This window comes from Anas acuta, chromosome 2 (assembly GCF_963932015.1).
Source record: "Anas acuta chromosome 2, bAnaAcu1.1, whole genome shotgun sequence".
Taxonomy (NCBI): Eukaryota; Metazoa; Chordata; class Aves; order Anseriformes; family Anatidae; genus Anas; species Anas acuta.
Genome location: NC_088980.1, coordinates 108,696,457 through 108,768,545, shown reverse-complemented (window position 1 = coordinate 108,768,545; position 72,089 = coordinate 108,696,457). Strand labels below are relative to the sequence as shown.

Below are 72,089 nucleotides of genomic sequence, written 5' to 3'. Positions count from 1 at the left end.
GAGGCAACGTACCTGAAGTAGGTCAGGGGTCCCCAAGACTCATAAACTCTGATGTCCGTACTGTATGTAAGCGAAGGTTGTTCTTTTCCTTGCTCATTTGGCCTATTTCCCCTTACAGAGCCTGCAGGTAAAGAAAACCTACTTCGGTGTCTTTGCTACTGTCAGATTGTTACAGGTGGTGAAATTAAGATTTTTGCCCTAGATTAATCTTGATCCCCTCCTAAAAACAGCCAAGTGGAGTACACAAGTCTTCCCAGACAGCTTTTCTGGGTATACAGCATTGAATCATTGAATCGCAGAATATCCTGAGTTGGAAGGAACCCACAAGGATCATCGAGTCCAGCTCCTGGCTCCACAAAGGACCACCCAACAATCAGACCACATCTGAGCACCTTGTCCAAATGCTTCTTGAACTCTCCAAGCTCAGTGCTGTACCATGTCCCTGGGGAGCCTGTCTCAGGGTGCAGACTGCACCCTCTGGGTGCAGACCTTTTCCCTAACCCCCAGCCTGACCCTCCCCTGTCCCAGCTCCATGCCGTCCCCTCGGGTCCTGTCGCTGTCCCCAGAGAGCAGAGCTCAGCGCCTGCCCCTCCGCTCCCCTCGTGAGGGAGCTGCAGGCCGCCATGAGGCCTCCCCTCAGCCTGCTCTGCTCGGGGCTGAGCACACCAAGGGACCTCAGCCGCTCCTCATACGTCTTCCTCTCCAGACCCTGCACCATCTGTGTAGCCCTCCTTTGGACACTCTCTAGTTGTTTTATGTCCTTCTGACATTGTGTCACCCAAAACTACACACAGCACTCGAGGTGAGGCTGCACCAGCACAGAGCAGAGCAGGACAGTCCCCTCCCGTGACCGGCTAGCAGTGCTGTGCCTGATGCACCCCAGGACATGGTCAGCCCTCCTGGCTGCCAGGGCACACTGCTGGCTCATGTTCAGCTTGCTGTCAACCAGAACCCCCAGATCCCTTTCTATGGGGCTGCTCTCCAGCCCCTCATCCCCCATTTTGTACATCTTTCCAGGGTTGCCCCATCCCAGGTGCAGAATCCAGCACTTGCTCTTGTTGAACTTCATATTGTTGGTGATTGCCCAGCCTCTAATTTGTCAAGATCTCTCTGCAAGGCCTCTCTGCCCCTGAGTGAGTCAACAGCTCCTCCCCATTTAATATCATCTGCAAACTTACTCAGTATACCTTGAGGTCCTACATTGAAGTCATTTATGAAAACATTGAAGAGAACTAAAATGGAGCCCTGTGGAACCCCACGCCAGCCTGAAGTAACCCCATTTACTATAACCCTTTGATTCACCTCCCTCCACACGTGCAGCTGACAAACATCTCTGTGGCAACTAGACAAAAGCGTTGAAGCTGAGCAAATAACATTGGGTAAGGGCATTTTTATGGCCGTACCCCATGTTACTTGTTCCTGTTCATGTGCACCTGCTTCTTGAAGGTAGTAGCTCTTTGTGCATCTGTCTCCAGGTCACTGAGAGGATATCCAAACACTACTGGTTTGTAGAGACCGCCACCAAGTGCTCTGGAAACCATTCTTTCTGTCCTGAAAAACACTTGTTTGAAGGAAAAAGTTTAACCCTGAGAATCCAAAGCACCGGAGCTCGAATTCTGACTCACCACTTACTTGTTTCTGTTTCCTCCCTATACAAATGAGGAAGATTAAATTTATTCTTCTTTCTCAAGGGAGTTGGAAGGAGTCATTATTGTTTGTATTTCTTTGTAAGCATGCAGTGTGTAAACACTTTAGCTTAAACTGAGTTCAAAACTCCGATCTGTTGATTTTCTCCAATTTGTTACACAGTCTTTGCCATGGGACCCTACAGCTGAGCCCACAAGTCCAAAGAAAAGCCAGCAAGCTTGATGTCCCTGAGCAGAGGGCGTTATAAAAGAAATCCCCGTGCTCAAACCCAGTCCCATGAGTCATTCGCGTGTACAACACTAAGCACACGCATTGAGCACTTGCACGACCAGGGCCTAAGCTCAGCCTAAAAATCAAAACTAATCAACAACAGACGGGGGGAAAGGCGTGCAGAGGAGCGCAGCACCAAAGAAGGCAACCTAGGCGCCCACCCTTGGCTTTTAACACGGAGCCATGCAGCCACACGAAGGTGCACCCTCACGGCGGGGGTGCCCACCAGCAAGGGGCACTGGGGGTGCCGTACCTGCCCACAGCCTCCCTGGGGGCACCTTGGCACCCCCGGCACCGACCCACGCACCCTCCCGGCGGAGGATTTGGGGTTTTTAGGACTGGGGGGGTGGTGTCGGTCCTCCCCCTCCCTCAACGGGAGGACCCCTCCGGGGGGTGCCGGGCGGAGCGGGGCCGCCCCCTGCAGCCCTCCCTGGCCGCGCTGTCCCCACCTCCCGCCCCCTCCTCCTCCTCCTCCTCCTCCTCCTTCTCCTCCTCCTCCTCCTCCTCCCGCTGGAAGGGGAAATATGAAGCGGGGCCGCCGCCGCGCTCCGCGGAGACTTGCGGGCGGCTCGGAGCGGAGCGGAGCGGAGCGGCTCGGAGCGGAGCGGGAGCCCCCGAGCAGCGGGCAGCGGGGGGCGGCAGCCCCGAGGAGAGGGTCCCGCCGGCCGCCTGCCCCCTAGCGCCGGCCATGGGCTGCCCGCCGCGGTGCTGAGCCGCGGGTCCCGGAGCGGAGCGGAGATGTACGGCAGGCTCATGCGGTGCCTGCTCCCAGCCCTGCTGCTGCACGGTGAGTGCGGGGCATCCCCCTCGGGGAAAGCCGTCGGGGTGGTGCGGGTGGGAGCCGGCGGAAAGCTGCGGGACGGGGCTGCTGCCGGGCATCTCCGGTGGGGATGCTGCGGGGCATCGCCGGGGAGCCGCGGGCTGCAGCAGTTTTGGCACTACCTAGGGTTGTGCCCGAGTGGAAGAGAGCCCGGGTGTCTCTGCGGGCAGTCCTGCTCTGAAACTCTCTCAGCTTACCCCCGGGATGAAATTTCTCTGAAGCTGCACAGTAGGCAAAATGTTAGCCCTTGGCATATGGGACTTGACTGTGCTGTGTTCAGCTCGTACGTTCATCCCAAGACAACTTTGGGTGACAACGCATTTGCCCAGAATCCCGGCGTTCTTCAAGAGCAACTTCAATTAGCTGCAACTGTTTAATTAGCTGCTGAGGTATGTCCAACATTTGGCAGCCAGATTTGGAAAGTCCGGGTAGAGATCTTGTTGTCAAAGAGTGACTCAAGCTACTCAGCTACAGCATCGTTTTGAAGCATGTTCCTAATTCAGGAGTGCTTTGCAGCATCCAGCCGCCTTCTGCTAAATTTCGTAGGACCCCGAGCTTACTCGTAAAAAGAGGAATTTAGCTGTTACGATGCAAGCAACCTACATGGATTCAATGTGAGGTCTGTGAGGGGGGGTAGGGGTTTCAAAGCTATTCCTGGGATTGATTTTGTGGAGCAGGGATTGTCTCTCTCAGTGTTTGTACAAGTGCTAAGCACACAGATGGTATTCAATAAATAATAAAGAGCATGGACTTCTGATTGTGTATTTTGTTTTGAGAGACAAAGAGCAAGAGACCTCGTTCCCCAGGAGGGGGTTTTATACCCTTCCCACAGCTCAGCTATGAAATCCAGAGAGTGCATAAACGTGTTTAGTTAAGCCAGACCTGCTGGGACACCAAAGGTGTTCCTTAAAACTCTGTGAACTGAGACGTAAAAGTGGAAATGGGAGGTTTGAAGTTAGAGGGTAAGGAGAGGAGGTGTAATTACAGGGTTGGACTCCCTGGCTCATCTGCTTGGAATTACAGAGCAGTGCTGAACCCTGGCTGGAGCGGGAAACAAATCAGGGCCAATGATCAGATCAAAACAGCAGCTGCCAAAAGAGGATGAAGTAGGAAAATTGTCCGTTTTTTCCATCTGCAGTTATATTTCACCTAATAACGTATACCTACATTCTTGTAGAACGAAGCAGCTCAGTGTGTAAACATACACACCTCAGTAATGTGGCAGTGCACAGCCTGGATCTGAGCTTCCAGCGTGGGGAAACTGCTGCCCTCTTAAAAGCTCGAAAACTCACATTATGCATTTGAAGTGCTGCCAGTCAATATGTGTTTACCCTGTTAGCTTTAACTTGGTCTAGAGCTTTTCTCTGTGTGCCACAGAGTCAACAGGAGCATCCTTCAGACAGCGGCTAGCCCGAACTGGTAATACATAAGAATAACCAGCAATCCCAGGGGATCGTAGTGCTAAGCCTCTTCACATCACGTGATGTTGTCTTAAACTCTTCTATTGTACACAGCAAATTAAGGGTTAAAAGTGAGTGAGAGGGTGTGTGTGTATTTAGGGTTTAAAGCTTTATAATGCAAGTTAAAATGTCCAGTAAGACTAAAGCTTATGCCTTCATTATGTTAAAAATTGCCTAATTTAACGTTGCTGAATTACAGTTTGGAAAAACTTGTATTCCTTAGTCAAAATAAAACCTGTACAATGTCAAAAGAGGTTTGCAGCTGGAAGTTGTCCATTATCACTGTTTTCTTTGCTTAGACAAAAAGCCACAGAAGTTTCAGATGTCAGATGCTAAGATCGTTCAGCTCCAAAAAACCTGATTAATAAGAGCCACCTCCAAGTGGGTTCAAAACAAATTTGGCTAATTTCTTTTGTAAATGTAAACTTTACAAATACAAATGCTAAGAAGAAACTTTAGTGTATTTCTGATTATGTTACCACTGAATTAGAAACCCTAACTAAAACAATTTGTTGATAACGTCATGGAAATAGTCCTAATAAAGATGATGAAGACAGGACTGCTGGGCGTTTCAGAGCAAAACTGTTTACGCTTCTAAAAGTTCTCTGGCAATATTGCTTAAATTAGTTGCAAAGTGCTTAATTTCAGAACCCGTTCAGGAAAGCAATAAGTAAATATATAAGGATGTAAATACCCACGTCTGTAAAATGGACAAGAACTGTGCTCCATGCTAAAGGCGTACAAGATCCGTTCCCTCAGTAACATACTTCAGATGGGAATCTGGAAGACAACGAAGAGGAAAAAAGGGAAGGACGCCGCTTGCAGTAAGCCTTCTAGAGTTAGCAGGGAGAGCTGGAAAACAGGCGGAGTTTTATTCACAGTTTCATCACTGCAAATTCGATTTCACCCATCTCCGTGGCTTGGCTGTGGGCTTACAGTGGTACGGAGTGGTGGTCGTGAGCAGAAGGGGTGATTTTGGCATTCTGTAGCGTGTCTGGAGGATCCAGGCTGGTAGGTGGTGGAGCCCCAGAGTCGCATACAGCACGCTGAAGGCAAATAGGCTCAGCTCTTCGAAGCAACAGTAGTGTCTTATAATCGATGCAGTGCTTTAGGTAGGGCTGGTGGAGGGTGGGATTGCCCATAATAAGCTTGTTTAGCGCTGTCTGTACTCGGACAAAAGTCCCATCGGCATTGAAGGGAGTCCCACCTGAACAAACACCCGCGCTTTGTACGGAGGATGGAGCCGGGGTGTGCAGCCCGCGCGGCAGAGCGCTGCAGATGTCTGTGATGGAGACCAGATGTCGGCTTCAAAGGGGGCAAGACCAAACTACTGTCGATATTGAATTGCACTTACGGCCCAGAGCTGCACCCGCCGCGCTCCCGCGGCCCCGCATGGAGGTGGGCTTTAACCCTTGGTGGCTGCAGAAGGAAGCAGTGATCCGAGATAATGGCCAAACCTAAACCTAGCAGAGTTTCTCAGCTCTGCAATTGCTTGGCACTTGGTCCTCTGGTCTCTCCCAAACAGGGCCATGGAGCAAAGACAGGGCTGTAAGATGATGGAGGGTCTAAGCCTGGGCCAGCCAGCCTTGGAGGAGTTTCCTTTTTGCTCTCCCATCTAAAGATACTTTATCTGTCTTTGGGATCTTCCACACTGTGCGATGCTTACTTCCCTCCGTGAGGCTACAAGTCTCTTTTGAAGCCATGCCCGAAAACTCTGCACGCACAAGAATGGCAGCAGATACCTGCAAAAGGAAATCATTGTCCCGTCCGCTTTTACAACTATGAAATTCAGGTTTCCTTTCCCGGCCCCTTTGTTCGTGGTAGCTAATTTAGGTCCCGATCCTGCGAGGAGTGTTTGAAGTTTCGAGAGCAGGGAAAACACTGGTAAACACAGACAGCGGCTTGGTAACGGGACATTGTATTCTCCCCTGCAATTACACAAGTTTGCACTGCAGCTGAAGGCCTGTCATGGGCGTTATCTAGCACGCTCCCACATCAAGAAAGAGCGTAATCCAAATGTGTATTTATTTAATTGTGCAGGGCAACTGCCCAGATAAGGAGAGCTATAAACCTAAGCCGGCCAATTATTCTTTGTCTGTGGTAAAGTTTTTTAAGTTTCGAGCAAGTTCGAACTTGTGCAGGGCTTGCTGCAGAAACGCAGCACGAATGTTCAGATGTCTCCGTCGGAGGTGAAGCCATCACGTATTGCGAACTTGGACTGCCACTCGAGATTGTTTTAGTTTATAACAAAATGGTATTCTTCTGGATCTACGTTGCTGTAAATGGAAGAAAAAGCGGTTCCTATTAAGCAATCCCAAGCTTAATGCAGTTTTGAGTCCTACTTTCTGGTAACTTTTATTCTCCTGTTCAGCCAAGGGTGAACCTGCCAAAAGCCTAGGAGCTTTGAGCCTGCATTTTGCAGCACTACATTTGACCACATTTGAAGCCACGGTTTAGATTCTGGTAGAGGTGTTTGTTAATTAAACTGATTAAATCTAACCAGTTTAACATTGAAGATTATTCGAGTTATACTTTTGCAACCAGGAATAGCTGAGAAGAGAATCTGGCCGGGGTGTTTAGGTATGAATTAAAAGATGAGAATTTGTGTTCGAGCACAACAGTACTTATCATTATCTGTGCTGCAATTGTTCGTTATTTGCATACTATTTTTCAGAAAACCGAGCCATTTAGTGTAGCAGCTCACAGTTTATTTTCAGAAATGTTGGCGGGGAGCTCTTACAGAGCTACTTTTGAAACACATTTGGGTAACGGGCTGCCAGCAGATTGCCCTTTTAAGATTCATATTTCACTCGCAGCTATGTGCAGAAATCTTTGAAGAACTTGAAAGTAACCTATCTTCCCTTGCAATTATTTTTATCTAGAGTGGTTGTTCCCACATCAGATAGAGGTTTATGGGTGAACCCCGGAGCCTGAACCCTCTTCCTTATCAGCACCTGGTACAGTGCGTGCTGCCAGCTGTGCCTTACTGGCCTGGCAGCTGAGCACAGCTCTGCTTTCCCATTCAGATGGATGTTGGGTCTGCCCTCTAACGCGTGATTTGTGAGGCCCTGGAAGGGGATTCCCAGCTAGAATATGGAGCTGTAGCACCTCCTGTGCTGTCTTCCATGAAAACTTTGATGCTAAAGCTGTATGGTGATCTACACTCCTTGGGCTTGATTATGAAATGAAGACAGATATCGATGCATCAAAAATGTGTTTGTTTTTCTTCGTTTTGTTTTTCTGCCTGGTATTTTTGACAGGTTCTGGAATTTTCCTTTTCCTTTTGGGCTCACTCCGTTGACTAAACAGCCATCATGGGGAGGGAGATAAAATCTTATGGCCTATGGTCATAGTGTAGTTAAGTTGGTGTTAACCAGAGGCTTCACAGAAGTACTGCTATTAGCCTTATGCAAAGAATGTTTTTTGTTTGAAGGTTGTCAAGCTTTTGAGTGATAACATGATGGATTTTTTTTTTTATCAAATGTGCAAGATTCCTTCATATTGCAAACACAAAAAATAGATAAATAAAGTAAGTCAGACCTTGAGTCTGAAATACATGGCTTGTCCTGGAGGTGCTGGTGCCTACCATCTGTCTGTGCAGTAGAGAATAGCAGAGCTGGATCCCTTTGAATGAAAGCAGTGGCTCCAAGTATGTTGCAATTGTGTCTAGGCTCCGATGTGGGCTTTTAAGAGCCATGAAACTCTTTTGCCAGTTCTGTGAAAGCACGTTTTAACCTTGAGCCTTCCAGCAGCATCCCACTTAACATCGCCAAATGGACCTTTTAAAGTGAGTGCCACCCTGAGAGCCTGGTTTTGCAGAACACTTCACTGCGCACAGCCAAAGGGGGACAGGGGACACTGTGCTGCTTCGGATTACCTGCTCTGTGGAAAAGCACAGGGAGATGCTGTTCAGCTTAATGCCCCATGTAGGAAGCACATCGCCAGTCTTTTCAGGGGATCTTCGGGTGATTCAAGGGAAGTTATGGCACCTCTGTATGGCAGCCATGTATGCAGGCATATGTAGGTGCATACAAAAATGTTGAAATGATTATTCAGTGAGGGTGGAGACTGTGCTAAATTAAGTATTTCCTTGCTCTTGCAACACAAACATTGCGAAGTGTAGTGAACAAGGTAAGGGTCCCATCACTGCCTCTTAATCTTACACCATAATTCCCATCCTGATGGTCATGTCCAATCTATGTGATGCTGCCTAGCACGCGTCTTCTACATCCCTTCCTCAGTCTCTGCAGTGTTCCTTGTGTCCTTGTGCCTGTCTTGATCACCTAAATTTGTTCCTGTCCTCATTTGTCACAGTTTGATGGATGGAGTCCTGTGCGAATACTCTCTCTTCAGGTACAAATCTCGGTGGCTGATGATACAAATCTTCCTTCCATCTGCTGGGTACAGTTTGTTGCTTGCAAGTTGCAAGACAGAACTACATCCACTTGTACATCCAGGGAGAATTGGGACCCAACTGGCTTTTAAGCAATATCAAAAAGATGCTGTATAATGTCACATAAAGTTTGTCTCCTTTTCAAAAACCCCTTCTTTTCATTATTTCCTCCAGGGAATAATTGGCAATGTATAACATAGTTACTGCATTTTCTCCTTTGATATGCACACATAAAAGATGGTATCCTCCTATAAAAGGATTTTTGCTTGGAGAAATTAAATGTTCAATTATGTTAAAAGGGATAAATCGTTCATTTTCGAGTGCATCTGTATTCATGAGTCATATGACATGAATTAGGAAAAACGACTGCCCAAAAGCAAATTGCATAACAAATATGCCTTGGAAATAGTTACTTGAACCATTTCAAAACCTCCTCTTGATGGCAGATTTCAAGTGCTTAACAAATCAAGTCAGAAATGTAAATCTTCAAAGGTCTTTTCAGGGTGAGATAATTTCTTTGCAGGAGACATCCTGACAGCTGTGTTTCTGTTGAAAAAGTTAGTACTGATGGCTCCAGCATCGAGCGGGTACCTTGCAGGAAGTGTCCCTGCTGACCCAAAAGAGGCTCAGCACCCATGAAGAGGAGCTTCCACTTCATTTCAGAGTGACGTGCTGAAGTAACGTGGGCTTTTTGAGTGTGTGGAGATGTAGAGATGGAGAAGGGTATTGGAAGGGCAGGTCTCTGTCACTAGCTGTGATTCATAACAACAAAAATAAGTCTACTCGTAAGTTCACACGGACCTGGCTGAACTTGCTCTTCTGGCAGCGTAAGGGCCTGTGACATCAACCCCATAGCCACGAGGTTTCAGATAAACCCGATAAGCCCGAGCTTTTGAGGGAGCCGAGCACTGTTCCAGGTGAGCTGAGCTGCAGACCAGGCACAGCAGAGAGCTGTGCAGAGATGCTGGCTTAAGGCCAGGAGGCGATGTGCATGAAGGACCGAACCGGTCTAGCAAATCCTGCCTCTCAAAAGATCGTTAGCTCCAGCAGAGCATCGCCCTGGCGTGGCCATACCACCTCTGAAATGGCACTGCTGTTTCTGGCTGCAGAACGACGGTTGTTCAGTGCTCACCTAAGTGAGACTGGTCAGCAATGCAGAAACACCTGAGAAGACTGACTTTCAGCTAGGGAGAGGTATTGACCCTCTGAAAGTCAGTCTCCTTTAAGGGCATCTCCGACAGCATGCTCAAATATCAAAGCATCTCTCGTGTTTATTACCCTTTAGAAAGTAAGGCCATAAATTCTCATTTGGATGGAAGAACTGTTTGTAACCTGCAACAAAGCTACCAGTTTTTCTAGTAGATTTTGTGAGGCTGTATTCATTACTCTCATTAAACCTTGAGATCATTCAGTGATGAGTACCGTTTACATTCACGTATTTATAGTATTGTTTCTGGTCATTCTTTATCTACTGGATAATTTCTTGCCTTTGTTTAGCTTAGGAATTGCTCTTTGAAAACAGTTGACATGTATGTATATTTTTGGCAATGGCATTTTCCCAGGTATTAAGCCAAGTTTCTTCCAGCAGATGTAGGACCTACTGAACATAATGAGTCATTGACACAGTTTTCTTTTAGCAGTAGGAAATGGCAAAGGTTTGAAATGGTGTCTATCTAAAAATGAATAATGCTGATTTTCCTGTTAGATCCTAGCCCCTGTCCCTGGGAGCATGTGTTACCAAGTTTTCCCTCTCCCAAAATGAAAAACCGGGTTTCCAGGGCACACAACCAGCCCCTCCAGTCCACCCCGTACTCTTTTTCTAGCCCAGCGGTTCTTAAATTCCTTTTGGCAAAGTAATACGTTTTCCAACCTGTTATGTAAGGTTCATGTTTTTCACCTCTTAACCTCTAGATGTGTGTTTTTCTTTTGATCCATGTTTTCCAACATATCTAAGAGCACTCGATGCCTAAAAGAGTAAAGGCACATTCCTTCTGAAGCTACATATTCATTTTGTCCAATTAATATTGTGTAGAAAGATCGTTGGTGGGTTTTGTATGTATACATTACTAGAAACCAAAATTACTGTGTGCTGGAGATAAAATTAGCTTTTGAAATTCCTTTTCCCTTTTCAAATAAAAATAGCAGGATCTGCCTTTAATTGACCACCTCAGTCATCACAGAGGCTTCCTGTGTGCAGAGGCTTTGCTTTTAGTATCTGTTTTCCCTTGGCTTTAAAGAGCAGTCTTTATTTGCAAGTTTATTATAGAAGCATTCAAATTAGAGGTGGGCTGAAACCGCAAAGTTGACGTCCGGATCTGGCTGCGACCTTCTGAAAGCTACAGGGCCCAGGTTTTTGATTGTCCTGACCAGAGGCTAAAGAGGTGTCTGTAAAAGTCAGGTTCGGTCACATCTCTGGGTCTAGAAATGCAATACTTTGGCTCAAGCCCTTTTCTCCAGTATGTTTCATAAAGCTAGACTACTTAGATGATTTTTCATGGACTGATATGAAGGAAGAGTGTTCCATATTTATTTATTTTCCAGATGAGACAAGGAATGTAAACAGTGCTTTCCTAGGCACATAACGGTGTGAAGAAGTGTCTTTGAATGCAAGATGTTCACAACCTCCTTCGTGATGTTGGAAGAGATCTCACCAGGGTCTCTTGATGATTTTTATTTTTCTATTGCAGGGCTGGGAGAAGGTTCTGCTCTTCTTCATCCGGACAGCAGGTCCCACCCTCGGTCCTTGGAGAAGAGTGCATGGAGGGCTTTCAAGGAGTCACAGTGTCACCACATGCTGAAACACCTGCACAATGGAGCCCGGATCACCGTGCAAATGCCTCCCAATATTGAGGGACATTGGGTATCCACTGGGTAAGGAAAGATCAAACAAGATTCTTGAGTGATGTACGTGGAAGAGAAAAGGGGGTTGAAGCAGAGAGGAAGTATGAATATTCCCACTTCAACCAGCAGGGGAAATACTTCCTTTAATATGGTGATGCTCCAAATTCCAGATGCTTTATATATGTTTATGCATAAAAGGAGAAGGAGCTGCGTTATGTACATAGGAATAGCATGCTATAAAGCTGTCTTGATGAATCAATTTGTGGTCTGGATTTTAAACAGCATGCTGTGAAGTATCTTTAAATCTCTTTTCAAATAAGAAAGAGACCATTGAGTTGCCAAAATGGATACTTATTCAAACATAGCATTATACTATCTTTGACTACACGCATTAGATCCATCAAATGGATCCTTGTTTTCAGAGCATTTGTCTAGCACAAGTTTTATTAGCAAAGAAATTAAGAAACTGTATTTCACCACTTCTGTTCTTCTCTATACATAATGACTTTTAATTCAGAGCGCTATTTTTCTTTCCATGTCTCAGCAGGCAATATTCACCCACTTATTTGAAGTGACTTATAGTAGGAAAGTCTGGGGATTTTTAACAGGAAGAAGTGTATTTATGTTAAACAGTTTGGATGACAAAGAAGGGGGACAAGTCTGAAGGTATAAAAGGATTTTCTAGAGGAAGTGGAATTTAGCTTCTATTTACACCTTCAGGAAAAAAATAAAGTAAAAACACTCCATTAAGCAACCTCAATACTACATGGTCCATATTGAAGCCAAGTAGAAGTTTTGCATTAACTGCCACCCCTGTTGAAACTTTGAGTGCAAAAGCTGAGGACAAGATCCTGCAGGTCCTTTGCAGACCAGAGCTGGCGGTGCACCACTGAGAAGCCTGTACAGCAGCTGTAGAAACCTGTTCTTTGCACTGTTCTGTGGATATTTGGCATTTTGGTTTCTGATGTTATCAGCCCTTTTGCTAAATCTACCATGCAAGAGAAGAATAGATGTTTAATATGCTGCTACTTTTTTCAGAGAATTGAGTCACGCGGCAGTACTTAGACAAAAAAAGAAAAGCAAAATATGACTCAAAGTATTTAAACCTACAGAGCCCTCAGGTAGATACAATCTCCATGAAGAAATATATTGATAATAGCATAATAGTAGAGAGAATGGTTGGCAAATTGGCAGGTGTATATACGTGGTTCCGATTTCCCTCCCATTCAGGCCAGTTACATGAGCACCCAGGTATCTCTGTAGACCCATGCAGTGTTGCTCACTCTTGTTACCTGAAGTGTACATGATGTGCAGCCTTGTTAAAATTTTCTTTCCATCACTCTCTATCTTCCCACAGCTGCGAAGTTAGAGCAGGCCCCGAGTTCATCACAAGATCATACAGATTCTACCACAATAACACATTTAAAGCCTATCAGTTCTATTATGGTGGCAATCGCTGCACAAACCCTATCTACACGTTAGTTATACGTGGCAAAATTCGACTTCGCCAAGCATCCTGGATCATCCGGGGGGGTACTGAGGCTGACTATCAGCTACGCAACATACAAATCATATGCCACAATGAAGCAATAGCCAAAAAATTAAGTGAGTTGGTGAACCACACGTGTCCTGGATTTATACCAGAAGATAGTCCCTGGGAGCAGGATGTGAGCTATGATTTGCTGAGAGAAGAGAACGGTTGTGAATGCACCAAAGCTCTGAATTTTGCCATGCATGAACTCCAGCTGATCCGTGTGGAGAAGCAATATCTGCATCACAACTTAGATCACCTTGTGGAGGAGCTATTTCTCGGAGACATTCATACCGATGCTACCCAGAGGAGGTACTACCGACCTTCTAGTTACCAACCTCCTCTTCAAAATGCCAAGGTACGTGTAATAAATGCCATCTTTTTAAGATACCAGTGACAAAGCCTGCATTATTCAGCGCTTCTGAATCAGCGTACTAGTGTAATCTAAAATGCAGATGTGGTTCTAAAACAAGAGATGGATGGTGGCCTTACAGGTGATGTAGTCAATTATAAAAAGATCACAGAACATATATCATGTGAATAGAAACTCTTCTGTGCTTCATGAGACTGCATCAAATGTGTGAAAAGTAGTCTGATGAGCTAAGTTCAACAAAGGCCACTCTGAGTCTGGAGAAGGAATCAAAGACATGTATGCAGAGGTGAGAGTTGTTGGCTGGGATTATTGTTGTGGGCTAGCAGCAGAGAAGAAAGAAAGTTTGATACAGCACTGAAAAAAGGCAAGAGAAAGAGGCATCAGTGGATGCTTGTTTAGTTGCAGGAGCGTCAGGGAGAGAGGAAGTCAAATTGTATCAACATCTGGAAGTTAGGTGATCCATAACCTGGAGAGAAAAAGAGGAAATTGGAAGGTAGAGACATGAAAGGGACAGCGTGAAGGGAAAAAAAAACTGACAGATTTTGCAGGTCATGAATCCAGAAGCACGCACACATGTTAATGAAATGAAAAACAGGTGCATTTTGAGTGGGTCTCTAATTTCATTGATAATTCAGTTTTCAAAGGGGCCTCATTGTGCCCTTAGCTTCATTGAGAACTGATCAACCCATAGTAAGTTAAATAAAAATCAAGCAGGAAGAGTAGACATTGATGGCCAGTAGCAGGAGGTCTGTCTGTACATCTTTACAGGTGATGTTTCAAAGGAATGCAGCAATTGGAACCACATTGCAGGCTGCAGTTGCTATCAGTATGTTCCAGCTAGGTACTGCTGCAGGATCACTTCCAGCTAATGGGTTATCACAATGTTTTATCATCTCACTGCAACTGATTCAAACATCAGCTACAGCTTATCAGCAGTAGCAGGAAACATAACAGGGGAAGTGAGAGTTTAGATGAGAAAACCTTGGCTTTCCCCTTCATTCAAAACTGCTCTGTCTGCCCTTTGTTGTGTCTTCCTCCTCTGAACTTCAGTAGTTTAGGACTTTACTTGAAATGTTTTAATATCCTGGTCTGGTGATAATTGTAATCTGCAGTATGCATATCAATGCATATCTATGGATAACTGCATATCTATGCCTCTATACAAACGCTGCTGTCATTTCTGTTATTCTTACGCTCTTTTCAAGGGACAAGTGTGCTTCTTCTTTATAAACATACACCTTCCCAAAATGGAGGGTTTCAGCAGCAGTAGACAAACCACAGCACATTCCTCATCAAAAATGTTGGATTTGGCAGTTTAAATTTTATTTAATTAATTCAAACAAGTGCATCTACTTTCTCTTTGCTCAGTTGGGAGTGAAGGTTCTTTCCTAAATCTCTTCCTTGAAAGAAATCTGTAGGGTCAAATTATCTGACACCAGCTGTGTGAACTAATATGTTATATTAGTTCAGCAAATATGGGAGATCTTTTTCTGACCACCCGTACAGAGACCACATGTACAGAGACAAAACTACTGATTTAATCCATCCCAGTTGATTATATTTTCAGGTCTATTTGGTCAAGTCTAGTTATCTTATTATGGGCTGATAGATGACATAGTAAATGCCTGATGTATTTAATGCCAAATGCATTTCCACCTGGTAGTAATTTCATTTCAGTCAGAATGATCAGGTGTGCTGTTGACCAGCTTTATGAAAATAAGCCTTTTGCCCAAGTCCGATGTAATTTTAGGACACACTAGTCACAATTTTCCTGCCTGTCTCTTGTACTACTATAGCATCACTTTTTTGCCTCTAAAATATAATGCCTCTGAAATGTAATGCTTGAATTAGAAGGATTAAATCTTGCATAAAGAGGTTTCTTTCTCAAGCCAGGTTAAAAAACAAAAAACAAAACTTAAAGACCTTACAGTTATCTGAGAGCAGTGAAACTCTCACTTACAATTACAAAGCCTGTTATCTTAGGCATAATATGATGTAGCTTGTATTCTGATGTATCACCCAGCTGTGGCACCATGGAGGGCGCCTGTCTGAGCCACCCTGTATGCATTTAGCCCACAGTCCCACGTGGCATGGTGGGCAGGTCCTGTCCTGAGCTATGCATGCTCTGAAATGAGTGAAAACCTACAATGTGGATCTCATACTGTATGTTTACAAGAACTGGGGGAGTAGGAAGGCAGACAAGCCAATAAGTTATTCATTGGTATTCATGAAGTACAGTGCTTCCAAATAATACTTTTGGTAGCCAGATCTTGGCAGAGGCTGAATCTTGAGGCTGAATTTCTGTCACTGGAATGCCATTCACACGAGTACTATTGGCTACAGAAAGTGCTGTTACTATAGAAAGCACAAGTTAACTCTGAGTACACCAAAATACATACAAATTCCAGCTCTCCGTGATGAAACCCCTGTAGCCTCACAAATGGAGCTGCCAGGTCGTAACTTTCAGACCAGTGCTCGACACCCATTTTGTCCAGTTACGAGTTCTGGCAAGTTACTTTACCTCTGTTTCTCCTCAAATGTTTGCCTGCACAGCTTTTTTGGCTCCTACAATGTATGCATGTGTACATATAGTGTCTGGTTTACAGGGACACCATTCTCAGGTGGAGCCCTCAACCGCAGAAGATGGGAAGGTAGAACTCAAATTTTAAGTGTGCGGCAGCCTAGGTTCTCTTCGTATTTTTGGTGGATTAATCTTGTTCAGATTTGATGTGAGATTTATTTTATCTTGAGAGACGTTAGGCTTGCTGATAGAGGTTTTCAGCGTGGCACAATTAATAGTACCTCTGAAAAATGAACCTTAGTGTTAGCTCCCTTGAAAGACTTTGTGGGTTTTGATTTGTTCTTAGCCATGAAGTTCTGTCTGCTAACAGGTTCTCAACCTGGCTGTATGACTTGGTGTTTGCTGAATGGAGGAAGAATAGTAACAGAGATGCATTTTTTTCAAGCTCAGGCAAACATACCACTGAAAGGTTATAACCCTTCTTCTTTGAACTCCTTTCCTTCTCTAATTGTTGCTCCACTGGGACCCAGCTGAAAATGAGTTTAAATGCTAAATTGAGTTTAAAACTACAAGTCACAGACTCCTCTGGAAACTGGACACCATGAATAAATAGAAACGTTAAATCAACTTGTTTTTTTAAGGTTTCTACAGTCATACCAAGAGGTTGGGGAGGCCAGGAAATTGCTTCTGAAGTGAATCAGGTGTATTGTGTGGAATCTTTCATTTAAGGCTTTTTTCATTTCCTTTTTATTTATTTTTATTTTATACTTATAAAGGCCTGCCTAAAATAAGTTAAGAGGATTCAGATTTTGAGTTAAATTTATAGTTAAGCCTGTATATAGAAGAAAGTTCCACCCAGCTCAAGAGTTTACACAGCCTGTAAGTTGGATGTGGTAGCCACGTTCATTACTTATGTGGTTGAAATGAATGGTAATTAAAAGCAAATGATTGCTGGATATGCTAGGAATGCCAAAGCCACATGATCAGGACTTTAAACAAATAGAATTGGACCTTCTCCAAACTCCTGCAGTGATTTCACCACAGGATGGTAAATCAAAAGGGCTGTCCAAAAACCAGACAGCTTTATACCGAGCTACAAATCTGAATAATTTCACAGATTACCATATCTCAAGTGTTCATATAAAACCAGGGAGCTTTTAAAAATATCTAATATGTCATCTCTTAAAGCTTTACAAATGTTCGTAGATAAGAGCATACCTTAAACAAATTCCTCTTGTAAAATACATGGAAGTTCTTAAGTGCAGCTGTTTAATAGGTCACTGTATAGATTTATCTTAGCAGTCCTCTAGCTTTGCTCAAGGTATGAATTAGGACTTGCTGATGATGTGGGTTGAATGTGTCTTTGATGTGTCTTGATGTAGAGAGTTTAGAAAGGGATTCAAGCTAGTGCATGTTCACCTTCTTTACCCAGCGGGAAAGAGCATGCTGATGGAAAGGGCAGGATGGTGGAATTGCTTGGACAGCATCATCTGTATTGTACAAAAAATACTGATTAGGACAATACCAAGGAGCCTGGCTGACCAGTCATAAAATCACACCTGATTTGCAAATCTATAGGGGAACTTGCAGCATGAAGGAAGGCTTGAATGCAGTATTCGTTCGCTGTGCATAAGGACAGAAGATGTTTTCCGAGACATCTGCTGTGTCTAAAAACACAGGAAATGTTTACAACAGCAATACTAGGACACTGGTTTCACATCTAATTGCCTCAGAAATACCATTTTGTAAACAAAGAACTCCTTGTGCTATTTTATCATCTGACTGAGTAACAGGAAAGATCAGTCCACAGCTGTGATGACAGGTCATTCAAGTTAGATCTTTTATTAGGAATAAGGCTGGAGTGGTCTGGAACATCACAAGAATCCTAAAGCATGCTAGAATAACTTTCCTTTTGTCTTTGCCATGTTCAAACGTTTGCTGGCCACACATTTTCATTAAAATTTTCCCACGGAAAAGCAATCCCAAATTGTCAATCCTCTCTGACAAGTTTATTCACCGTTGGAAGCTGACTTTCAGCACCACTCGGTGTTTGCAGCTGGAGCTGATTCCACGTATGGAGGTTGGTGCTTGGGTTTTGGTTTAGCCAGGAGGTAAAAGAACAAAGTGCACAAGGTTTTCTAAGCTTTTGAAAATGTGGGTGTTCATCTCTTTGAAACTCAGTTACTTCATCTGTAGGGGAAATACTGAGTACTGGAGGTGCTCACAAGGAAATGCAAGCAGAAGTTAATAAATAGATCTTAAACATGTGAAGTGCCTCAGAGAAATACGCAAAATATTATCTCAATCAAAAAGCATAATTTTGGAGGACAAAACTCCTCTGTTTGCCAGAGCAGTGCTACTAGACTTCCAGATTAAGCCAACACATGAAGGGTTTCTTTTGTTCATTATTACTGGCAAAAGACTCTTGATTAGGGAAATTATGAGGGCAGCAAAGAAAGAACATTGAGAAGATTGTTCAAACAGGTTAATTCCAGGTTTATGAACAACAACAGTGTGTATGATGCACTTCAAAGATAAGAGAAGCAAACAGCTCCTAGCCAAATCTTCAAAAGCTGTGTTGGTTTTAAAACCATATTCATCTTCACTGATCACCATTTCTTCTGCAATTACACTAAAAGTCTGCTCCAACACAAATACAGTACCCCAGATCAGAGTTAACTATTTAGTTTAGCAAAATAAAAGAAGAGTCTTCAGATCAATGCAGCAAATATATCTAAACTACTGACACCTTCCTTCTTGTTGGCATCTAACCACAATTACTTTATCTTTTGTAAGCGGGAATGGAGGACTCACTGTCAATATTGCTATGCAGTAGCATAGTAGGAGTATAAGTAGGCTTACATAGGTTGCTTTTTAAAGGCATCATAGACACATAAGGCAGCTTAATTTTTTAATATTCTGCTCCTGAAGATGGACCATCAAAGTGTTGCTTCATATTTTCCAGTGTTTTTTTTTTACTTACCAAAATATTCATGTCACTATAAATGTAGTATCATTTTAGTTGGATAGAGGACATGCAAGTAAATTCATCTGAGAAAAAGGCCATTATTTATCTATGTTCCCATCTTTGGTGCAGGCTAAAGGACTTTATATGATAAGGGAACAAGCAGAAGACTCTTGTATTTCATTTTGGTCGTGTTTATTTCAGTTTTATGCAGGGTTGTGCAATGGAATCGACGTGATAGATCAGACAGTTGTGTAATGGTAGTGCCTTCAGATTCCTTTGCTATCTTTCTCTTCCTGGGAGTAGTTAATAAAAACCATTCCTCAATATCTTGAAATATATGGTACATATTTGTAGATAAATCTGAACGTACCTCCACCCTCCTTACTGCGTGCAGCTCCTCTGTTCTCCACAAAAAGAAATCCCAAACTGACAACCCTGCAAAGGAGTTACCGCTCTCCCCAGCATTTCATTTGCTTCAAGATTTTTTAATTAAAGTTCTAAATCTTTGTTATTCTTCATTCCCTTTGGCAGGCTGAATTACAACTCTGTCAACCATGCTTTTCAACTCCCCAGAGCCAGCCTAATGCATGTTAGCCAACTTAGCTTCATATGAGGTCATGGAAAGCCTGCAAATTATCACTTTTGTGGTAGAGGGAGATTGTAGCCGTTTGTTAAAGTGTTGTCTTGGTCTGCAGTTATCTGGAGCAGTGGAAGAGTGGAGCTTGATACTACCCTGAGCAATTCATAAAAGTGTTCTTTGGGTGGACTCGGTCCTTGGCAGCGTGAGGCAAAGCATCTAACATTTTCTGTTTACTTGGATGCATTTCCTTGAGCTGACACCTTCTCCCAGCTGATGTTCTCCAGAGGTTTGCCTTTGTACTTGTCCTGGGAGCATGCAATTATTGATACCAAAACCTGGCACCTGGCTTCTTGGGCGGTGAGGCTGAAGGCACCCTGACCATGCAGGCCTTGTCCTGGGCCTATCTAGCCCAGCCCATGATACACAGCATTTGGGTGGGTGTGGGAGGTCACTGCTAAGCATGTCTTTTCTTTCTCCTCTTCCTCAATGCCTTCTGTCTTGGTCAGAATCTGCCCTAAAAGGGGAGTCCCCAACACAAGAGCAAGACAAACTTGGGAATAACCAGAGCCTGGGCTGCTTCATGTTGCTTAGGAGCATCTTCCCCTGGTGGCAGGTCTTCTGCTAGCCCTTGCCACGCACAATACAGTATAGATGCAACCTGTTCTCCTCTTCCAGCCATGAACAATAACCACTTCTTGCCATGCAACCAATGTAAATCAATGCTAGCCAAAGGTGGGTTTATACCAGCTGAGAACCTGGCTCTTCCAAACAGGCTTTCCATGTTACACCTGCAGAGGCGCAGGTAAAACAGACGTAGCAGCAGAAGAATGTTGTAGAAATATTTTTAATGTCAGTACATGACTTGATAAGGCAAGATATTGCTACAAAAATGTGAAATATGTGACTTCACTGGGTATTGTAACTGAGCAGTGGTGACAGCAGCCCAGGAGGAGGGAACAGACCCAGCTGGCAATGGTATTGGGAAAGGGAGGGATGGGTGTATTTAGAGTAGCCACATGGAATATCTGAGTTTGAATAAAAACTGAAAGTTGAAAGGCCTGAGCCTCAAGAGAGAGATTACAGAAAGAAGCAACTGCTCTGCCAGGAGCTTAAGGGTTGGGTTTTCGTTTGATACTGGCATTACTGGGAGGAAAGAGGAGAGCAAGGAGGGAGTCCAAAGGCAGCAGAGCTGACTGCAAAGAGCATGCACTTTTCTGTGTTTCTGAGTCAGAGCTGATGCTTGAATTTCCTAACCAGCTTATGGGATAGGAAGGATGTGCAGCAGCTCCAGATAAAAAGAGAAGGTGAGATGATTTCCCAAATTACTTTGGGAAAATAATGTGTAATTTCATGTCAGTTTCAAGACCTTGCAGATGTGAAACAAACTGCTGCTGAGAAAACTCCTGAGAAAGCCCCTAAAATGCTTTCCTGCTAAGAATGCATGGCATCTCTCAGACTCTTAAGTAGTCACTATCCCTGGGGGTGTTTAAGGAAAGATTGGACGTGGTGCTTGGGGACATGGTTTAGTGGGTGGCATTGGTGGTAGGGGGATGGTTGGACCAGATGATCTTGGTGGTCTTTTCCAACCTTAACAATTCAATGATAGCAAAATATCAGAAATAGTCTTCTACGGGGGAAAACTTGGGAAAAGTTGATCAGCTGGCTCTGCTTCAGACAAATACAATTTATTTTTTTAATTGAGATACAGACACATTTTCAGCATATAAAAAAGGATAGAGTAATTATTTTTGAGCAGTATTTTCAAAGTATCTGTATTTTCAACGTCCTCTTTACTACTTGTGCTTGTTTGTTTTGTCCCTAAATACAACTTGCAGTACATCCTGCGGATCCTCTCTTTGATATTAAGCAATGATTTCAGCTTCTGCTTTAACCATAAGGAAAGGGTAAATTTCCTATACGTTTTGGAAAGGGTTTGGACCATAGATTTCTTGGGCAACAACAGCATCAAAATACAAAGTTGTTCAAAGAAAACCTTCCAAAAAGATCTTTCTACGTGTTATTCAAAGCCCATTTTACCATTGCTGAGAGAACATCCCAGTTGCGCGATAGTTTTTTTGTCCTGGGCCATAACAAACACTATGAATTGATTAGAGGAGAATTAGCTCTAGGCAGCCACAGAATCCAATAGAACTTAAGCACAAAAATAAAATGTGCTGAGACGATTTGTGTTTCCGACTATCCACAGCAATTGGGAAGAAGATCAAGGAACCTCATCCTTGTTTGCTTTTTTATTAGAAACCTCTCTGCTTGGCTTCCAGAGCAGTCTGGCCCTGTTACCACTTCAGCTGAGGCAGCAGGAGGGAGGGATAAGGAAAAATGTTCATGGAAATTTTCAGATCACAAACTATTTTCTCCCCAAGTATACAAGAACTGTTTCCAGCCAGAGATTCAGGCTTATTTCAACCCTTGTGGCCTCATGGATTAATTCACAAGTTGGCTTCAGAGAAGCACCCAGGAGGGTGAGGAGCTGGGCCAGCACGGATTCAGCATTGCAGAGCTGCAACAAGGCTCCCTTCCCCTCTTCTCCATGGGAAGGGATCTTGCAGACACCGAGCAGTGGCCATCCCTGGGGCTGTTCCTTTCCACAAGACCCCCGTATTAAAAAGACTGCACTGTACACCTAAAATATTTGAAACATGAAACAGATGTGCATCCTGTCCGCTGATCATTTTATGGCTTTTTAGTTTATGTCCTGCCCAAATTAGCTTTTTATTAGAGAGTATTTAATTGTGTTTGGACTCAAATGTCCTCTGCCTCTGTTCTGTATTTTCTTTGAATGTCTGTTTTTAGAAAATAATCTTTCCTAAGACAAATGGAAAGGGAGTGATTTGCAAGGCCTTAGCCAGTGCAATTAAGAACCAAAAGCAGCTGACCTGAAAAAGCAACAGTGAAAAATACATTCAGTTGTTAAACATGAATTACTCCATAATTAAGTCCAATTGACTCACAATAAAACTAGATCTTTCTCGTGTACATTACTTGAACAAAAATTGTACTGAAGGGTTTTACATGTGGCATATTCTTCCACTAAAGAGTTCATAACTCTGTGAAAGATAATATCAGAGTGAAAAGTGTAGGCTTAGATTCAAGTGCTAATCTCAGAGAAGCAATGCATTCAGGGTATGACCTTATGAAATCCCTGAGCCACTTTGGTATCTCACTGCTTTGAAAGGGATACTCCTGCTTCCCTCATCACTTCCCCAGCTTCTCCCTGTCCTACTCCCTTTTTATTGCAGCAAGTGCCCATTCACCATAGCCACTTCATCCAGGTGTTAGGCAGCCGTAACACTTGTCTGCCCCATGGCAGGACAGCAATACTGGAGAAACAGGTATTTATTTCATGGACACCTGGCCTGGTTAACTGAAGGCGCCCATGCAAGGACAACAGCAGATTTTGTGGTTATGTGAAACCAAACCCTTTCCAAAGAAAAAGACTGATATCCTCTAAAGAGAACTAGAGGTTCAACATACCCCCTTCATTAGTCCCAAACAAGCTTGCAGATGATGAGCATTTATTGTAGACAAGAGGAATGTCAGATTGTGCATGAAAGTTTGCTCAATGAATAGAGCTACGTGCAAATATATTTATATATCAATCTATCAGGCCCCTTACATTTCTGTCTGCTTTCTGACAGCTCACAGTCTTTATTTAACCTTCTACCAGTCCTGCATCAAACAGAAAAGCTGTAATTGTCTGTTTCTGTGAACTGAGATTAAGTCCATGGGAAGGTCACACAAGAAGCTTGTAGCAAAATAGAAAGACAGGCCGGATCTTGACTTCTCTCTTGACCATAAGAAAGTCCAAACTGAAACTTGCAGTCTCAGAAAACACCCCATTTTTACAGTCCTTGTGTGTTATCTGTGCTTTCGGTGTTCAGGGGAACTACATATTTTGCACCAGTCTCTGCTGTTAGTTACAACGGCACAAATCTGCTAACTTCACCAGTCTCAGTTTATTTACTCAATTAAAAATACTTTGTATTTTCATTAACATACTAATGGCCCTTGTACTTCCTTGCAGATGTTGGAAAATGAATTTTAAAATTAGTTAACAAGCTCCGCAATGCGAAAGAATGACATCTTCTTCTGTAGCATGCTGACACACGGTCCCCAGAAGACCATTTGGTTTTGGGTGGAAAACCCCTCTGGAGGTCAGCAAGTCTCACCTCCTCCTCAGAGCAGCTCTGTTGGCCAACACTGGTTCAGGTCAACCTGGGCTATATCATTTATAGATATTTTGCAGACAGACCATTACTCTACAGCCTGGTGAAGCTGGCAGCAGACTCATTGGTTTCACTGACTTTTGATGTCAATGTGATCTGGAGGGGAGGGAAATATAAACCCTATTCAATATGTGTAAAAGGGATGCATTGCCTGAGGTGTGTGTTGGTTCTTGGAAGCTACCTATGGTTGTAATAGCAGACAGGCTGAGGGCACAGATGAAGAATGTGTAAATGTGCTTCCTAAAGAGCGCCCTGAGCTGAAGATAGCAAATAGAGAAATGCTGACTCTGTAGTGGCGCATGTGGGCTTTAAAATATTAGTGATGAATTTGAGAATTTATGTAATGGGATGAGCTCAGAGACATCACAGAGAAGAGGACTGGAAAGGGGCATGAAGGAAAAGCGTTCATGTTGTATAAATCCCTCTCCCCAGTGGCTGTGTGGGAGTTTCAGCTCTTAGCTCAGTTCACTCTGGAACTCCTCACAGCTTGAATGAAGTAGGTGACACAAGGAACCCACCCTGTTCATCCCCCTGTCTCCAGGAGGGATCAGGTGTCCTCAACAGATGATGGCAAAGGCTGGCTATGGCGTCTTTGCCTCCTGCAGAAGTGATTAGCACATGGTGGGCAGCACCTCTGAGAGCCCCATCCATGCATGACAAAATGGCCTCGCCCCTCAGTGATGTGGCTGGAAGCTGGGCCATGTGGATCCCAGAGGTTTGGTGCTCAACAAAGTGGTTCTGCTGTGGGCCTTCATCGGGCCTGACCGACACCACAGACCTCATTCCTGGTGGAAAGAGCCATAAAGCTTTCATCGTGTTCAGTGACAGTAGGCCACGTCTGCTGCCTGGAGCACCTCAGGCTCTGTGCAAGCTCACTTACATCCCCATATCCATGGTGCTGTCAGCAGAGCTGTGTGCCTGACGCAGAGAAGAAAATTGGCAGAGGCTACAGTTAAGACTCCTCTAGATACACAAAGGGTACGCTTCACGATCTTGTGTTAAGGCTCAGGAAAGCTGAAAAGGTGTAAAATAGCAGGTTGCTGTTTCCCCAGGCCACTGCCCAAAGAAACGAGGGTTTCTCTTTGCCTCCTTGCAGAACCACGACCGCACGTGCATCGCGTGCAGGATCATCTACCGCTCGGACGAGCACCACCCTCCCATCCTGCCCCCCAAGGCGGACCTGACCATCGGGCTGCACGGCGAGTGGGTGAGCCAGCGCTGCGAGGTGCGGCCGGAGGTGCTCTTCCTCACACGGCACTTCATCTTCCACGACAACAACAACACCTGGGAAGGCCACTACTACCACTACTCCGACCCCATCTGCAAACACCCCACCTTCACCATCTACGCCAAGGGACGCTACAGCCGAGGAGTGCACTCGTCCAAAGTGATGGGCGGAACGGAGTTTGTGTTCAAAGGTAGGGTTGCTCAAGGTGATTTGATTGCTAATGAGTTCATCATTTGCAGGATTTACTCCTTTCTTGGGCAGGTTTAGGCCTTCTGTGATTGCCCAGGCAATGCATGATGTTTTACACCACTGAAGCAATGCTCATTTGAGGCAAAATAGAGAGATCTTCAGTACAACACAAGAAAATAAGTCTTCGCATCGCTAAGTCTTGGAGCCTAGTGGCCAGACGTCAAACATCTAAGCAAAGTGCCCAAGATTAGATCCATATCCTAAGGCTCCTCCGGCATAGAGGGAAAAAAAAAAAAAAAAAAAAAAAGTGACTTCAGAAGGCATTTCAGGTCATAAGTGGTATAAATCATTTTTTGGCAAAGACGGATACAGTAGCATGTGTCTTTTCATCAGCTTCCAAGGGGGCCTAGAGCAAGTAGCGATGTCCCTGAAGACAGCTCTGATTAATCCCACCGCAGTGAATACTGGATGTATCTAACAGCCCCCTCGAGTACTCCAGGAAGCAGTGCTCAGTGGTGACGCTACCCAGGTCCCCGTGGCTGAAAAGCCTTTTCATACAAACAGCCCCACAGCAGCCTGCTTAGAAAGAGCTCAGTGGTTTTAACCACTCGCACAAACAAACATCTCCAAAACACGACGTCCCTCCACGGCGCCAGCCCCAGCGGAGCCTGTGGAAACCCTGAGCGTACTGTAGGCTCTTACCCTCCTAATTTCAGATCATATATGAAAAGCATATAGCTTCTTGTACGTCTCCAATTTAGGAAAATATCTAACTATGAGAAATGTTTTACTAATCTAGGATTTTCTTAGGAGGCAGGAGATATCCCTGCCTGTCAGAGCTCTTGTTCTTTCTAGCTGTATGCAGCATGTTCCAGCTTAGCTCCTAGGATAAAATCCAGTTTTTGCTTGAATTTCTGTTTGATAACATGCCAATTTACCTCACAGAGAAAGGTCACTGTTGAGCCTTTGAGTCAAATATCTGCTTGTAAAACTTCAGAATAAAAATTTGAGTATGAAGTATAAAAATCTAAGTATAAAAAGACACATACATTATTAACATCCTGTACAAGAATTTGTGAGTTTGGTGTGTTGGGAGGCATGAGGGTTTGTAATTTACTTGTGTTTTGGTCAGCACCAATCTATTCTGAAACCCTTTTCTTGATATACAGTACCAAAAGCGCACCAAGAACAATCTCTATTCAGCTTCCACAGGCTCTTTCAATTTGGCTTTTCTCAACTTTTTAAACTCATCTGAAAAATAAAACTCTACATGCTCTAAACCCCTATGAAAGGTAGCATACCTACGAAAGGTATAGAGGTAACTTCGAAGTGAAGAAGCTGCAACATTTTTTGTGTTTGATACTGCAAGCTGCAGTCACCGTTTAGATAACAAGAAGTCTCTCTAGTTCAGAAATACTTCATACAAAATACTACAGGCAATATATAAAGATTGTAGTATTTTACAAATTTTACAATTGGAAATTATTATTTCACTAGCTTTACGAGGCAGCATACGTTTTAAAATGATAAAAATAGGTTATAAATAGCCCTACTTATGGATAAATATGGATGTTAATAAAATATGAGCAGAGTTTTATTGTTTCCTCTTTTATGTATCTCAACCAGGCTTTATCTGGAAAGGATTGCCTGGAATTTATGTAAAGTTCTGCTCAATCTCTGACTGAGATATGCGGCCATCAGGTTTTCTTCAACTGAACGTGTGTGTGTGTGTGTGTGTGTGTGTGTGTGTTCAGTACACAAAGCAGTTATATCAAAAGTGTAAAATGATGCAAATAGATTTCCTGGCCACACCTACAGTATAAGAAAATTGATTTAAGAAAGAACAAAGAGATTCAGAGCTGCTGTAATTCCCATTGGTTAGATTAAAAGACATCCTTAAGCAAATTCAGGAAGCACCAGCACCTACACAAGGGACGTATTTAAAATAACCTTGTCCCCATAGCCGCTAAACCCATTTGGCAACACGCCTCACTTGAACCTTTGTGACATTGCTAGCAGCAGAGATAACATACAGAAGTAAAAGAGTCAGTTTCAAAAGCATTTTCCAATTTTCTTCCCTCACTGATTTTACTGTGCATTTTTCATCAAATGCTATGGTCCTGCCTGCAAAGGACATGGTGCTGCCCCATATGGGCAGATCGAAGGGTGAACCCCTATTTCAGTGATGATTTCTTGGGTACACCCCAAGCAGCATGTTGCCTTTGCCCCTCTGCTAACACCCCCTCTCTTCTTTGCTTGCAGTAAACCACATGAAGGTGACGCCCATGGACGTATCCACAGCCTCTCTGCTCAACGTCTTCAACGGGAACGAGTGCGGGGCACAGGGCTCCTGGCAAGTCGGGGTCCAGCAAGACGTCACCCACACCAACGGCTGCATCGCGCTCGGCATCCGCCTGCCGCACACCGAGTACGAAATCTTCAAGATGGAACAGGACGCCAGGGGCAGGTACTTGCTCTACAATGGCCAGAGGCCCAGCGACGGGTCCAGCCCCGACCGACCAGAAAAGAGAGCCACGTCCTACCAGATGCCTTTAATTCAGTGCGCTTCGTCCGTGCCCAGATCTGAGGAGTCACCAGAGGAAAATAAAATACGTCTGTATAGCAGCAGGGCACTGGCAAAACATCCCAGCGCCCCAGCTCTTGCTTTGGTGTTGTTTATTTGTACTGTGACATATTGGGACATTCTCAGCTAGAAGTGAAAAAAAAAAAAAGAACTATTTTTCATGACTACAAAGCCAGGATTCCATAAGACTGAGGGTTGTTTTTCTTCAGAAAGAAAGGGACGTTTATTTTCTTGATGCACTTGAATGCCTGAGAACTGTTGTTCTTTTCCTTATTTCCCCCCCTCCTCGAATCACAAACAGCACTCGTTTGATGTTTCTTGTGCTTTGAACTTCATCCAGTCTGATCCCTGGCCTGACATGACTGCACAAAAGTAATTGCACTTTAGGACTGCAGACTTCTGGGGGGGAGGGATAGGGTCTCCTTTTATTATTATTTTTTTTTAAACTGCTGGGGTGAACATTACAATCCTGCTTCAGTTGTCTCTGCCGTTTTACCATTGTGGTACTTTCTCAGCCCAACGCTCAGTTTCTCATCAGAATTTAACTCTGGGGAACAACTCGGTGTAGTGTTAATACTGTGACAGTGGCTTCCCCCTCTGACTTCAGGACTCGGGTGTAGATATGTATATAAGAAGAAAACCTACAAGGATTTATCTAGCCCTTATCTCACAGCTCAACAGAAACAGCAAATCAACAGCCCTCCGTTGAGGCAGTGGTAATTGGTTGATATTTTCAAGTAAAAAAAATATTCCAAATAATTTAAACTATTTTTACAACTACTAAGTTGTAATTCCTTTTACAACTATTTTTTTTACAAGTATTTTACAACTTCCTTTTACAACTATTAAGTTGTAAAAATAACCAGTGGCTTAACATTTTCTCATTGATTTCGTTAGCTATGTAATTGCTTCAGGACCTCCCTCTGAATCAAGTAAATAGTTACAATCACAGCCCCCTAAAGCCAGACAGAAAAAGCATTTTTTTTTCTGTCAGATACACAAAGCCCAGGTAAGTTGCTGATGGAAGCCTGGAATGACTTGTTCTGTTCCCGTGTTCATGAGGCCTCGTGTACTCCATGTGCAGTAGCTGTAGCTTGGATGTTGTAACACTGCCGCCTCCTCCCTTTTCTCCTTGCTGGAGGATCCCAACACACAGCGTGGTTTCACCGAGCTTGCACCCACACTGGTATGGGGAGACACTGCTGGGAAAGTGGGAGAGGCAGAGCCCTCAGAGAGCTTCCCTCAACAACACCTGCTCTGGAAACCTTCGGATTTTCTCCCTCTGGCAAATACCTTATTGTGTACACACACTGACATGGATGGAAGCAGAGAGGGTGGGGGAGATATTTAAGGCCAGCAAGGAGGTACAGCTCGTGGATGAACCATGATCCCCAGTTCTATTGGGGAGGAAGCTGAGGGCGCAGCTCAGCCTTGAGGCCTTTACTGATATACACACGTGCTCTGGCTCACGTGGGGAACCTGTGAGAGCAACACAAGGAGTAAGGTCACTGTGTTTCATCAGCACAGGTGAGCGTCCATACCGTGTGCTACAGCAAAAGCATGCTTTGAAATAACAGCAATAGCGTGGACCTTCCTAGCAAAGCAAGCAGGAAAAACCCATCCAAGTAGCAAATGGCTGTACTCAGGCTCCCTACCTCCTCAACGTTTGTGCCTTCTTGACAGCTTGCTCCAAGCTGGTTTCAGCCTTTGACAGGAATTCCCTGAGTGATAAAGAAATCAGTTCACCTGTTTTTGAGACAGCCAGAGGAAGAGGGAGAAGAAACAACCACAGGCTCTCATTACCACATCACACCTTTCACATTTTTTCCCCAGACATGAAATGTCACAGAAAACCCCTAAATAGCTCAAGAGGCAGGAACAGAGCTCAGGGTGACTCAGTAGCCAGCAGAAAAGCACTCATCCATTCACCTGGTACCAGATCCTCCTTCAGCTCGCTGGGAGGAGCTGAAAGCCAGCTCACCGTGATAAACCGAGCCCTGAGAACAGCAGCTGCTCTGCTCAGCATTTAATAGTTTACTGCTCCACACCATCAAACCTTGAAGAGTTCTGGATGGTCGTTAGCATAGAGGCATCAGGAGCACAGCTTTAACCAGAAGGTCCAGAAAGGGATGTGAAGTCTCTGAAAGAGAACCTCAAAACCAGATAGGAGTTTGGTTTTCTCCAGCTAGACCTCAAGTTTTCTATTCAGCAAATGTACACCAGCGTGTTTCCAAATGAGTTGTTGAGATATTACAGGATCTCAGACAAGTTCCTTCAAATAGTAGCTTAGTCTCCAACTTCTGTTTAAGACATAGGTGCATGAGTGAGCCCATGTTAGTTTCTATTTATAAGGATGTGTATGGTGTGATGTCCCTTACACCACAGAAGACAAGCTTCTTTCACCACATTAGGCGATCTCATCTCCGGAAAAATATAGATGGCTGGGAGCTGTTAGACCCTCACACCCCTCCCTACGCAAGGCCCACACAAACACGAGTCCCAGCTGAAATCTGCCCATCCTTGAAACGCAGGATTGAACCCAACAGCAAGAGCCACTCCGCAGCACGATGCTCCACATTCACCAGGGCAAGGAGCCGCAATTTATGACTGTGTTGTGGCTCCTCCGTAAACTGCTTAACGTCAGAAGTATTACAACAGTTTCAAGAGAAAGACCTGTCCAGTTCTTACCTCTAAAAAGCACATCCAAACCTAAACCTCCAGTTAAATCCTTATTGTGAATCACAGACTTGCACCAACCTAGCTTTGCCAAGACATAGGGCTACACTAAACGCAAACGTGACACAACGTACAAACCAAACGAGAAGTGCCTTTTTTTCCCCCTATCACCCAGAGATGGTTATCAAGGAAATGCTAGAAAGAGACCTTTGTGATGCATTACCCCCCCCCCCCCCCCCAAAAAAAAAAAAAAATCTGCTTCTGGTTTATTTTGGCTCTGGTATATTATGGTTCTTCTGGTTTATTTGTATTGTTGACTTGAAACATAGTTTTATGATTTTATGATCTGGGTTTTTAGCACATGCTGCAGCACCAGCTTCCCTCCCTGTGCCTACATATTTTTCCTTTATTTTCCTATTAGCCAACAGAAGCCAAGTTGGACACAGATAAGTCAGCCTTCAGAGTGTGTGTGTTATTTGTCAACCCACGTGCCCTGCAAGGGTTCTCCTACGTTACAGGCCCAGGCCTAGGAGCTGGGCTCCCTTGATCTCCTCATCTCATCAGGCGCTAAATTTACTGTTGCGCGGCCCCACACACATCTGTGACAATATACTCCATTCATTTTGTTTCTCCTGCCTGACCTCATGTGCTGGCAGCCCTGACTGCTAAAGGAGCTGAGCCGCACGTGGCTTAGCAGTGGAAGACCTACAAGCTGAGCTGTTTGTCCCATACCGAAGCTCAGAAGCATTAATGAGGGAAACAATTAATTTGGGCATCTTCAGTAACTGCCAGGGTTGCCAGAACAGGTGAAAGGTTTCCACTTGTCCCCCCTGTAATATTCTGGTGGAGGAGCCACCTGCCAGAAGAAATGGTAATCTGAAGAATCTCTTGGGCAACTTTGCTTTTTAATACATGCTGTCAAAAAAGATTAAAAAAAAAAAAAAAAAAGGATCAGAAAGCTGTAACAGTTGTTCCTGCTCTGTTTCTATACCGTTTACGTACTGTGCCTGCTGCCTTGAGGTAGAATGTCATTTGTAAGACCAGAGGTCCATGTTTTAAGATGCAGTGTCTGTCTTGCTTGAGTTGGAGTGTGCTTGCTTAAAGTGCAGGTTTTAAAAAGAAAGAAAAGAAAATCTCTTTATTTTTGTAAAGCTATTGAAGATATTTTTCTTCTCAACTAGATGTTCCAGATTAAACTGCCGGGGAAGTTTAAGCACTTGTTGAACTATTGATTGAAATAAAAAAAAATAAAATAAAAAAAAAAAGGAAGAAAATTTCTTTGCACCCTACACATTAGTTTCCTGTTGACTCACCACCTGTATAGAGTGATGCACGTCTCAAAGTGATAACCAAAATCCCTGTTGAGTGACTTGTTCACAGAAAAGTTCATTTCTTACCACCTGTAAGAAAATATCATTTACTTGGGAACACAACGCTAGAAAAAGCTCTGCTGAATGCAGCAGGGGTGATTTGGGCTTCGCAGCACATCTTTAGGTTCTCTGAAGAAAACGAGCCGCAATGCAGGCTGGAAGCACACCACAAGCAATGCTGGGGTTGGCTTGCAAGGTTAGCACGGTCGGAGCAGCTGCGTGTCAGTACAAAGGGTGTGGTTTCCACAGAAAGAAAATATTTTTTCATAAATGAACTGCAATCAGATGAAACGGCATTGCTATTCTGCTATTGCATCTCGCTTGCTCTAAGGGTACAGCCTGGGGGAGGGAGCAGGGAGTAGAAAGGACGCTTTTCTTACAGAAACCCAAAATGAACTGAGAATGCAAAGCAAGCCACAGGGTAACAAAAGCATCTTTCTTCAATGCTGTGCAGTTTCATTACTCCCTCGCTCGCACAAAGAGAAGAGGCGAAATGAAGTCAATGAGACTTCCACCACCAGCTTCAAAAGCTTTGCATTAGATCGATTTCTGAGTTTTCAGAAGTGACTCAGGATTTTTGGAAACGTGACAGCAGATCTCTGCAAGATGAGCTTGATTTTCAGGAAGCATGCCCTAAATTACAAGGCGCTCCAAATGCAGTAGCCACAGTCTGAAAGAAGTGGCCACCCTTTCCACACAAAGCTGTGGGCATGGATGAATTCAGGCATAAGTATATTCCACGTGGCATAATTTACCCCTCCTGACACAAAAAGGAAGGCTAGGTAATAAAAACCAGCACCACTAACTCTGAATTTTATTGTTTAATTTTCCTTTTTATTCCTCTTAGAAGGATTTTCCACGATGTTTTTCATGCTAATCTTCTCTCTAGCACTATCAGTGTTGATTTTTCTAATTATTATTTCCTGCCACCAATAAATAATAGTAAGGAAATTTAAAAAATCTCTACTCAGAAATAAATATGGTTGTGAGGAATCAAACCACAAGTGCCTTCAACAGCTAAAGCAGCAGTGCTGTTGGACTAAACAATTATCCAAACTCCTTCTCCCCAGCCTTTGGTCTTTGCAAGTCTGCTCCAGACCAGTCCCTCAGATGGACTCCAGCTATGGAGGTACCAAGCCAAGCCAATAATGAATTAATTTGCTCTACCAGCGACGGGAACTGCCTGTGCTCACCGCCTCAGAGCAGGCAGACACTGCTCCTAACAGCCCTTTCCCAAGGGAAAGGCATCGGTCCTTTCCAAGACAGCCCACTGGAAAATGAGAAATAGAACTGCCCAAGGTAGTACTGCCTTCACGTGAAGAAAGAGGTTGCACTTGGAGTTGTTAGGATTGAGATCTGGTCTAACTGTGCTGCTAACTCTGCAACTCCATCCACAGAAAAAGCACGGGCTCAGGCCATCTTCTGGTCAGGAGACAGAAGCTGCCTAGACAGACAGACACCTGATGGATTTCCTTAATTAAATGTCCAACTACCAGCTCACGTTTCTCTTAGCACCCTAAAGACTGAAGAACCTGAAGATGATGAAGACAACAAAGACATTATCTGTATTAACTGTAAGGCACTGCTGCAAACAACCACACCACACGACACTGGTGTGCCAGGGGCTTTAGGGACGATCATGAAGGAGGCAGCCTCCACTTTTTTCAGGAGTAGCTAGGGATAAGAAAACATTGCCATCTGGTGGCGGCAACTTGCTGAGCATTCATTCTCCTGCCAATTTTCCCGAAAAAAAAAACGACCCGCCCACTGCAGAGACCTTACCAGCGGCACGCCGTGATTGATGGGCGAGGAGGCAGAGAAGCAGTTAAACGAAAATAATTGCAAGGTGTCAAAAATACTCGAGGGCAGTCACTTTTAAAGCACAGTCACGTAAGGCTGGCACTGGAGTGGCACCAGCCTTCATGGGATCTCGGAAGTTACACTTTCAAGAGTTACGAAGTGCCAAAATGAAGCTTTGCCCCTGCAGCCGCCTGCGTGCCTGGTGCTATACGATCAGGGCAAGAAACTCATTGAACCTACATGACATAAAGGAAAGGAAACCCTTCTCTACAATCCATATGGGATAGCGGGGAAATGCTTGCATGTTTTAAGCTGCACCAACCACTTCTGCACGTTTTGTTTTGAATAAATGCTAAAAGGAAAATACCATCACTAAATTGCAAATACTGCCTCAACGTATCCCCATCTATCCAAAAATGTATATAAGACAACTGTAAAATGAATGTGTATATTCATGCATATATATACACAACTCATATCTACATTACTCCTGGAATTACCAGAATTTTTAATGACTAATATCACACATTCACTAGAACTACTTTAAGAGCTACATAAACTCACAAATACAATATATATGCTAAAAAAATTATACTGAATTTTAACAGATGCTCCATTTGAAACCTTAAACTATTATTGGCCTACCCAATTTGTTATAAAAGCAAGTGCTTTAATGTCCACCATTCCAAGCAGGGCAAGGAGATAGCCATGACTGTAACAAATGCATAGCTACGTGAAGGGGAACACAGAGGAGACTGCAAAACTGGGAGAATTTCCCAGAGAATAAGAACAGCTTTTCCATTGACAATTGATATCTCAGCCTTCCACAAAACCATTAGCAAACACTTCTGGATGTTGGAAGTCCACCTTGCTCATCCTCTCATGTAAGCCTCCCGTTCCTCCTTATAGGTCTCAAAGTGCATTTGGGAAGGGGACAAGGTAGCTCCCATTTGGCAAGAAGGAAGTGTTTCCCCACCCAGCTGCCCTTAAAACTAGTAATTGTAAATTAGCTCAAAAAAAAAAATAGAAACTGTTAAAAGGAGGAAAATGCATCCATAGCAGTAACTGAGGCAGCTACAAAGCTGGCACAATGACAGAGTCCCACATGGACCCAGACTGCTGTAACCACCAGCTTGCACAGTAGCAGGCAGGCACCCTGAAAGGTGTGTGTACACTGATGTAAACACATACACAAACACACACCAGGGTTTTGAATAACCACAATACCCATGCTAACAGGTTAACACAGCGTGCTAACACAGTCAATGTTGTGTGGGACTCACCTAACACGCTGCATGCACAAAGCACCCGGAGAGCTCAGCTTGCCACCGCGCTCACCGCAGGAGCCAAGGAGCTGGAGAGGTCCCTGTGTGTACGCTGTGAGCTGTGTTGTGAAAAATTGTTACCTGGGATTAGCTGCTTCATTTCTATTCTCTCTTGTTCCACAAATGCAACTCCTGCATAGCTCTAGAAGTGGACTCTCAACCACTCTCCCTTGCAGTACACTCCTCTCCCACCCACGCTGCTCCCAAGTGCTGGGCTGCAGCCACCGAGGATCTGTGCCTGTGCTGACAGCCTGGCAAGCACACAAGCACCACCTGGCTTTTCAGCTCACCATGCAGGCTTGCCCTTGATGGGAGCACCAAACTCAAGGTCTTTCACCTCAGCTCTAATTGCCCTGTAATCAGAGATAGCTGGTATCTGTGCAACATCAAGCTATCCAACGCATCTTGAATTAGATTTCAGGTTCGCGCAGGAAGCAGCAGCCCAAAGATGCTTCAATCACATAAACTTCATCTCTTTAAGGAATAAGTTTCTCCGCAAATGCTCTGACCTTCCTTTGCCATTGTAATCTGGTTCCTGTGGAGGCAGGATGAGGAGATAATTTTCCCTAATCAGAAAAAGCAATCTGTTCTGATTTTCTCGAAGCTGGGACGTGAAATAAAGAGGCCATAGGGCTGAAGTATTTCAAGGTATTACGGAAAAAACTGAAGTCTGAAAGCAGTGCCATCAAGCTGAAGGAATCCCAGGCATGAATACAATGAGAATCTCTCTCCTGGAGTTCTCCTGTTTACAAGACTCATCGCTGCTTTAGGCTTAACAGCCTTAGGATGGCGAGAAATCCCTGAAGATCACTGATCCCGAAGAACACCACAGGAGTTTCTAGCAGATGTTTGGGGGGAACATAAGCTGCTGTATGAGCTTTCACCTTCTACAAACCACTCACTTAATCAAAGCTGCACTCTAGCAGCTCAGATTAGAGCTCCAGAGCTTGACCCAGGGTTCAAGACTTTTCTATGGACTTCCCTCCTGAGCCTTTCCAAAGCACAGTTCTGTAACTACTGTCCCGTATGATGATTTAAAGCAACATCTCTCAAACATCAAGAAACAAAGCATCATGTTTATAAATCAAGGCAATCACTAGATTATCGACATCACTACTCTTTAAACCAGCCTTCTGAGGAATTGACTCCCAAACCCATGGTTGCACAGTTTGGGCTATCAACATGGCAATGGAGAAATGTTTTGCCACTCCCCTGGGCAGGTAGAGCAATACATACCACCACCACTGTGGTTGTTGTATAGGTTCAGGAGTGTTTGTTTTCTTTTCCTTGGAAAGTACAAACAGTTCTGGCTCTACAAATACTTGTGCTACACAAACGCTTCCATGTTCTAATACTGCCAACAACACGTGCCCAAGTGATTTGGGTGTTTTCACTGGTGACAGTGGTTTTTTTGTTGTTGTTGTTGTTTTAGGGTTTGCTTTGGTGGTTTTTGGATTGTTTTTTTTCCTGGCTAATGCCTTTTAGTAGAGTTTGGGCTGTAATTCGGGTGAACACAACCCACTGGTTAACACCCAACAACCACATTCCCTGCCTGTTTAACACTCAGCTTCAGGAAGAGAAAGGCAACAGCTATGTCTTTGAGAAGATGCTTTAAAAGCCTGAGAAACACCTCTAAGCAATATAAAACAGCATTTTGGAAACCCAGGGGAAAAAAAAAATATTACAAGAACCAAGATGGAGAGTATGCTAGAGAACAGCGGTTGCGCCCAATTCATCTCTTCCCAGTAGTTTGTCCCAACACTTGTGCCTCGGTTTCCCAATCTCTACACCCAGGATAAGCCATCTTTACAAGGCAGACAGAGACTCATGAAGACTGCTGTTACCAACCACTCTGAGAACTGGAAAGGCACTGATCACCAGGGAGTATCTCTGAATTCGCCTAAGCACTTAAACCTGCATGAACATCAGTAGAAAGATGTATTTTAAAGAACATCCTGAAAGTTATTTCAAGACTATGACTTTTTTCTTTTTGGAAAACCTGGATGATATTCAGGCTAAGAAAAAAAAAGCAGTGTGACGTTTATTATACACAAGTTTAGAAGGTAAGAATTAATAACTCTTTCTGTCACCTTTCAATTAATTTTTCATTTATTTCAAGTGTCTGAGCTCAGCCTTCTTAGCTATAATCATAGCTGTCTGTCTCATGCCACTGCGCCTGGATACCGTAACACCCTTTAAAACTTTTCTGAAGGGAAGGGAGGGGATGAACAGCATTCCACTGCTGCCAGCAACAGAAGTAGCTACTGTATAAACAGGGATTCAATACCTAATGGCAGTGTTATCAGCGTTACATAAACTGGTACGAAGCTTTAGATAAAACGGCACTCTAACGTGGTGGGAGATGCTTATACAATTGAAATTAAACACGACTTGCCCAAGATGAAAAATCTGATTTCATCCAAATCGCTTCCCAAATCTGGTTCACTGCACAAACACGCAAACCCTCATCACAGCAAGAGAGGAAGAAGTACTTGTATCTAGCAGCACTGAGAAAGTAGATAAAAGACAAAAATCGTGTAGCTTTTGTACAAGACCTCATTTCTACTTCGCCATTTGTCATTTAAAGGCAAAAAAAATTAAAACGACAACACTATCGCTGCCTATGCTTATGCAAATCTCTTAGCAAATTTTCTTAAACACGCACACCCTGCACCCAAGACCAAAAGCACAGCAGACCAACTCCAGTGATATGCTTGGTTACTCTACTTGAGAGCCCTGGAAAAGAAGTTCAGACAGGAAAGAAAGAGATCAGTCTCGTTTGTCATTAGTTTCAACCCTTCCAACAGGAGCCCAATCCCTTGAAAAGACAGACTTCTGTAGTGAACACCCCATCTCGGCCAACATTTAAGCATGCCACCAGAGTAACGCTGCCAGTCTCTGGGGCAGCAGCCATCTGTGCTACCAAGGAGCTTCCAGCACACGGCCCCGTAAAGGCACTCACCAGGAACCAGCGCAGAAAGCAAAGCAGTGAGGTACAACATTCACAGAAACATGGCTAAAAAGGCAAAGTGCAGAATTTTATCCCACCTGTAAACACAAAGAGCAGGACATTTTAATATTAGTGTTTATTAGGGCTGCTCTGTAACACAGAGGTCTCATTCCATCTTTTGCCAGAGTTTGCCCCAGAAAGTCTGTTCAACCATAAACGTTTGGGACTCCAGACTGGAAAAGAAAAACTCTTTGACATGATTATTGTAAACGTGACAGGTCATCAGCATCCCCGATGCTGGGTGGATTCAAGCACCTGCTCTTCTCTCCAGCAGCAAATCTTCATCCAAGCCAACTCCCTGCTACTTACTAGCAGTACCAAGCAGCAGGGCAGTTACGCCACCTTCAGGGACCTAGATACACCTATTCAGCATCCTAAAGTCTACAGAACATAAATATTCAGAAGTTTCAAAATTAAAAAAAAAAAAAAGGACACTACTACATTTTCAATGGTTTATTAACACTTCAGCTTTTAATATCTTTGAGGAAGGCCTGAAAAATAAGCTTTACTTATTGACTTTGTCTTTTCCCCCTTTGGCAAGATGTCATCTTCCACCTCCTCCCTCCACCCCTTCTCCTCCCGAGAGGATAATGAACTTTCAAGCTAGTGTTTGGTTGCTTCTCATATATAAATCGGTTTCAATCATAGCAGCAGAGACATGCAAGCCTGGACAACAGTTTGTCAACAGCTTTTCAAGAATGAGTAGAACGGCACAAATAAATTGTGCGTTGATGCAAATAACTTTTTAAAATGAACTTCATATACATATATGGATTTTAAAATGTGGGTTAAATTTGGTGTCCAGAATTACTACAGAAGCTATATTTTCTATTTAACAAGGCTTTTTTTTTCACCTGAACCATCACACTACCCTTTTGTAAAGTGATATATTCAGACAAACTTTTAAAGTATCACTTTGATACTGTATACTTGTTCCATCTTGTCCTTTTGAGAAATCAAAATGGGACTTGTGATGCATATTTAACTGAAGTTACACATGTAGCCTCACATGACTTCATGGGCATTGCCATCTGATCTTATCACTAGGAGCAGCGGAGGCTGTATTTCCCCATGCTTACATACACGAGTAAGCAGGCAGACAAAGCAAGAAGTTCTAACCATTTCAGGAACAAAGACAAACAATTTAATCCATATTACATAATTCACTGAATACAGTTGATCTCATCCAAAGTGACTCCTGAGAGCAAAAAAGTTGTAGCATTACATTTTATATACAGCTATGAAGGGATTACTGGAAACCAAGACAGTCTCCTTATACCATTAGTAAGCACACTGGTTACGAGACTGCTGCACACTTTCACTTTGAAGACATCACTCAAACCACGACCAATTTTTACAACCACCTGTTCAGTATTTATGGAGAGAATTTATTTCAATCCAATTTTATCTAGTTTTTTTCCTTTTCACTGCAGCCAGACATCAAAACCTGAGTCAGCCACATTGAGCAATGACTCCTTTTTCTATCTTCAAGTCCTGAAAGTGCTAGCTACCCTTGAAAACCTCCGTACAATATGCTGTAAACATTTTAAGATCTTCCAGGGGATATTTTTTTTTTCCTTCAGTGCAGGATTAGCTGCTCTGTCTCAAGCAAACTACATCCTGCACACTTATTGCCTTCATTATTTTCCACATAATCACTTTGGAACAGGCTATGGAAGTTTGATGCGTTAATGTTCTGTTCGAGAAAAAATTGGGAGAATTACACCATTCTGAACCAGCGGAACCAAAATAATCAGGACCTTAACAGAACGTTTCCAGTCACTGGGATGGAAGGCAACTTGAATGCAGACACTGGAACAAGTAATTGGAAACACCTGTGCTCGCATGCTTAAGTGAAAATAAGCAGGTTTTTTTGTATTTTCTTCATCTTCCTTGCACATATGCAAAATTTTATAAAAAGTTTATCACAGAGAACAATAACAGAACATGATGTAATTATAGTTTTCTTTAAAAAAAAAATCACTAGAAATCAAAGGCAACCAAGATAATGTACATCTTCTCTAGAACATTTTTCTCATCTACACAACGTGTGCATATACCAAGGTCTAACATACTTAGCTGCACCACATCAAGTCAAGCTGTCCAAAAGCTTACACAATTTCACTTACAGGAGTATATCCCTTCCATAATTTTTCAGTTTACAAGTAATTCCCTGTATTGGATTAAGCTTAGTCAAAAGTACAGATAATATTTTGTTCCATTACTACTGTTTGTTTTTATGATATTCAGAGATGAGGCAAGACATGAGATTAAGTGCAGGGAAGCATTTTAGACCCCCAAAAACGCATTCATTGAAACTTAGCTATATATATGGTTAACACAGGTAGGTCTGCCAAGAGCTGCATAAAAATGACTTTCATTTTCAACACGTGAGCAACTAAGACTCACTCAGCAAATATCAACTCTTCCGCATCATGGAATTCATTATGGGTGTCTCAATCATCCAAATCGCGTTTTTGAGCATCGGCTAAAACGGAACTACAAAACATAATTTGGTATATGTGAATTAAGTACCTTTATGGAAATCAAAGGAGAAAAATGTTGACTCTTGGAAGACACCCAAAAGATCCAAAGATGGAACAAAAGGTTGATTATTACACTTCCGCACAATGCAAGCTAATTCTTAATATATCGAAAACATTCAAGTCTGGTATTTGTACCTGCTGGATATCCAAATTATTCTGTCCCAAAACAAGTTTGACAATTATCCCCTCTATAGCTGAAAGCAGCCAGAAAACAGTTCTTTTTTTTTTTAAACAAACAGAATGGAACCCCCCCTTTTTTTTTTTTTTCTTCCTCCAAGCTTCAATAACAACAGTCTAAGCCAGAGACTTATGCAAATAAACTTCAAAATAGCCATTTGTTACAAGCAGCAAATTGCCATGAACAATGAACTTGTTAGGAATCCCTTCTAAAAGTACGACACACACAAACAGGCTACCCAGCAGAAAATCTGTTAACAATTTTATTTCTTTTGTAATGTTAAATATTATGGGACAGGATTGTAAGGATGAAGAACTCTCAACAATGCCTCATGAGGGATAAGAAAGAAATTCTGCCATGGTATTAGCAAAGTAATGTAAGGAGAAAATTTACACAGTAAGAGGCACCATTTCCCCCAGAATACCTCTTGTCATATTCCTGAATGAGTGGGATTAGCAATCTAATAAATCATTTTTTCAAGAGGTAACAGCAACAGATAAAATTTTTAAGGATTATTAAAATAACATTTACAAGACTCTGAACAATTTTTGAACTCTTATTAAAACCACAGAAAGAAAGAACAATTCTTTATTTATGAATTTTCATAAAGGACTGACTGTGCAACTGACACTTGCTATTGATGACTTAATGTACAATTTTGTCCAGTAGCCGAACAGTTTGTCTTTTTAGATTGTGTTTTCTAACCGTGCGAGATCATTAAAGGCAAAGCCTGTTACGATGCTGTACACAAAAATGGTCACTTGGGCCATACTACCAATGAAGTGGTAGGTAAACAAATCTTTTTTTTCTGGCCAAGAAAAAAAAAAAAAAAAAAGAAGCTGCATTTTGCATGCATGCTTCTCTCACTCATTCTTTCTACAAGATGAATTTCCCTAGAAAGAATCCAATGAAGATGGCTGCAATTACAACAAGAAGTGATGGAAGAGAATTAGAGCCATTATCTCTGAGAGCCAAAGCTGTGGGTGATCCAGATTTATCCGAGTGTGCTACCTTTCTGAGCCTCAAGCCTTCATCCTGAAGGGGGGAGAAAAACAAAAACACAGATGGAAGAAAATTATGAAGACATCTTCTTTACAATTACATAAAACCTAACTCAAAAGCCAAATCTACTGGTGAACATTTCAATAAAGAAAATAATTTGAAAAATAATATTATATCATACCAAAAGCCAGGATCTGAACACAGCAAACCAGAACATTTTGAATAAGGATAGGCAATCCAGTGCTTTGCTTAAGATTTTGAAAAGATGGACTCTGAAGTATCCATCTTTTGCTTACTATGTAAGAATTAAACAGCAGTAATTCCTTATTGTTAAGGAGAATCATCTTCTGTTTGTCTTATTTTTCCAAATAGTCCCATATCAGCAGTTACAGGTGTAGAAACATCATTATTTATGAGTTCTTTAAAAGGCTACTGCTGCCAATGAATTTTTTAGATACCCAAAAGCAAACAGACAGAACAGTCATGTAAGAACCACTTATCAATTAGTTACAGATTATTGAAAGGGTACCTTTCCATAAAGGTACTACAAAGTATTGTTTGCTTACCTCCTCTGGCCAACCAATTGTCCTTGTTCACTAACAATGCGCAACAGAGTTACCATTTTGGATCTCGTTTACTCATTCTTAAGAATGAATAATAATATGCTTTTATTTAAAATTCATTATTAAATCTAAATTAAGAGATACAGAAAGTAACTAAAACCACCTTCAATGAGCCTATATTTACTGCATTTCTTTGAAGAAAATGGTGTAGCTTCCGTATCTCATCCATGACAATCCCAAAGACCCAACAACTGAGAAGTATAAAATACACAGTGAACAGGACAGTAAAATTACATCGCGAATCAATCTTGACATCCCAACAACTGCAGCTACTTTCTGAAACACGCATTTCTAAGCCTAATCACAAGCCAGACTTTTCACTCGAGAAGAGCGAAGCCACTTCAACGCAAACATGGAAGCAAAACTTACTCTCAGGTGCCGATTTTCTTCCGACAGCTTCATAACCTCTGCTTGAAGTCGTTTGCACTCCTCCACTAGCTTCCTTGTTTCAGTATCGTTAAGTGAAACACTATGTGGTTTTGGCATCGGTCCATCCTGCTTAGATGCATTCTGTACTGGAGCGGGTTTGCTTGCATCTATATCATTCTACAAATATTAAGAACGACTTGAGAATTTTACTTATCTAGAGAAAAATTACCCACAGCTTAAAATTGGAACAACCCAGCTATTAATATAGTTCTATTGAGTCTATACTTAAAATGATCTGAATAAAAGACTTTTTTACTGGTTCAATTCCAGTTAGCACAAGTATTGGAAAGCAAGACAAGACTGAACTTTTTACATCTGGTACTAAATGCCACTGGGACAAAAACAAATACTTCAGCTGCTTCACACCGACCCAGTAGGCATGCAAAAGATGGCATAAGATACATCACGCAGCATTTGAACTTGACAGAAAAAAAATAAGCAGAAAAGGACATGCAGGAACAGCACAAAGCTGCGCTGAGGTTCAGATTACACACTGGGAAAAACTTCTTTACTGTGAAGGTGGTTAAACACTGACACAGGCTTCTTATCAACATGGTTGATGCCCTGTGCCTGTCAGTGATCAAGAGCCATGTGGACTATGCCCTCAGTAATATGCTTTAACTTTTGGTTAGCCCTAAGTGCTCAAGCAGTTGGCCTACACGATGCTTGAAGAATTAGTCCAGTTGGAAGGACCTATCTTATTCAAAAAGGAAACAATTAAAGCTGCAATAGTAAGAACAAAGTAGAAAGAAAACAGGTTGTATTACAACTAACATAATGTATGGCTGAGATATTTTGCATTTTGAGAACCTCTTACTAGAGAGAAATTCAAGTTTTGTGCAAACATGGCATCTAAGTTTCAGAGCATCTCTGCAATATGCAATACTAATTTTGGACACAAGTAAAGAGTAGCACAAAAAGCTGCCAGAAAGCCATAAATAAAAATAAAAATATAGTTCCCACAGCTCTGCTCAAGACAGACAGTGATCTTCAGTAGTCAGTAACAACAGAATGGATTCAACTGTATAGCTCAGGTTACCATTCACAAAAAAACACCATTCCCATGGCAGTACATTCAAGCTTCTCTATTTTTACTTGATTGGCTATACAGCTATGTCACTTAGACCACCACTGCACTGCATGTGAAGCAGCCCACTCTGAATATAACAGAAAACCTAGTAAAAAGTAACGTATCTATGTACAAACAAAACAACTTAAAAAAAATCTGATTTCCAAGATTCTCTTTAGTTCCTATACAAACAGCAATTATTCGGGCTACAGCATCTACTTTCATTTTACACCTTTTGCAATGCAAAATGCCAAATCCTGCTATTCTACACAGGTAATCCTAACTAGATTTAGAAAGACCAGCATACTTGTATCACGAGTAAACAGAGAAAGATGTATCGCTTTTTTCTCTGGCTCACTAGCTAAACTGAACTCCTTTAGCAGTACTGAAACATCAATAGAGACCTAAGACTTATCTCCCTGGAGCAAACCTCCTTTGCTGCCTGACCTCAGTGACTGGTTCCTTCATGTCTATCTTCTGGCTATGACTTGTAGGCATCTGAAGAAAGAGGTTGCTGACTGAAGTACTTGCATCCTGAGGTGGTATGTGAGCCTTGCCCTCAGGTCTTGGCACATTTCTCATTGCAAGGCTTAAGTGAGTGACTAAATCAACTCCTAAAGCATTAGGTTTTGCAACCCCATGCTGCTACTCAGAAAAATATAAAGATTAGGTACAGTCAACACTATAAAGGTATTAAAGAAAATATAAAAGGAGTTAGTTCTGTAAGAAAGCATTACATTTCTCTCACATTTTACTGTAAAACTAAAAGCAAGTGTGATTTTCTTATATCTAGAATGTAATTTAGTAAGAGGGTAAGAAACACGGAAGGTAGCCAGCTAAGTACCTTGATAATTAATGCTTAAAATTTACAGTTTTAGCATTTCACATACACAGGCAGCTGAATAAAAGCCTGCATCTCAAATTAATCTGTACCAAAAAAAAAAAAAAAAAGACCATTATACTGACCGTATTACCCTCACATTACACTCCAAAAACTGTATTAGAAGAATGGTTGCAAATACAACTATTAGCCAGCCAGCAGACTTCATGAAGATCCTTTATGCATACAAATTATGAGATTTTACATGCATGGATTCATGCTGCTTCCACCCAACACACCTTACAGACTGCACAGTTAAAAAAGCCAAAGCCACAAAGTGAATAAGGTTGTTTATAGAAATCCTGCATTAGCACTCTAATTCACAATGCTAAAAGTAGCACCAAAAAAATAAAAGGTAAATAAAGAAGAATGTACAGTATTAAGATTCAATAATCAGAAGAATGAGGGTAAAATGTGTAACGTGTAAGAATTTCAGCCATATTCCACAAAGCTTCAGGACAACAGACAGTTAGCTATTATTCCAAACACCAGGCAACATAAAAACAGACATCTTCAGTCCATATACAATGAAATTGTCATCTCCTACACAAATGGAATTGATTTTGTTTGAAGTCAGAAGCATGAAAGAGCTAATGGGATTTTTTAATTTTTTGGTCTGATTACCTGTCTGTACCACTACCTTAAAAGATGCATTTAGGATTCCCAGCGCATGTATTAATTTCCAATCAGTACTTCCTTTTCTCATTCAGCTGAATTAGAAAGAGAATTTTTAAAACTGAAAAGCACTTCATACTTTAAAAAGCAAATGATCCAATTTGCTTTTCCCTGTATGTGGTACTGAAGACTCTGCTTTTATCTGACAGCATTATAATGCTAAAGCAAATCAGTAATATGAATAATGAAAGGACAATATTTTTTGGCAATAGTTCAAACTATTTGAAATGAAGCTAGCATGGCAATTATAAGGTAAAGGACAACGCTGACTTGTTTGTGCTGCAACACAGAAGCCATGCATACTGCACATCAGCATTCATACTGAAATAAAATATAAATCACCCCATACATCATTATGCATATCGACAACGGTGTAATTTGGAGTTGTTTCTCTCCATAATTGCCAAACTAGTAGTAGAAGCAGTAAATAAAAACTGTATTAAAAATAATTTTGTCAAATGCTTAAATCTGCCTTCTACTTGAAGATTCATCTCAGCTGATTCTCAGACACCATAGTTAAGACTTACCTCACCTTACTTCAGCCTTCTAGATAACCTGTACCTAAAACTAGTTTCCATAAAAGGCAGAAAGACAGGAAAGGCAAACCTAGAGGTACAAATTCTAAGCATGCACCTTTGCCATGTACTAGAAGTAGGGAGCTCAGCTGCATGAACCGATAGCATAGCACATATGAATGGCTACAAGAGGCAGCCATCAAACAATGTTTTCACGTGAATATCAGGGCCCAGTGAAAACATGTGCCTGAAGAGTTATATACCAAACACCTCTCCCATCCATTTAACCAGGTTTAAACTCTAAAGATCCACTTAACCATCAAATCAAACATTCTAAAAAGTTGAAAACAAATTTCTGTAAGATCATAAGTCAGTGTATGACAGTTTCTTACTCTTTTCTTACTTACCAGTTTATCATTTTCGTTGGGCATTTCAAACACACATCTCAATTTGGAGTCCATTAGCTCATCGGGCTTTGCTTCTTTCCACTAAAACAATTAATATAGTTACTTAACGAGCCAGTCGTGCAAAGATATGAATAGTTCAAAACCTTGTTCTTAGAACTTCCCTATAGCTTCTACAAAGCTGAATGCTGTTCTTGTCCTAGCTGCAATTTTCAGACTTGCTTTTGAACAACAGTTCTGTCCACTTTAGATTACTCTCCAAGTAACGAGAGGCAGAGATGGTTTAACTTAAGTCTGGAAACGGAATCAAGTGAACTGAATGCCAGGATGGATCCAGAAGTTTGTAGGGCACAACAGGTGGGACAGCAGAGTGGTTTCCTTAACACAATCAGGAACAAAAGTACCACCTGAGTTGGCCTAACAAAGCCATACCGCTGCTTGGTAAATGTTCTCATGTCCTATTTCAGAAGCATCAATTTTAAACAAAAGAATGAAAGACACATTTATTGATTCTATACTTAACTCCAGAGTAAATTCCTTTTTATTTTTTTTTCCTCCAGTGGCTATAATTGTGCAGTAACTTGTAACTACAATTACTGATTTTCTGCAAGATTTGTTTCTCAGTATTCTATACTTTTAACAACCAAGAAAGCTGTTATTTTCAAGGTATTTCTAAAGTGGATTTTTATATCCTCCCCAAATAGTTACGCTTCGCTTACCACACATAACCAAGAGCTACCAGCACATATTAAGAAAAAGTAAACCAGACCAACAAGAGGGATGTTATCTTTGTAGCTACACATCTCAAAAGCTTAAAATTTTTTCCACTGTTTCCAGTGGAAAGAGATGCCATAATAATCTTTGCCTTCACATGTAAGGGAAGAGAGCCTAAGCCATCAGAGGTCTAGTGAATTTCAGTAATTTATAAAATATGGATAAAAAGTTTTGTTTGTCCTCCTCTACCTTGAGTGAACACTGAACCACGTGATTAACCATATGAACTCGGGCGTCCTTAGAACAGTTTCTAGAGACAGAAGCCCTGCATCATACCCCTGGACCCTAATAAAAATGCTAATGGGAACCCACGTATACCCTGAAGGGCATGTGCTGACTGAAGACTTCTCTTCCAATTGCTTGTAATGTCAGAGAAAGGTGTCCTTACTTCTGAACTAAAATGCACAAACCTAATTCTCTTCTTCCTGGATCTTTCGTCAGACCAGTCCAACTCAAGAATTGAACCTACAACCTGTTCTATTAAAAAATAAAATCTATCATGTGTGCTGTGTTTAGCCACTTGGTATCTCAAAGAGAGACAGTGTAGTCTTGCAAATGTTTCAATTCCTTAGAATACTATTCAACTTTTTAGACCTAATGGGTCTATTTCATACAACTTCAGGCTTGCTGCTTCCATATACTGGACTCCCTCATATAAAACCTGTTTCTTCAGTTCCAATAAACTGCTTATCACATACAACAGGACCATGCTTTAGCACTGAAGTGACTTTAGCTTTGATATAGTACTACTTCTATTCAATCAGTCCACTAGACAGGTTCCAAGAACTGAGCTTGTATTTAATATTAAAAACCCAGAATCACTTACGGAAGACATTTGTTCAGAGAAAATCCAGAACTTCTCCAAAAAAAAATAATTTAAAAAACGTGATTCACTTAAGACTGAATTTTTAAATTAATAAACAAATACAAACTACAACAGTTATTCTACCCCTGTTTTACTTACCACTGCCTCCATATCTGAAATATTTGATGGTGCGTAGATCGTTTGTACCATAAACTTGTGTTTACTCTTCTCATTTGGGTCATAGTCAAAAGGTTGCAGCATTACTATACAAAAGAATAAAAAAGAAATCCGTGATCCTCCAGCTAATCACTGTAATAAACATGCCATATGCTTTCGGTTCGCTTCTCAGTGAACAGACACTGAAAGTTAAAACATGAAGGCAGTGTTGAAAATAGGGCAGATGTAAGATGTTTCCTTTCATTACTTGCTACAGTGTATAACCATTAAAAAACTTAAGTTTTTCAGAGTCTAGCATAGCTTAAAAGATTATTTCTGCAATTACTATAGCTAGAAGACATTTAATATACAAGTGAGAACAAACATATCCTGACTTTTCTGTGGAATAGATAAATTTTGCGATTAAGTAAATGCAAACATAGAAGAACGATGGTATACATTATGACATTTACTCAAGGGAAAGAAAAAAAAACTTACATTAGACAGACCACCAGTAGGGCAAGCTCAACTGACTAAATTGTATTAATCTAAGCTGGGAGCAAGACTACTAAAATACTTAACTCAAACCACAATTACTACAGGAGGTAAAGCTGCCTAGGGCTTTAATAATGCATCATTAGAACACTTTCAAATTCAGCTCTTGTAAGATTTATAGTGATTACTTACGGAATAACTACGTAACACATTTTATTCAGGTTTTGACATTGTTAAACTTAAGTCCAGTCTAACAGCTAATGTTTGCCCAAAAGCACTCCAAAATCCAACTATGGATTTCAATTCTACAACAAGTTTTGGTCCTCCACTACATTTTATGAGTGGACAAAGAGGGATGGGATTCAAAATCATGTTTGATGTAAAGGCAGTTTTAAGTGACACATTAAAATTAAATACATAATACCCTCTTTGTATTTTATCTGATGCGTTTTATCCCCACATTGTCAGCCTTCAACATACTCTAATGCAGATTTTAAAAAACTTCCTGAATGAAACCAGATGCTTCTGACACAACATAGTTTGTGCTACAAGTACCAGAACTAGAATATGCAAGCAGTAGAGGGTACTTTTGTGACAAGACAGTTTCTGAATGAGAAGTCTTTTTACTGCACTCTTAGCTTTCCAAATTTGATAATTCAACTGGTCAAGTTGAACTCATGTTTTCAAAGTTATTAATTTGAAGTGTACATAAATTGGAAAAATGAATTACATCAGTAACAGTTCTCATTATCTCCATTATTACTACAACACTACAATATTTTTAAAAGAACACTTCAATTACAGAAGCACAGCACCTCCATCCATCCAAACTGTATAAAGCCATCAGGAGGTTGAGGTGTTTGTTGTTGTTGCTGTTTAAAAAACAGCCCAGAGTGGTTGTCAGCTCATTGTAGTATCATTATTTTGTGTGGGATTTCTTTAGTTCGAAGTGACTGAAAAGAGAACGTCTATAATACCGTCCAGGAGAGTAAAGCAGGGGTATAGTATAAGGATTTGCAGAAATACCTGAATACACAAGGGTTGATAATAGTAGTGCTGGAGGACTAACTGAAATAGACAGAAGGATACATAACCAGCAGAGTCTACCTCCATCCTACTTCCATGGAATAGACCGTAAAATAAACCGTCACTTTAGCCTCCTTGCTCACATTTCATCCTGGAGATAATTAGTTGACTCACTCCTGCTGGGAGTCCCGGATAACAGAAGTTATATACACGCATACACACGTGTACACACTTGCAACTCTACCAGAGAACAAGGACTCAGAGTAAATTGTAGAGATAAATTATTTGACTTGTCTCCCACAGGAAGTGGATTCCACTTTAGAGCATCGTTATATAAAAAGAAAAGAGAAACTTAAGTAATTCCAGATAAAGATTAAAAATGTGAATTACATTTATGGAGTCCTATCACCAGGAATCCGTATAGTCACCTATTTTACAGCAATGAAGAAACTAAAGCAGAAATATTTATTTACCTAGGAAAACACACTGTACGCTCTGAATAAGTTTCCCATGTAATTCTAAAAAAGTTCCGTCTGTAGACTTCAATATTTTTACTATGTCCAACAATTCAGTTTTATTTTCCTCAATTCTGAATCTTTACTGGATGTATAGCTCAACATCCCCGCTTTCACACAGTGCAAGTTCTTCACAATAGAACTGAACTGCATTAGTTTATAAACTGGTAAGTGCAGTATCAAAATTATTAACTTGGCCTCTCCAAATTCATCGGTACTTATGAAAAAGTTACTACTAAATTTAATTATACTGCAACCTAATTTTAGAGCTTATGTATTAGTTACATGTTGCAGATGTTTGCTGCAGAATAGTTATCCAATGTTTTTCCTCCTTTAATGCTGCATAGGGTATAATCAAATGATAATTAAATAATCTAGCATTCTATCTAGCAATCTGAATCAGATACATTCCACAAATAAAGCCCGTATAGGAACTGCAATATTTGACATGCTTTCAAACGATCCTACTTGCAAAGGCTTTGAAGTCAGGTTTCTTTAATCGTTGGCCTCACTTAGGTCCAGAATATAAATGATCTAACTAAAGGCTTCTTCCAAACATGGAGCTACAGCAATTTATCTCTAAGAATTGTTCCACCAGCAGACCACAGAAAGAATGCAGTACTTTAGTTTCCCTACGCCAAGGGAACAGATGGAATAGCTTGAAAGACAGCAGAACCAGCTTTCCATCATCTGAGAACTTCCTCCTGTGCTGGCAGAATCCTTGGGTAACTAGTCAAAGAACACCAAGTTATTTAACTACTAGGTAACAGCTGAAAATTTGATTGAATTGAAAAGCAGCAGAGAAAAAGATCAATGAATTCAAAGAGACATTCAAGCTATGTTAGGCTTTAAGTAATCATGGCAAACTCCATGAATATATGAAGCCACTGTTTTCAGCACATTCTCAGAGCCCACGAGCTGTCGACATTATCAATTCTAAGAGTATTGCAAACAGTTACGAAAGCAAGACTCTTGTTAGTAAGCCTAAGTTTTCTACACAGAAGGGCTTTATCTCCACAAAACCGATCTTAAATGGGTCTGAAACTCAGAAGGAAGAATAGTAACACGTAACACTAACAGTTGCAAAGAAAGAAAAATAACATTCTATAGTCTGGAAAGAAAAATCAACAGCAAACAATTAATATAGATGACACAAAAATAAATAGTTAATTTAGGTCATCAAGGTGAAGGGAAAGACATCCAAATCAACAGTAAAAAAGAGGTCCTATCAAATCCGTATTTTCAGAAAAAATATATAAACGTGGTTAAAAAATAGTACCTTCTGTTTCACAATAGGATGATACAAAAATGTCCGTGGACCTCCTTAAAATGTCTATTAAATCACATCTCCAATAATGTACTTTAAAACTCCCTTGACCCTGAATTATCTGATGCATTATCTGGACTAGAGGCAGCTAACATTGTCAACATTTAGTGCTGAACAGAGTTTCAGCCATGGTATCCTACATTGATTTCCCTCTGCACAACAATGTGAGAGAAATCTATTTTTAATGATATGAACAATGAGTCAGCACTGAAAACATTCAGTAGAGAGATACAAGAGATAACAAAGTGGGTCAATAGAAAAAGTATCTGCGTACTTGGCTTACAAAGTTATTCAAAAGAAATTATATGCCCAAAAACAACAATTTGGGGAAGAAAACTTAAATTCTGAAAAGCATCTGTAATGACACATCTACATCTTGGAGTCACTGTAGCTGAAAATCCGCATGAGATTCCATTAATACAGAAAAAGCAGCAACAAAGAGCCACTGTGGGTGCAAAGTGGAAAATCACCCAGCTTTGATACTCTGATACATAGTTAACACAAATGTCTGTGAGTCAATGTTGAAAAGGAAAATAAGCTAAGCTTTTGACTACAGGAATCTCTAAACAATTATCTCAATAAAATGATCTTTCGTCCACAAGACTCTGAACTGTCCCTGGCAAGCAATACTGAAGTTTTAAAAGGTCACATTCTACAGATCATATCGGATTAGAAAACTGGTGTCTCTCCTAAAAGGAAAGTTACTCTAAGGTTTTAATCCATCAACTTTGAAGTTTTCCTGAGTTATTTCTTGCAGCTTTTGAACATATCACCTAAAGCTAGTTCCTCAAATTCTTTTAAACTTCCCAGAGGGCTTAAGGGTATGAATATGAAAAGCTCTGAAGATTGCTCCTTGTTTCCCTTTGTTTTGCTATAGCTTTTCAGGGGTACTACAAGAATCGTCAGCTTTCTAGACGGAGATCTAGAAGCTTATGACTGTGTCACCCTTGATCTCTACAACCTATGAGACTACATCCATGTTGGGAAATATGATGGTTCCACAGAAAAGTAAGAGTTTCTCTCCTCTTACAGTCATAGGTTTGAGAATTCCCTTATTCAGATGATTCTTAACTCAAAAAGATTGGGAGAACAACCTACAAAAACAATTTATCAAGTCAGAAGACCAATACCTACTCTTTTCCCACTTTCTTGAGAATGTCTACTCCCATCATTCCTGACATCTGGTCTTTTTGCCACAGTACTGTCCAGTATAGGATTAGATTATTATATATCCAGCTCTCAAAATTCTGTTAATTGTCATAATGAAGTATGTAAACCAAACCTAGACGGAGTTTCACGGGGGGTGGAAATACTGTGTGGCTTCAAGGCTCACACTGCTGAGCATTAAAGATCCTTTTTTAATCCACATCCCAAAAACAGATTAAGAAGTGTCTCTAGAGTGAAACGTGATAGATTTGTCAAACCTAAAGGCTACAAAAGCTCCGTCTAATATAACAGAAAATTTCCTTAAGAGAACTGACAGATTACCACTTAGCATGTATTACTTAACACACTCGTAACTCTTCTATTATGACAAGTTATGACACAATAGAGTTCAGACAATAGGGACCTGTACTATTCCAAACAACTATTCCACAATTGTGGATGGATTTATTTTTTTTAAATGCATTGAACTGTCAAATGTTGAACTTTAAACACATCAGAGCAGCCAAGCAATGTCCCACTTCACAATGGGAACAGGAATACAGTTGTCTGAAGGTACTGTTAATGTCACTGCCCATTTCCCACTTTCCTTCCTCTTTAACACAGCAATAGCTGCAGGTAAACATGATAAACGACAAACAAATATTTTTGTACAGAGGTTTTTCATGCTTTAAAACATATAACCTACAACGATGCATATCTGCTTTTACCTGAAACAATTACAGATGATCCTGGGTCAATAATTCCACTGTTTGGCCTCACACAGTATCGACGAGGCGCTGTGGTCTTCACTTTGAAGCATACTTTTCTATCTGATGGATTTCGTAGCTTAAGATTTGTAGTTACTACGTCTGTAAAGGGACCTGGAAAAAAAAAAAAGTCATTTTTGTTGTAAATATTCATGTATCTGTGGAAGACAAGCCTGTTTATACAGTACAAATTACTCTTAAAATATAATTTAATGGCAACAGGCAGGTTAAATCATACATCTGTTAAGCACATATACCGTTACGTGCAAAACATATTCCATCATCTTAGTTATAACAATATACATTAACGCAATGAACGAGTAAGTAGTATGACATATTCAAGCTGCTGGTGCAAGGAGTTCATATATACATATAAAGAGAGAGGCATTTTTACGACTTACACACAGACGTCATTATGCTAATTTTACCAAAGCTTTCCTAACACTGCACGTAACCAGTGGGTAATGATCATATGTGCAAGTAAATCTTGCTGGATTTTTCTCTAGGAATAGAAGCAATATGTACTTTGGAATTCTTTCAAGTGTTTATTACAGAAAGGAAACACTGCGATAATGAAATATACGAACTGCTCTTGAGATTTCAACTTATGTTGGGCTTAGAGGTCCTACAGCCTTGACAGAAACATCACCCTCATCTGTTAAATTCAAAACAGGCAGGGAAGATGATACTCTGTTTATGCATATATTCCAACTCGTCCACCAAAAAGAAACTTCAGTTGCCATATTCACCAATCTAATGCAGTATATTCTCTAAACCGTGCCTATATTAAACCATCAAGATAGAAACTGACTAAGGCTGGATTGGACGACAGAGGCTTAATTTCAATGTCAAGCTGTAAAAGCTCTTCTTCCAGAAGAGATCACCTCCAAGTGATATCATACGGTAACAGCAAAAAAGGTTCACAGTGTTCTCAGCTATGTTAATCTCCTTTATGTCATCTGAAAGCCAGAATGCACAGGCACTGTAAGAATGAACTTTGAAAATGGAACTGCATATGAACATGAAGTTAATTCAATAATACTTCATGTGTATATGAATTTTAAAGAAGCCTATTTTTCTTTAGACATTACAAATCAAATTCCTACAAAATGCTTTCCACCATTATTGGAATAGCAACAACTACTTTTCCATTTAAAAAAGAAAGAGAGCAAACTTTAGATTATACAGGGTTAAAAACATACACGACCTGAGCAGGAAGGTAGGAATCCACCAACTGCATAAGATAAAGGAAGTCAGAAAGTCAGTTCTCTTCTGGGACCTCTGTGGAATAATGTCTCCAGGACTCCTCTGAAGCCAACGGCGCTATCACTAGCATGTTATTACACTAGAGGGCTCACTATCTGAGCAATGTCTTGATTTCTGTAACCCTCTTTCAGCCCGAATCCTTGATGTTGAGAGAGTGCTGAACACAGCCTTGACTTGAAACAATGAAATACAAATCGACAGAGGACAAACTGGGATTACTGAGAACAAGAACAGTCAGGTGGAGGTGAAGACACGTGTGAGCCAGTTTAAATTCGACAAGACTTCATTGGTGAGAAAATAGGAACTGGTACTACTCGTCTGAAAATGTCATTTCTAATCTGGCTTTATACGGTAGAGGAAGGTAATCAGCCTTTTAATCCACTGAAACTTGGCACGGGTCCCATGAGGAAGATTTACAAAACTACTTCAAAGTTTCCTGCCACTTGTCCCTTGTCGGCTCTTGCAGGATCCGGTTGCATTTACTTAGAGAGTTCAACCTAAAAATAACTCCCATAACCCACACCACAAGCCGAACTAAAATCAGGTATCTGAATAACCCTCTAAGTCTGAGGCTGCTGATACACTCAGAAAAAAGACTGAACACTTATTTTTTGAGCCATACTAACATTTTTAAGAACTTAATTCTCAGTATTTTACTTACAGCCACCTAGGCAGTGCCTTTGCAGTGCCCAGCAGCATAGGAAACCTTGAATTTGGCTTTGTCTTTTTTTTCCCTTTTGTTTTTTGTCTATAATTGCAACTCTAGACAACCTGAGGTGCTCTGCTGTGCAATCTTCTCAACCACTGCTACAAGAAAAAATCAGGTCTAAGAAAAAAAGGCTCAGTTCAGAGGCTCATTTTGAAAGACACAGTCACCAAGTGGAGGAGGTCTACTACTCAAATAGCTTATCTCAAGACACAGAAACAGAGAATTTAGGAACTCGAGATCAACTTGTTTAAACTCATAAAAAATAAAAGATGTTCCAAGACATGAAAGGCCCCCTCACGCCTTCCTTCTCAGAGCCTGCATAATAAAGGCAAGATAAGAGTCAAAGCATTGTTAGGATTATTCTAATACTTCCTGGCAGTTCTAACACCACAGATGAAAAAAAGCCTGCTTTTGTTCTCCAGGTACATACATGTAATGACCTCCTCTGCATTTCCCCAGCACTTCCCAAAGAGCAGCCTTGATCTCAGGAACATTTTTCAGCATCAGACACTTCTTCCAGAGTGGACTGAAATCTTTTCTCAAAGCCTTGGGCACCCTTTTGGCAGCCTTACCTTTCACCTGCTTTCCAAAAGCTTGAAAGGTGACAAGCTGTGCAAAACCTCTCCAGACTCACAACCATCAGAATTAATAAATAGCTCCCAACAAACTGGTGTACAGAGGGACAACAAAAGGAAAATAAGACTGAATGGCACTGGTCTGGCAGTGCCCAGCTGTTCTGATAGTTCAGTGACAGCACTGATCTTGAGCACGGGTAGGCAGGCATAGACTTTTCTGACACAAGGACAGGAAATCAGGGAAGAAAATGATTAGCATTGTGAGGAGAAGCATGTTCTAAATTAGAATGACATATCCTTCAAAAAAAAAAAAAAAGCATGCAACAGCAGAAAGGGATTCTGGAGTTTCCATTCACACAGACATATGTGACCCTACTCTTCAAAGAGTGGGGAAATAAAAGTCTAGCTGGCACCTACAGCCTGAGCACAAAATCTTAAATCATAAAATTTCCTTGAGGAAAAACTAGAAGAGTGGGGCAAGAAAAAAACAGGAGTGAGAAACACTGGGCCATACCACACAGACTACATCTGAAGAAGCTGTAGAAAAGAACACAGAGGCTAAGATAGGAGGTAGGTACAGACATTTTGGGCGTGCACTGAGATGGACAAGAGCATGCCAACTTCAACTCAGGAAACACAGGTACATTGCCATATTATTACACACAAAAAAGTATCTCACTCGCCACTTGTGACACCCAGTCTTAACCTGGGTTGGTTTTATTTAAGCACTTAAACCTGTAACAAACTCACGTAACTGCCCCCAGCACACAGAAACACCTTGGGAGCACTCATCTACTGTCTTTTGCCCAATTTCCATTGGAAACTATCTTTTTTTAATCTTAGATTTGTACAACTGAAGGCCATGGACTTCTGGATCTGCAACGAGGGTTTCCAGAAGCTGGATGGTAATTTAACCATTAAAATCCTCAAGGTACACTGACTTAACTGTGATGTATCTATATCGATGTAACGGTGATGTACATCGACAAGAGATCATTGCTTTTTAAACCTGTGATTCCAATCTAACAACTCCCGGGAGGCAGAGCTGTTTTAAAGGGGACTGGGAGTTTATAAATCTGTTTAGCAGCACTGAGTCGAGACACCAACTCCAGCATCTTTCTAGAAGAAAAGCCGTGGAAGTGCCAGATAATTCCCACTGTTTTGAAAGGCACAGTGACGACCCACGCCAAGATCTCTCCTGTCTTTTTGACTTATGGCAGCCTTAGGAAGGACAGCCACCTGCCTCATCACATCGGAGAAACTCTAGAGCTCCAAAAAACACAAATGCACTGCATCTCTCTTCCAGCAATCCTCCTGTGCAGCCACCACGAGATTAATGCCGGGGTTGCCTCTGGCAACCACGTATCTTGGACTAGAGCAGCTAGCAAGCAGGAGGAAGTGACACAGATTCTGCAGAGCCAGCTCCCACTGCCGAAATGCGGTCCCAAATTGTCTGGCTTGCCACATCCCAGCCTCTTACACTGCAGTAAAGCCAAGCCACGATGTTACAGGACAGGTAGGGTCTGCACAAAGATCTTTTGGGATGAACATTGTCATGTTTTCTCTTCAAATTCAGGTCTCCGGGTTCTGAGCACCAAGGCACCCTACTCCTGCCCAGAAAGGTCGAATATCAAGGGAAAAGGGTGACATGAATGTGCCTTGCTAGAGTGGGAAGGATGAGCTGAGAGGAGTCTCCTCAGTTCGTGGTACCCACGGGGGAGATCTGAGATTACAGCCAGTAATCTGCTCGTTAACAGTACAGCACAAATGAACTGGAAGAACTTCTGGGAGGGGACAGGCTTGGTTCTTAGATGAGCCATTCAAAATTAGAACAGCTAGCAGAACGCAGAACGTATACAGAGACCCTGTTACAGAGCATCTCCCCTGCCTAAAATTAGGTAACAATTTATCATTGTATAAAATTACAGCAGCTTGTACAAAAATAAGCACGCTTATTTAAAAAAAAAAAAACACTGAACAGCAGTTTCCATGAAACAGCTTATATGTAAGTATGTTATTCTCTTTAAGACACTGTAACTGTTATAGAAAGCTAAATACCTAAGCTGACTGCCAAAGGCACTCCATTTCATGCAGAGAACTGAAGATTATTTAAGCTGTAAACTGGCACATTAAAGTATTCAGCCATATCCAAAAAAAAAAAAAAATACAAGTATACATAAAAAAGCACACAAACAAGCAAAAAGACTACTAACTTCTAAAAAAGCATGAGTCGCAGCATTAACTTCAAGAATTATTTGTTCAAGCTCTAAGTGCGATGCTGTTTTCTCCTCACCTTCCCAATTCTGGGAGCACTCAATCTATACAGAAGGCTTCAAGGTACCTTCCCCCAAATGTACTCAGGCAGGGTAGTTTTTGTCCAGTGCACGATCGAGTCAAGTTGGGCAGTCTGGTCTCCTCCACCAGACCAGCCACTTCATCCTAGCAGCTTACCACGTTGGTCGAGCGTGACTTCCCCTTGGTGAACCCACGCTGACTACTCCTGATGACTTAACTTTCTTGCCCTTCACATGCCTGGAAATGCTTTCCAGGGTGAGCTGTTCCGTCACCTTCCCAGGAATCCAGGCGTAGCTGACCAGCCTGTAGTGCCCTGGGAACTCCTTCTTGCCCTTCTGGAAGATGGCAGTGAAATTTGCTTTCCTCCAGCCTCCTGGCACTTCTCCTGACCAGCAGGTTAATGAAAAATTACAAGAGTGGCCCCACAATGACATCTGCCAGCTCCCTCAGCACCCCTGGGTGCATCCCATCAGTTTGCCTAAGTATTTCCTGACCTGATCTTCTTCCACCACAGGTAGGTCTTCCTTGCTCCAGGTTTTCTCCCTGGTCTCTGGGATTCCTAAAGGGTGACTTCTGGTTATGAAGACTGAGGCAAAGTAGGTGTTAAGTACACAGCCTCTTACATGTCCTGTGTAACCAGGTCCCACATCTCCTTCAGCAGTAGGCACACATTTCCCTTTGTCACCAATGTATTTACAGAAGCCCTTCTTGTCATCCTTGACATTCCTGGCCAGACTCAATTCCACTTGGGCTTAAGCCTTCTTAACCTAATGCCTGCATGTTAGGACAACCACTCTGTGCTCCTTCCAGGTCACCCAGCCTTTGCTTCTACCCTCTGTAAGCTCCCTTTTTGCGTGTGAGTTTGGCCAGGAACACCTCGTTCATCCACACAGGTCCCTGTGCATTTTACCTGACTGCCTATCTGTTGGGATGGACTGCCCTTGAGCTAGGAGATGCTCTGGGAATACTAAGGAGCTCACAAAACGATCAGTGAATATCTGCATCTGGGACAAGCATCATAAACAGAAGTATTTCTTGCTGTCCTTTTAAAAAGGAGTTGCACCAGAACAACAAAAAAAATCTCTGTTATAAGAACGGGCTGGACAGATGCTCAGTGATGTCCAACCCACAACGCACTGACACTGTGTGCAATGCACCAGGAGACATCAAGGGCTGTATGTATTAAGGTGTTTCTCTTTTGGTTTTAAATCGATTGAAATAGCCTTTGTGCTGTGTCTACCGTCTTCAAATATATGAATACTGATTGCAGTAAGTTAAAAATAAGAGTTATTTCACAAAGGACTTGGAGATGGCAGCTCATTCTGCTTTGCTTACAGTCTGATACTCCAGCTTTCTTTCCCTGTACAAAGAACACTCCTGCCCTCTTCACCTCCAGATTTTTCCTCTTAAGTTTATCCAATTATTTTAGAAGCCCCTTGAAACATTTCTATTTCAGGTTCTACTACAGAAGTATATTTATTTTAAAAGATATAATGAGAAGGAAAAGAAAAAAGGTGAAATGCCAAAATTAAGCTGAAAATTGCGTATTACTGGCAAACAAAAAACAATAGTGAAAAAAATGAAGGCAAGATGTCTAAAAATGAAAGACCAGCATCCAGTAGCGATTTGAACTACCTGACTGTCAGACAAGCACACTTAAAATATAAACAAAGCATTTGATTGCTTCAAATGGGATTTCATAGTTCTGAAAAAAAGCATATGTGAAGGAGCTGGCACAAAAAAATATGAGCAAGAAAATATTGGTTCTTTCCATAAACGACTTCTAAGCAATTAATATTCAAATCTTTGTGAAAACAATCTAAAAAGAATCCGTAACAGTCATTTTCAAGGAACATCATTCCTTTTTCTCTTGAAATACCAAAACCACGATCATTCAAATATCCTATAAACTCAGCTGGAAGAAAAATTCCTACTCTAACAAATCACCGGTGTTAAATTTATTCATGGTCTACAAAGCGTAATAGCTTAGGTTTCATGAATTAATACTTCAGCATTATAACTCTGAACGATGAGGAATAATCAGTGGATGAAGTTGCAAGATTACTAGTATCTACAAATAGTCACTGCTCTCAGGTACGTATCCATATATCAGAGCAAAAATACAGGCTCTCTCTCTTCTTATGCTACCCTGGCACTTGAGAAATAACTCTTAATTTTATCACCAATCTGCACATAAATACCATGGTCCAAAAAAAACAAACAAAAAAAAAAAAAACCTTTATAAGAAAGCTGACAGGCCTCAACATCCACAGCCCCCCAGCAGGCTGATTCCAGGCTAGCACTGTTCATCATGGAGTAACAACAGATATTATCTGTGTTCCTCACACCAGCACACTGATGGTGGAGATCTGTCAAAGATTTTTTCTTCAGAAAAAAAATGCTCAGACGATGCCCATTTTTAATCCTAAAAGAGCTTGTATTCCTCTGTCAAAGCGGCGAGGAGAGCATATATAAGGCTATACAGCTTACTAGAGGTGCTTGAACCCATGCTGACATGCATGCTCTCACCAGGGGCTGTTGGAAGGGAAATGGGAATTGAGATCTGTTGCCTGCCATTCTGACAGAGAAAAGACAGGAACACAATACAGCAGCATTTCAAACCAGACAAAACAAACATTCTTTCTCCTTGTATTCTCTTCCTGGATCAGAATTTCACATTCACCCCAGATTGTTCCTGATATGCTGTTAGTGGCCAAAAAAAAAAAAAACATGGTAAAAACACAATGAGCATCTATCTCAAGGGTAAAGTGCAGCCATAGATGACTATCATGAATTCTGGTAAACAGAACATTATCTGCTTTACAGAATGGCAAGAATACAGGCTAAAAGGAGATGGTCCTGCACTTAAAGGTAAATATGGACAAAGGTTTCCTTAGACTCAACAGCACTACCAATAACACGACGTAACACAGAATAACTTCATCCAAAGACATTAATGCCCGTGGTTTAGTTTAAGCTTTAAAACCTAGCAGATCTAGGTTTTAAGTCTGTTTATGTCTGTTCTTGATATTTTCCCTACTGAAAGAGTCCCATTATCGAATAAATGCCATATTACCGGTGTCAAAGGCAAGCTTGCTACTTCAACTTAACCTCCAGGTTATTGTGAATTCCCGACTTGCAATTTAGCTCCATTTGGTTGGTTGTGCTGTTGTTCTTACACAAGACATGCTAAGCATACTAAAACTGGTAGCTCATAACTCTACTACGATAAAGTCTTAAGAATCTAGCAATAAAGCATTATTCACCCCAAAGCATTCTGTTGAAAAAAAACAAAAAAAAGCAGTAGAAATATTTTACTACTGATAAATATGAACACTTAAAAGAGCAAATGATGCTTAAAGTCCTGAAACAACTAGTAATATGTACAAACAATCTAGTTCAGTAAGGGCTGCGTCATAAACCCTTCCTGCTGAAGCAACTCTTTACTTGGATGAGGCAAGATAACTAATGAATTTGATAATTACAGAGGCTCTTAGATTTCAAACACTAGCCCATTTGAACAACAGAGCTGGATACACAAGTAACTGTCCCCTTTCTTCCTTTGAACTTTCTTTGTATTTTAACCTGCTTAAAGAAGCTTTCAGGGATGCTGAAACAGCCAGATCTGCTGCTTAAAATTTCCAAGCATACAGCAGCTCAACTACCCAACCTCCAATTGGATACACCTGTCTGATCTGAATCACAATATTCAAGACACACTTCAAACCATCCAGCGGTAATCAGAATATGTGTAATTATCTCAGCTGACAGCTGCAATGGCACGCAGTATGCTGCAGCAAGGCTGATTTCCTTGCAGGCTTGACCAAAAGCTGTGTGCTCAAAGAACTGGACATCAGAAGCCGGACTCAAACATGCTGCAGAACACCAAAACCCTCCTGCTTTTCACCAGTTTCCCTGAAGGTAGTATCCAAACAGCACAACGGAGTAATTGTGATACATAAATGTAGCACAAATAGCATCCAGCCTCACAGAAGAGGCACACCCAGCTAAACGGGCTCACGTATCAGGCATTAAAATGCTCAGCGTGCAGATGCAGCTAGTGCTGGGTCACCTCCCAAAGGCGTAAGCAGCCCACTCCAATCTCAGGGTGACCTCTCATTCTCCAGAAGCAGAGCCCAGGCCTCCAATGTCTCACCTCTCTGGAAGCCAAGTTCACCAGACCCCACCGTTACTCAGGAAACAAACATCTGCTTTCAGCTGGACGTGGTGACAACCCCTTCGCTCTGACGAGATCCCACACCCCATTCCCTCCCTATCTTCCCATCACAGCATCATGCTGACAGACACAGCCCCGCTGCAGGACCGGGCAGCTCACTTCCACAGCAGCAGCAAAAGCCCCAACATGGAAGTGAAACGACGTCTTGCACGTGTCCAAAACAAAACCCTAACAACTTTTAGTTTTGCTCTATATATTATATACACATATGGAGCTCTAACTCCTATGTGTATGACTTATTTTTATGAACATCCCTTCTTACAAATAAAAAAACCTTTGAATGCTATCCAGCCCTGCACATCTCTGTCAAGCTTTTCTAATGCCTTGAAATGTACGACAACATATCAGCTTCTAGGTGAAGCGTGCCACAAAGTACCACCACAGTCCTACCAAGCTATTAGGAACACTGTAACCTCATGACCAAGTAGAAGCTTTCTAAAGCCCATGAGAAACAAATCATTTTGTAAGATGGTATCTGATGAAGTGAAAACAAGTTGAGGGGTATTTCTGCCCGCAATTCCTTTTAGAAAGTTGGTTCCGATTGCCATGATTCAGGTTTGAAATTCAAGTGGTTTCTACTGACCTAAACACACTCATAGCCACTCGATGCCAACTCGGTTTTGTACCAAGCCTACCCTTCCACCTGCATAGCTTCTGTTTTCCCCGCTGCCTACCTCTTGATGTATTTATGACAGCGATCAGATCCCTTGCAGTCTTCACCTTGCTACTCTGCTTTGTCTGTCAGTAACTCTGCCTTTGCACCATTCCCACTTGGGTGTGCTCTCTCCAACAGGCTGCTGCCAGGGATGTACTCAGATAAGGCCTCATCAATGCCACGCACCACGACATTAGAGCTTCCCTCATAACTGTACTACAGCCTCATATTTGCCCTTTTTCGTGCCTCGGCACACTCACACAAGCCTGTGACTAAGTACCGGTCTCTAGTCTTACTCGCTCATCACTCCCAACAGGACCGATCAAGCAGCAGGTCTATCCCTAGCACACACCAAACACACACTTTTTTACCATTCCTCACGTCTCCTACTTTGCATCCCCAGGGCGCTCCGCCAGCACAACCCCACACATACCAAAGCCTTTAAAGAAGTCACCGAGCCAAGTTCAAACACGACACTGGGCCACCCTTTGGAAATGGCTTTATTAAGCCTCCAGTAGGCCGACAGCTGTGCTGCAGTTCATTTTACAGCTTGCTCTTTCTCCATCTTAAGCTTACCTGCAACTTAATTATGACCTCCGCAGACACCACTGTACCAAATAACCTAATGCCATCCATAAAACCCAAATGTTTGGGCAGCAGGGGCACACAGAAGAGCTGGAAGGAGAGGCACAGAGCAGGAAGCAGCTCTCAGACCAGACTGGCACACGCTACCCAGGACGCCCACGCTGCATTTTATTCCATGTTCCATTTACCCCCATGTCTTCAATTATTCTTTCCTCCGAGGCTTTGCATACAATTTAGGTCAGATCTAGTCAAGCACTGAAGTGTCAAATTGAACGTTACAACAAGCCAGAGCACACCCTGAGAAACGGGAGGGAAAAAGCTGATGTGACTATCTTTTAAAAATTCAGGAAACTATTTCTCTTTTCCTCACATTTCCTCTCACATTATTTTATAAGCAAACACCTGAAGTCCTATACCAGGGTAACCTTTAGCAAAGTATCTGAGCTATCGTGTCCACACCTACGTTACCCAATAATTTACAATGCAACGAAATAACTTTATTATTCAACAACACGCTGAAAAGGAAAGAGAAGCTGAAGAGGTCAAGATGATTATGCATCAGATAAAGTCTCACCACAGTAAGGAAAATAAAGTTACTGAAGTTCTAACTGGTGTTTCTGTTTTCAACAATACCACATCAGAAATTACCTTATTACAGCAATTTTGCTGATTTATTTTTTTTAAGCAATTAGCTGATATATATTTACTTGTCAAATTGCAAGGCTTTTACTGTCAGATGAGCCAACTTCCACACTGGGAAATGTAACACTTATCTAATTATTCAGTGATTTATTTCTTTTTTCCACTCCACACATAGTAAATTCTCCCCAGCAGTCTTTTCCAACTCAAATTTACGGCTTGTAAGCCGAGTGCGTAATAACCCTTTAATGACTGATGTTTGCAAAGGTCCGGTTAACAAACCTCTCCCAAAGACACAAGGTGAGGAAGAACAGCACACTCACAAACCGCACCGAGACAAAGCAGGAACAATTTACACCACCAGAGCGAACAGCCAGTGCACTAAATATTCGGCCCTATTAACTGATGCATAAAACAACTCCTCCTGTTCACAGCAAGGTTCTGCTTCTCGACTTGGCCTTAAGCAACGGTACAACATTTGCATGCGATGCATTATTTTTATATTATGATGTATTGTAGTGTTCTAGAACACTGGCTTCAGCTGTCAACAAGCAGAGGGAGTAGGCACTTCATCCTGATTACAACATAAAGGGGAAGCTTTCATACTGATGAGAAGCACAAGGTGGGGAGTGCTTCTCAGTTTACTGAAGGTGCAACGCTAGGTCTTATGAACTGAAGGGAAAAGGATGAAACATCCAAATCTGTACTGCTATCATCTTCTTTCATCACAGAAAAAAAAAAATCCATTATTGAATTTTATCTAGCACCTACAATGCACCTGACCTCACAGCCCAGCACAGACCCTGTTCATCAGTCAGTTTTAAACGTGGCTTGACACTGTGGCAGAAACCTAAGTACTAACACATTGCCAGCTCATGAGCAATAAATTGTGTAATACAGAAAAAAGTTTTCTTTGTTTCCCTCAACACATTCCCACTAAGCATTTTGTGTCATATGTTTCATTAATACTTATCATAAAATACAGAGGCAAAGACCACTTGTTGAATGCTAAACCATTCTATGGGATATTCCATCTTTGTCACTATACAATATTCATCCAGAAAAAAATGTATTAAATTAAATGGAATCATCTCAAAGCATCAGAAAGTCACAGCTGTGCTAGTGCTCAGTTACAGCCACTTCGTCCCCTCTGCAGGTTCCCTGTTCAGTTCCAAAAACGTTCTAGAATGAAGATCCCACAGAACTGACATCCCAATCACCTTTGGGTTTTGTTTCTTAACCTATCCTAGAAAGCTGGGACATCATGAATTCACTGTTACTTTGAATAAGGTGAGTTTGTGTGTTCTTGGTCTGGTCAAGACCCACACAAGTGAGATCACATTTGAGGAGTCCAAACCCGGCCTACACTAAAGGTGTCCTGGGCCAATTCTGGCAACAGATCTTGAGGGCTGGGGATAGATTTAACATTGAGCTATTTTTACCTTTAAATTCCACCTTCTCGATTTGCAGCAACACACACCCCATGGCTTTCACTGTTACCAAAAGCAGTGTAATGATTATAAAATAATCCACAGCAATATTTTCATATGATTTAAAAGGTCACAGAAATCCGTGCATCAGAATGAGCTGTCTAAGTAAGGTGCTGCCTGCCTTACCTGTATAGAGCTGTTTGAACCTATACCAGCTGAAAGATGATTTTAATACACTAACAGTCCTAAGGCATGAATCAGATTAATAATCAGAAGTGAAATATCATGTTCTACCTCGTCCAGTGACTCAAACCACAGAAGTGAACTTTTATCGTACACTAACATTCACAAAATTTGATCTCAGGCTGCTTACTTGCTGACTTACTCCTAACCTCAATAAATTAAAACAGAAATGGAAAAGCGTGCCTCTATTTTGAGACCTTTACAAAGGCAGCAAAACAACTTCATACACTTGTAAGCAAGAACTTCAATAAAGGATATCAAGTTAGAATATCCATACCTTTTTGTAACAGCTGATATGATTGCTAGTCAGGCACCTCTGAAGCACATGAGATGCAAACTCTGAATGCTGTCTGCTGATCCTCCAAGGCTCATCAAATCAACTAGTGTTGATTTTCAATTAGATGTTGCAAAAGCATATCTTATGACTGATGTAAAGATTTAGAGAATGTTTTTCGAAAAAGGACCACCATCCAAGACCAACTTAAATACAAGTTACTCACAGATGCAAAATTGACTTCTTTGATTTAAAGAAGACCAACTGAGTTTCCATAACAATGCTAGAAAGCTTTGAATTGAAAATTTCAAGCGCTGCTACTTCACCACACAACTGTAAAGTACCTTTTTTAAAAAGGCATTTACTCACAAGGAACCAATTCCAAATTACCATAATCTCCACTAAACTAAGGCTACAGACAATTATGTGCGCAAGTCAGGAGAACAGACCCCAACAAGAGGCAGAAGATGTGCCACCTTCCAAACTAGCTGCTTTTAATTGTCTCATGTTTCAATTCTTCCTGTCTGGTCCCAGACAAATCCAAATAGCTCCAGATTTGGAAAGCTAAACAAAATACATCAGATTAGGAAATACAGAAGGAAAAAAACCTCCAGGAGTAATGTGGCTGAAGAGCACCAGACAAGAACCACGAGTCAAATTCTCAGTGTTCTCTGAGTCTCTGAAAGCATTATCATGTAGCTTATCTACTGCCTCTTAGTCTCATACCTTTTAAGAACAGTTTTTCCCTTGCTACATTTGTACGACACTCTGAAACTTCCTTGTTTTGTGACTCTCCTTTGGTATTCCTGATGGTTCCACAACCATGAGAAACCCCAAGTATCATAGAGGCAGAAGAAATCACTCATCACTCCAAAATGCTATCGATGGCTGAAACATCTAGGAATGCAAGGTACGAGAAAAACAGGATCCTAATCTGCCAGTCACCAAGGGAAATACACAATGCGTTAACCACCATGGGATACACTTTTTCAGACTCCCTCCTAATTGCGTGGAATAAAATTCAGCAGAGAGGCATTACAGCCCTTATTTTTGCTGTTTGAGTCGAGTAGTTTAAAAAATAATAATAACCAACCAAGAAGAGTTTCATCAGACACTGATGAATTCTAAACCTTGACAAGAGCTCCTTACAGTAAGTCCTACCTTCTTTTTAATTTAAGTCACTGTTTGCATAAACGCATACTACCACGTTTTGCTGATACCCTAAAGGTCAGCAAATTCATTACGAGCCACACTGTGAGGCAAGAAAACCCGCAGAACTATTTGTTCTGTTCAGATGTTTAGACTTAAACTGGATCTCTGTTACACATACATCAACAGTAGGACAATAATAATAATGGGTAATAATAATTCTCCCAGTAAGATAACTTTGAATTACCAGCTACATTGAAAAAAAAACACACACTTTTTTTTTTTAACCAAGGTCATATGATTTTCCTACACTTACGATTAAGTTACAGTTATTGAGTCATACACCCTCTTAGTAACCAATTATTTTTAAAAGATAATACTCGGAATTCCCTTCTGCCACTACTGCACTCCTCGATGCAACACCACTTCAGAACTGAATTACTGCTTGTGGCCTACAGACCTTTTTGTACACCTCAGAACAACAAGCAGCTGGAAAATATTGACTGAGAAAGCACTCGATGCTCTTTTAATAGGCATCTCTTTCTATAAGGTATTGAGGTAATGATATACTAAGAGAGTGTTTTCCATGGTATATTAAGACTGCAGTCTCATTATGCTTCAGATTTTGGTTTTGCTTCGTCTGCTCTACAGAAATTGTCCTAATTATATGCATTAGCCTGAAAGCAAAGTTTATGCTTAAAGAATAGGCATTTTGCGCTCTAAATACCTGAACACACAGCACAATCAGGATTACTGATCGACAACGGCTTCCTATTGACAATTTGTAAATCTAGTATTTACTCTGTGTTCCCTGTAACCAGCAGTTCCGTATCACATAAATACAGCCTGCTTCCAGCTCGAAGACAACTCAATGTTTGCAAGCTCCAAATTAGACGCAGTAGCTAAAAAAAAAAAAAAAGGCATTTTCCTCCGACCTGTTCTCTCAAGAATAACGCAGTGTATTGAAATTTGAGTGCAGACCTGGCAGCATTTTAACAACACGAGTGAAAAAAAATAAATAAATAACTTCCCGCTACGGTGCTGGCTGTATCGATGAATGTACAATTTATAAATTGAACCTATCAAGAAATTAAGGTGTGCGATCCAACAGAATTCGGGTTTTAATGGATTCGATGGACTGATAAAACAGGTACAGCTTGTTAAAAATCCCTTTGATGCACCAGGCTTGAGTTTTATTTCTAAAAGCCAGGCCAGCCAAAGGTATTTTGGGGAAATACAGCGTTCGGATTGAACGTAGACATAACCTTCTTCTTGCCCACTTAAAGATTTTTGCATCATAAACTCTGCTCGGAGGGGGGGGGGGATGATGAAAAACGAGCCTACACGAAAACAGAGCGTGAAACAGAGACGGGGGATTATGCAAGTAGGCGCGCTGACACCGAGCGCAGGATCTCAAGCCCTGGTCACACTGACAGGTTTGAGGAGGGGGGGGGGGGCGGGAAATAAAAAATAAATAAAAACCGAACATCACCGGTTGTAAAACTGGAGCATTCGCTGAGTATAACAAATAAACTGAGGGGATAGTGTTTATAATGGGGGGGGGTACATGACACCACAAACTTGCAGCAGGCAGGCACCTCTTCCCTTCCCCTTCCCTTCCCCTTCCCCTTCCCTTCCCTTCCCCTCCCCTCCCTCCCGCAGCGCCCAGGCCCGGCAGAGGGCAGGCGGGGCCCTGTCCCCGCGGCGCCACGCCGCAAGATGGCCCCGGCGCGGCCGCGGGCTGCCCCCCGCCGGGACACCCCCACGGCGGGGCCGCGCCGCGCCGGGCTCGCAAGATGGCGGCGGCCGGGCCCGTTGGACGCCTCAGCGGCGCCCCCCGGCCCTCCCCCACCCCCCCCCTTCACCCTCCCCTTCCCCTTCCCCTCCCCGCGTCCCGGGGGCTCGCAGCGGAGCGGAGCGGGACGCCCGGAGAGCTGGGGCTGCGCTGGGTTGGGTTGGGTTGTGCTGTGCTGGGCTCGCTGCCCCCGTCCGCCCCTCACCTTTGAATTTGAGGTCGGTGGGCGGATCGAGCACCAGGATCTGCTCGTGCTTCGCCACAGCCCCGGCGGCCGCCATCTCGCTCGCTCACTGCGGCGGGGGGAGGAGGAGGAGGAGCGGTGGTGGCAGCGGCAGCAGGAGGAGGAGGAGGAGGAGGAGGAGGAGGAGGAGGAGGAGGAGAGGCGGCGGCGCCGCTCCCTGTCGGGGGCTCGGAGCGCAGCGCAGCCCCAGCAGCCGCTCGCCGCCCTCCCGGCGCAACGGCACGAGGGCGACGGCGGCGGAGGCGGCGGGGCCGCTGCGCGCATGCGCCCGGCCGCTCCTTCGCCTCCCTCGCCGCCCGCCCACTGACAGCTGCGGGCCCGTCGCAGGGGCGCTGGGGAGAAACGGGGACTACAGCTCCCAGCATGCCGCGCGGAGGGAGGGGGCGGCGGGGCATGCTGGGGGTTGGAGTCTTTTCAGAGAGCCCCGTTCTCCGAATGGGAGAAACCAGAAAATCGCTTTGGTTCCCTTTGGAAATGAGGGGTGGGCGAATTGGGCAGAAGGTCGGAAAATCTGGTGGGGCTGGGCTCTTCAAAGCTCACTCCTGGTCCCCGCCTCAGGATCACTGCTGGCCAGCACCAGGGTGGCTCCACCACGCTGGGAGTCCCCTTTAGCGCTGGCAACACCTAGCCCAGGACGTTGCCAAAATCTACCATAAAGCAGGACACACTGTCTTTGGCTGAAAGACATCGTCTTGAAGGCTTGGGGATAGTAATATGGGCTCTATGGCAAGAGACATTGAGCTCATGGAACAAGGGATTTTTAACCATCCTCTTTGCCCTTTTTGTCAGGCACTGTTTTCACCATAGGTCTTTTCATTAATACCATATTTTCAAGTGGATGTCATATACTCGGGTATTTGAATACACCAGTGACAAAAAAAAAAAAAAAAAAAAAAAAAAAAAAAAAAAAAAGAAAGAGAGAGAGAAAAAAAAAACATCCAAACCCATCCTAAACTTGATGATTCCTACCCCTACATCTAACTTCAGAAAAATCTGGCCCTAAGATATGTAATCAAGCTTGTATTCGTGCAAGGTTGGAGTACAGGTGATGGAAATGAAGTCAGAAGGAGTAACACGTTTATTTTTCTTCTCTTGCAATCTGGTGGAGGTGTGCTATGAACACGTATGGGGACGTAAAAGCCTGTTTGATAAATATGCCCCAAGAGTAAATAAATCAAAATGACTGGAGTGCTTTACTTGCAAAACCAGCTCACCACAGTATGAGTTATGGATCACATCATGTCCTTGGTGAATAACTCTACCACATCTACAAGCACAGAATGGTTTTGAGGCCATTCAGTAGGGGAGGTCCCTGAGTAATTTAGGTTCGGGTTCTGCCTTGGCCCCAGCAGGGCCTTTACCCTCCATTTCAGCCGTCTGCCTCTGCTCCGGGCCTGCCACTGCCAGGCCTGCCGCCTTAATTCCTTCTGCGCTTTCCTCCGTGTCCCTCTTGCCAAGAGCAAATACCAACGTGAGTTTTAATACCATCACCCTCTGAAGAAGAAATAAGTGAGACGTGCTGGAGAAAAGCACTTCAGAGTACTTTTACGTAACTGGAATTGGCTTCAGTAGGTGCAGTTATGTGGCATATACATGTAAACGTTGCTAGAGGTCTGCAACTGCAGTTTTCCAGCTACATGCTTATTTTATGACACCCATAAAACAACATCTTCAACTGTGTCCTTTCCTTTATTTACAATGGGTTATTTAGAGTTATTGTCTGATGCTCTGTTGGGCTTGGTTATCAAAACCAATGTTCCTTCCGTTTATACATTCTTACCTTGGGATCCGGAAGATAAACTGGGAAACAAAGGGGTTTTTAATATATCGTAGTATATTTTTCTTCTTCTGTTAATGTGGGCACTTACTGTATTACCTCCACTCTTTCTTCATTTCTCTTCATGAATCCACCAAAGATTAAGCCACGGCATACATTCTCAGAAGTGATAATTCAGCTCCAGGATCACTTGATAACTATATACAAGAATTTCTGGGTCTCAGCTTTCAAAGAATGAAGACACGAGGAACTGCTGTGAAACTCCAAATGCCACCAAAGGTTCTGTCCTCTCTCCTTCTAATGGACTATAAAAAATAACAGTAAGAAGCACAAATTCAAGAGAAGCTTCATCTACCCAGATTTAGAAGGCAGTTGTTTTTCTAATTTTTTTATACGTTCCTTATATAAGAGCCTATGAGGATTATCAGAAGTTTAAATCTCTTTCAAATATGATAGGTCTTACAGGTTATCCCATGCATGGTATCTACTGCAAACACCTTCTTACACATTGCTGCATATTAGATGTATCTGAACATCAATGGATGTGTGCAAGCTGGGGAGGACTGGGTTAATCCTTATCACCAGTATATTGAGAGGCAGTGAATGAATGAATGATAGCCCATGGCCTCAAGTATGTTATTGCTCACAGAGGGAGCATCACAGCACCATTGAGGCTGGAAGGGACCCCAGGAGGGCTGTAGTTCAATGTCCTGCTCCAAGCAGGGTTGAAACGGAATTCAGGCCAGGTTGCTCAGGGCTTTGTCATGTGGAGTCATTAAAACCACCAAGGACAGAGATTTCACAGCCTCCCTCTGGCAGCCTGGCTCAGTGCTTGAATCTGGTTAGTTCGTGTTATAGCAATGGCCAACTTAGTACATGAACACAGAATGGGTGCGTTAATGGTAATTATCTATGAACGTGTATTTTTAATTTTGTTGTTGCTTGAGCACATTTACAACCCTAATAATGCATTCATCTGCTTTGTTGCATTTAATATCAATTCTGATCTAATGTTTTTATTTCACCTAAAAGGATGTTAATTTTTATATTAAAC

At 42.1% G+C, this 72,089-nt stretch overlaps 2 protein-coding genes across 2 annotated transcripts; one reads left to right on the top strand and one right to left on the bottom strand.

The window, feature by feature from the left end:
- The first annotated feature begins 2,416 nt into the window (after positions 1–2,416).
- On the top strand, positions 2,417–30,550 carry APCDD1 (APC down-regulated 1). The gene is made up of 5 exons (XM_068671643.1): positions 2,417–2,704; positions 11,278–11,461; positions 12,789–13,320; positions 24,745–25,066; positions 27,328–30,550. Exons 1-5 carry the CDS (start codon positions 2,656–2,658, stop codon positions 27,777–27,779), a joined length of 1,539 nt encoding a protein of 512 aa, XP_068527744.1. The 5' UTR covers positions 2,417–2,655; the 3' UTR covers positions 27,780–30,550.
- A 9,252-nt stretch (positions 30,551–39,802) lies between these two features.
- Positions 39,803–69,533, bottom strand: VAPA (VAMP associated protein A). Its single transcript, XM_068671644.1, has 6 exons — positions 69,220–69,533; positions 53,124–53,276; positions 47,890–47,993; positions 46,155–46,235; positions 42,549–42,725; positions 39,803–41,589 (listed from the first exon to the last, which is right to left on the bottom strand). Exons 1-6 carry the CDS (start codon positions 69,293–69,295, stop codon positions 41,431–41,433), a joined length of 750 nt encoding a protein of 249 aa, XP_068527745.1. The 5' UTR covers positions 69,296–69,533; the 3' UTR covers positions 39,803–41,430.
- Between the last annotated feature and the right edge of the window lie 2,556 nt (positions 69,534–72,089).

What these genes read in the sequence shown, in the direction of transcription:
- APCDD1 (XM_068671643.1), top strand. Translation starts at nt 2,656, where the DNA reads ATGTACGGCAGGCTCATGCGGTGCCTGCTCCCAGCCCTGCTGCTGCAC. An exon ending in GGACATTGGGTATCCACTGG is followed by an intron (nt 11,462 to 12,788) that starts GTAAGGAAAGAT and finishes ATCTTCCCACAG; the next exon opens with CTGCGAAGTTAGAGCAGGCC. An exon ending in AACGGAGTTTGTGTTCAAAG is followed by an intron (nt 25,067 to 27,327) that starts GTAGGGTTGCTC and finishes CTTTGCTTGCAG; the next exon opens with TAAACCACATGAAGGTGACG.
- VAPA (XM_068671644.1), bottom strand. Translation starts at nt 69,295, where the DNA reads ATGGCGGCCGCCGGGGCTGTGGCGAAGCACGAGCAGATCCTGGTGCTC. An exon ending in ATCATCTGTAATTGTTTCAG is followed by an intron (nt 47,994 to 53,123) that starts GTAAAAGCAGAT and finishes TCTTTTGTATAG; the next exon opens with TAATGCTGCAACCTTTTGAC. An exon ending in AAGAAAATCGGCACCTGAGA is followed by an intron (nt 41,590 to 42,548) that starts GTAAGTTTTGCT and finishes TCCCCCCTTCAG; the next exon opens with GATGAAGGCTTGAGGCTCAG.